At 56.6% G+C, this 61,249-nt stretch overlaps 18 protein-coding genes across 18 annotated transcripts in view; 13 read left to right on the top strand and 5 right to left on the bottom strand.

Moving 5' to 3' along the window:
- K437DRAFT_249476 (acetyl-CoA synthetase-like protein) overlaps positions 1-1,507 on the top strand; it is a 2,632-nt gene extending 1,125 nt beyond the window's left edge. Inside the window, exons 1-3 of the mRNA XM_013386326.1 lie at positions 1-57; positions 137-858; positions 949-1,507. The exon at positions 1-57 is cut by the window's left edge and continues 1,125 nt beyond it. Coding sequence (XP_013241780.1) covers positions 1-57; positions 137-858; positions 949-1,051 — 882 coding nt within the window. The 3' untranslated portion in view covers positions 1,052-1,507. The remainder of the gene's footprint in view (positions 58-136; positions 859-948) is intronic.
- Positions 1,219-7,684, bottom strand: K437DRAFT_269643 (uncharacterized protein; the record flags this gene model as incomplete). Its single annotated transcript, XM_013386325.1, has 5 exons — positions 1,219-3,761; positions 3,895-3,953; positions 4,031-4,238; positions 4,536-7,215; positions 7,286-7,684. The coding sequence occupies 5 exons, from the start codon at positions 7,682-7,684 to the stop codon at positions 1,219-1,221; spliced, it is 5,889 nt and encodes a 1,962-aa protein (XP_013241779.1).
- A 274-nt stretch (positions 7,685-7,958) lies between these two features.
- Positions 7,959-10,539, top strand: K437DRAFT_258206 (uncharacterized protein). Its single transcript, XM_013386324.1, has 7 exons — positions 7,959-8,198; positions 8,312-8,624; positions 8,704-8,926; positions 8,989-9,158; positions 9,225-9,816; positions 9,892-10,183; positions 10,264-10,539. The coding sequence occupies exons 1-7, from the start codon at positions 8,182-8,184 to the stop codon at positions 10,421-10,423; spliced, it is 1,767 nt and encodes a 588-aa protein (XP_013241778.1). The 5' UTR covers positions 7,959-8,181; the 3' UTR covers positions 10,424-10,539.
- Positions 10,540-11,225: 686 nt separating this feature from the next.
- Positions 11,226-12,713, top strand: K437DRAFT_295565 (putative ERG25-C-4 methyl sterol oxidase). The gene is made up of 3 exons (XM_013386323.1): positions 11,226-11,592; positions 11,668-12,235; positions 12,315-12,713. Exons 1-3 carry the CDS (start codon positions 11,395-11,397, stop codon positions 12,512-12,514), a joined length of 966 nt encoding a protein of 321 aa, XP_013241777.1. The 5' UTR covers positions 11,226-11,394; the 3' UTR covers positions 12,515-12,713.
- A 1,216-nt stretch (positions 12,714-13,929) lies between these two features.
- On the top strand, positions 13,930-18,829 carry K437DRAFT_258204 (uncharacterized protein). Its single transcript, XM_013386322.1, has 4 exons — positions 13,930-14,923; positions 15,002-15,409; positions 15,468-18,457; positions 18,539-18,829. Exons 1-4 carry the CDS (start codon positions 14,251-14,253, stop codon positions 18,620-18,622), a joined length of 4,155 nt encoding a protein of 1,384 aa, XP_013241776.1. The 5' UTR covers positions 13,930-14,250; the 3' UTR covers positions 18,623-18,829.
- Positions 18,830-23,979: 5,150 nt separating this feature from the next.
- Positions 23,980-24,580, top strand: K437DRAFT_171960 (uncharacterized protein). The gene has a single exon (XM_013386321.1). It carries the CDS (start codon positions 24,053-24,055, stop codon positions 24,530-24,532), a length of 480 nt encoding a protein of 159 aa, XP_013241775.1. The 5' UTR covers positions 23,980-24,052; the 3' UTR covers positions 24,533-24,580.
- Positions 24,581-25,397: 817 nt separating this feature from the next.
- On the top strand, positions 25,398-26,887 carry K437DRAFT_171962 (uncharacterized protein). The gene is made up of 3 exons (XM_013386320.1): positions 25,398-25,463; positions 25,546-26,451; positions 26,517-26,887. The coding sequence occupies exons 2-3, from the start codon at positions 25,760-25,762 to the stop codon at positions 26,848-26,850; spliced, it is 1,026 nt and encodes a 341-aa protein (XP_013241774.1). The 5' UTR covers positions 25,398-25,463; positions 25,546-25,759; the 3' UTR covers positions 26,851-26,887.
- Positions 26,888-27,700: 813 nt separating this feature from the next.
- K437DRAFT_258201 (uncharacterized protein) lies at positions 27,701-28,799 on the top strand. Its single transcript, XM_013386319.1, has 4 exons — positions 27,701-27,769; positions 27,840-27,955; positions 28,038-28,653; positions 28,727-28,799. The coding sequence occupies exons 1-4, from the start codon at positions 27,766-27,768 to the stop codon at positions 28,747-28,749; spliced, it is 759 nt and encodes a 252-aa protein (XP_013241773.1). The 5' UTR covers positions 27,701-27,765; the 3' UTR covers positions 28,750-28,799.
- K437DRAFT_171923 (nucleotide-binding domain-containing protein) lies at positions 28,794-30,760 on the bottom strand. The gene is made up of 3 exons (XM_013386318.1): positions 30,443-30,760; positions 28,919-30,356; positions 28,794-28,843 (listed from the first exon to the last, which is right to left on the bottom strand). Exons 1-3 carry the CDS (start codon positions 30,659-30,661, stop codon positions 28,812-28,814), a joined length of 1,689 nt encoding a protein of 562 aa, XP_013241772.1. The 5' UTR covers positions 30,662-30,760; the 3' UTR covers positions 28,794-28,811.
- Positions 30,761-32,412: 1,652 nt separating this feature from the next.
- On the top strand, positions 32,413-35,012 carry K437DRAFT_171882 (uncharacterized protein). Its single transcript, XM_013386317.1, has 3 exons — positions 32,413-34,394; positions 34,469-34,559; positions 34,631-35,012. Exons 1-3 carry the CDS (start codon positions 32,592-32,594, stop codon positions 34,732-34,734), a joined length of 1,998 nt encoding a protein of 665 aa, XP_013241771.1. The 5' UTR covers positions 32,413-32,591; the 3' UTR covers positions 34,735-35,012.
- Positions 35,013-35,742: 730 nt separating this feature from the next.
- Positions 35,743-37,388, bottom strand: K437DRAFT_269636 (putative high affinity ammonium transporter; the record flags this gene model as incomplete). The annotated part of the gene is made up of 3 exons (XM_013386316.1): positions 35,743-36,710; positions 36,807-37,230; positions 37,323-37,388. The coding sequence occupies 3 exons, from the start codon at positions 37,386-37,388 to the stop codon at positions 35,743-35,745; spliced, it is 1,458 nt and encodes a 485-aa protein (XP_013241770.1).
- A 2,000-nt stretch (positions 37,389-39,388) lies between these two features.
- On the top strand, positions 39,389-40,364 carry K437DRAFT_258196 (uncharacterized protein). Its single transcript, XM_013386315.1, has 3 exons — positions 39,389-39,923; positions 39,991-40,088; positions 40,188-40,364. Exons 1-3 carry the CDS (start codon positions 39,713-39,715, stop codon positions 40,305-40,307), a joined length of 429 nt encoding a protein of 142 aa, XP_013241769.1. The 5' UTR covers positions 39,389-39,712; the 3' UTR covers positions 40,308-40,364.
- A 1,641-nt stretch (positions 40,365-42,005) lies between these two features.
- K437DRAFT_171775 (uncharacterized protein) lies at positions 42,006-43,011 on the top strand. The gene is made up of 3 exons (XM_013386314.1): positions 42,006-42,176; positions 42,342-42,474; positions 42,559-43,011. Exons 1-3 carry the CDS (start codon positions 42,164-42,166, stop codon positions 42,938-42,940), a joined length of 528 nt encoding a protein of 175 aa, XP_013241768.1. The 5' UTR covers positions 42,006-42,163; the 3' UTR covers positions 42,941-43,011.
- Positions 43,012-43,780: 769 nt separating this feature from the next.
- Positions 43,781-45,223, top strand: K437DRAFT_171738 (uncharacterized protein). The gene has a single exon (XM_013386313.1). It carries the CDS (start codon positions 43,924-43,926, stop codon positions 44,917-44,919), a length of 996 nt encoding a protein of 331 aa, XP_013241767.1. The 5' UTR covers positions 43,781-43,923; the 3' UTR covers positions 44,920-45,223.
- A 1,429-nt stretch (positions 45,224-46,652) lies between these two features.
- K437DRAFT_171766 (uncharacterized protein) lies at positions 46,653-48,262 on the bottom strand. The gene is made up of 4 exons (XM_013386312.1): positions 47,894-48,262; positions 47,768-47,828; positions 46,959-47,692; positions 46,653-46,861 (listed from the first exon to the last, which is right to left on the bottom strand). The coding sequence occupies exons 1-4, from the start codon at positions 47,971-47,973 to the stop codon at positions 46,744-46,746; spliced, it is 993 nt and encodes a 330-aa protein (XP_013241766.1). The 5' UTR covers positions 47,974-48,262; the 3' UTR covers positions 46,653-46,743.
- Positions 48,263-49,090: 828 nt separating this feature from the next.
- On the top strand, positions 49,091-53,860 carry K437DRAFT_258191 (uncharacterized protein). Its single transcript, XM_013386311.1, has 4 exons — positions 49,091-49,941; positions 50,042-50,348; positions 50,447-50,772; positions 50,870-53,860. Exons 1-4 carry the CDS (start codon positions 49,318-49,320, stop codon positions 53,768-53,770), a joined length of 4,158 nt encoding a protein of 1,385 aa, XP_013241765.1. The 5' UTR covers positions 49,091-49,317; the 3' UTR covers positions 53,771-53,860.
- K437DRAFT_258190 (ribosomal protein S5 domain 2-like protein) lies at positions 53,831-56,235 on the bottom strand. Its single transcript, XM_013386310.1, has 4 exons — positions 55,811-56,235; positions 54,576-55,731; positions 54,273-54,474; positions 53,831-54,197 (listed from the first exon to the last, which is right to left on the bottom strand). The coding sequence occupies exons 1-4, from the start codon at positions 56,119-56,121 to the stop codon at positions 53,869-53,871; spliced, it is 1,998 nt and encodes a 665-aa protein (XP_013241764.1). The 5' UTR covers positions 56,122-56,235; the 3' UTR covers positions 53,831-53,868.
- Positions 56,236-56,941: 706 nt separating this feature from the next.
- On the top strand, positions 56,942-58,868 carry K437DRAFT_226684 (MFS general substrate transporter; the record flags this gene model as incomplete). Its single annotated transcript, XM_013386309.1, has 7 exons — positions 56,942-57,061; positions 57,139-57,208; positions 57,299-57,338; positions 57,413-57,573; positions 57,676-57,865; positions 57,930-58,189; positions 58,270-58,868. The coding sequence occupies 7 exons, from the start codon at positions 56,942-56,944 to the stop codon at positions 58,866-58,868; spliced, it is 1,440 nt and encodes a 479-aa protein (XP_013241763.1).
- Between the last annotated feature and the right edge of the window lie 2,381 nt (positions 58,869-61,249).

Below are 61,249 nucleotides of genomic sequence, written 5' to 3'. Positions count from 1 at the left end.
ATGCTCAACAGCATCGTCAAGCACAACATCTCCATTTGGTTCTTAGTACCACCGCAAGTGAGCAGCTGCATGCGTCTAGATCCCCATTCAACATGCTGACAACTCTTCCCCTCACCATTGGGGCTCTTGCTTGCAGGTCGTGCTACTCTGCAAGGACCCAAGCGTGCCAAAATACCATGCGGACATGCAACGGCTAGCCAACTACATCATGATCGGCGCCGCGCCGCTCAGCGACGATCTGTCCAAGCAGCTCATGCACATCATTCCCGGAGTCGACTGGAGCCAAGGCTATGGCATGTCCGAGACATCCACCCTGCTCACTCAGGGTCCGCCGGGCCATCCCGCGGTCCTCGGATCGGCGGGGCGGCTCGTATCCGACGTCGAAGCGAAAGTCGTCACACCCGAAGGCAAGGAGTGTGGTGTTGACGAGCAGGGTGAGCTGTGGGTGCGCGCGCCGAGCATCACCCTGGGTTACCTCAACAATCGTAAAGCAACCGAGGAGATGTTCCTCCCGGACGGCTTCATGAAGACGGGCGATGAGGTCGTTTTTAACAAGCACGGCGACATGTTCATCGTCGACCGCTTGAAGGAGCTCATCAAGGTGCGCGGATTCCAGGTTGCGCCTGCCGAGCTCGAAGGATTCCTGCTCGACCACGCGGACGTTAATGATTCTGGCGTCATCGGCGTGCCCGACGAGAGCGCTGGTGAGCTGCCCCTGGCATTCATCACACTCAGCATCAATGCCAAAGGCCGGGTACAGAAGGAGGGCAAGGCAGCTGAGGAGAAGATCAGGCAGAGCATTATGAAGTTTGTCAAGGATCATAAGATCAAGTACAAGCATCTATGCGATGTGCAATTGTGAGTTCTATGCCACTTGTTCCTGTAGGGGTATTGTGACGCGACGAAAAGGGAACTGACGCGACCGAGCTCGTGTTTTGAATTACACAGCATTGACCAGATTCCCAAGACTGCGTCAGGAAAGATCCTAAGAAGGCAGCTGCGCGATAAGGCAAGGGCTTTGCCTGCTAGAAGCACTTCAAGCAAGCTGTAAAGTTACGTCGATTTGCAGGGCTTGGGTGTCTTCGCGCAGGGCTCGGAGCAATTCTGTTTCTCGCAAATGAGTGGCATCCGTCCCGCACCAATGCATGTATTTATGGAGGTGCGTACATGGCATGCTTGCCCAAATGTGCCGGCAAATGCCTCCCCGCGGGCTACTCTTCATAAAGCGTGCACCTCTGCGAACTTCGCTCCGAATTGCACGAAGCTTTCTCGTGACTGAAACCATAATGTTGACGCAAGCCGCGTCGCTTCCAGGACGTCTGCTGCGACTATTCGATTCATTGACTTGCTTTTTGCCAGCGCCTGTAGCACATCAAGCACGATGCTGGCTGGTACGCCAAGCGCAGCACCCAAAATATCATGCTTGCAAAGACGCCGAAGCAGCGTGACCAAGGCGCATGTAAACTCTTGCCCCTGCTCAACCTTGCCTCCGCGCTGAAAGCCATCCAGGAAGATTTGAAGAAGCGCGACGGCATGAGCAGCGAACGTTTGGCCGTGCGACGCATCGCATCGCAGTAGCAACGCCGCCAGGTGCATCCACAGCTCTCTAGGTCGCTCCTCCGCGGATTGCTGCAGACGAATCCAAGTGAGCATGCCATGTCGCCTGAGCATATCTTGCGCAGGCCGAGACTGAGAGCAGATGATGCCCATGCACTCCTCGATGAGCTCGCGCGCATGCCGCGAGCCGGCTTCGCCGAGCAGCGTTGGATACATGCTCATGAGCAGTTCAGGGACATGCCGGCGGCGACAAAGTTGCCATTCAACGTGCCCTCCTGAGCGCAGGATATCGCACAGGAAGCGCAGAATCCAGACCCGTTCCTGCCTATGTTCGTCCGAGGCAGAGGAGAGGTAATTGTAGAGTAGCGGCAAATCCATCGTATCGTAGGCGGGACGCTGCAAAAAGAAGCGCATGATCGAGGGGAAGGCAAAGTTGGCCGGTGCGGCGATGGTGCGGAAAGCATGTGCAAAGAAGAGCGTCGTCGAAAAGGGAAGTGCAGGCACCGCTTCACGTGCAGCAGGGTCGTAGTGAAGCTGATCGCGCAGGAGATCAAATACGAGGACGATTTCCTCTTGCTCGGAAAAGGCTGCTGTCTTGAGCATGGCATGCGTGCGACCAAGGATCGTCAACGCGAACCCTCTGATGTGGGAGCTGCGAGAAGACAAGCTGCATATCACAACGCCGAGCACATTGTTCCGGAGCAGTGAGAGCAGGTCGAGTCCAGTAAGCTTGCGCGTGCAGAGGACCGCCGAAAACAGGGATAGCACCATAAGCGGGTCGTATGTCGATTTGGCAGCAATAGGATCTAGTGCAGCGTGACCGACGGAAACACTACCGAAGCGACGGCTACGAGGGAATGTTGCGCAGGTCGAAAACATCCAGGTGCGGTCCAGGGAGAGTAGCTTGACGAACAACGGCACCTTTGCATTCCCTTGGGTCCACTCAGACCATACCTCGGCCCCACTTGCGTTTGCGAGAGTCTGCAGAGCATCGAAGACGAGACGATCAGATATGCTGAGTGTACCATCATAGATGGAAAACAGATGCTCGGCAAGTCCGTTGGCAGCAGCTCCGCAACTGACGAGCGAGCACAGCACAGAGGAAACTGCGGGGTGCGAGCGAGCTGCAGCAGCAAAGTCTTTTTGCGACATGAGCAGCGTGGCAAGACGCGTGGCAGTTGACCCAGGTATCGCCGATGTTGCGCAAAGGAGATCAACGATATCCATCTGAGGCGTTGATGACAGACGGTGACGAATGCCAGCCTCGATCACTGGCTCGGCAAGGTGTGGCTTGACTTGAAGCTTGGCGATCGATGCGGCTCTCAGTAATGCTGGGAATTCTCTGATCGCCGACAGAGTTGCCTCGCTGTCGCTTGCGTCCTCCGCAAAGCGCCGTACGAGCCATAGCAGGCTGTGATCAATCACCGAGGTGACCAGATTGGTGACCGCAACTGTTTCCGGAGAGAGCACAAGCAGATGGAGGACCATGCGGATCACACCGGCCTTGAAGACATCACGGCTGTTCTGTGGTGCTTGGCAGGTGATCTGGGCGGCCAACTCAGATGGGGTGATAGCCTGCTTGACGAGCCAGATCTTCAAGCTCCGCTCTGCGAGGATCTGTTTCTGATGCTCTGTATCCCATAGGCGAGGTACAAAGACGCTTTTGATGCAAACCCGGCCGATCTTTTCGAGCAGATTGAGATCTCCGGGTCGGCTGACAAGAGCATGCACTGTCTCGGCGTAGTTTTGAAGCACAGTGTGGTCTTTTACGTTTGCAAATGCTGTATTGATGGCAATGGCGGAAGCCGTGTCCTTTGAAACAATGTGAGAAAGGAGAGCATCTCCGGCGTCCGACTTCCATATGCCGCCCAGCTCGGAAGCCTTTGGCAACGGGAGATGGATGAAATCGACGTTTGGCTTTCGTGCTGCATTTGCCAAGATGGGCAGCGCCTTGTGAGGTTCGATCGAGAGAAGTAAATCTGCATTGCTTACGATCTTGCTGCATGCGGCAGGACACGACAGAGAAACGATGCATGACAGCGCGTCGTGGAGCTCATCGAGGACACCTGGTGTGGGTATGACTTTGAGGTTAGCCAACGCTAATTCCGTGACTGTGACCAGTTGGCATTCATCGGCGCATGGCAACAGCGTCGCGCAGGCTTTGAAGCGCAAGTAGGCATTGCTTTCCTTGGCGAGTATCAGGTCTGTGCAATTGAGAAGTGCGTCCAGTAAGGCCGTTGCGCAAGCCCAGCTTCCTTTTCGTGAAGGATGCAAGTTTTGTACCATGGTCGCGGCAAGTCCGCACCAGAGGTGTGGCAGGCCGGCGAAGTGGCTTACGCATTTCTTGACGAGATGGAATTGCTCTCCGCAGAGCAAAGTACTCAGGAGGCTCGACGCTATCGTAGCATCGACAGAGCCATCCATACTATTTAGGCTCGCTGCAATGAAATGTGCAGTGGTCCCGTCAACTGACCCAGCCGGCACATAGCCATGCAGCAACGCAAGCGATGGCAAGGAGGCAAAGTACTGTGGCGGTGATTCCTGACCGGGAGTGAGCTCGAAAGCGATGTAAGGCGTATTCAAAGCCGCGGCCCTTCTGGCCAGGGCTTCAAGCTGCCAAGCTTGGAGCGGGCGACTACCCCTTTGCAAGGCTGCTTGCAGCTCAGATGCAGAAGCGGCATCTGTAAATGTGGCAAGAGAAACATCAGTCACAAGCTCACAGTTGCGGATAATGTGAGAAAGGTCAGGAGGTTGAAGGCGTGAAACGCCTTACTTCATTGTGGGAGCAAAGCTCATCTCAAGAATAGCGGTTCTGAAGGATCGATCATCACTCGATGGTGCTTTGAAATCGCTGTACTTACCATCGATATCAGTACGTGTCGCAACAGCCGACGTTATGTGCTTGTTTTCAACTAAATCAGCCTTGAATGACCCGAATAATGTGATGGTGTTTGGCAAAGTCGATTGGAATAACCAACAAATGCCAACCTCAGCTTCGCCCTTGACAGCGGCGTCAGCACATTGCCCTGAGATGCGGAGCAGGATGTCGCGGTCCACCATGGCACCAATGAGAGCGACGACCAACCGCTCAATATATGCAGCAAGTTGCGGCAGAACCTCTGCCGAGAGAAGTCGTTTTTGCATTCGGATGTTGAATTGCTCCAAGACGGCCACGAACAATGGACTGACGGGAAGATCGTGATCTCGATTGATGTCCTCCTTGAGTCTGAGAGAGCGCGATATCTCGACATAGCGGTGAATAAGCTTGCCGCATCGTGTAGCGCACTCGTCAATAAAAGCCAGAATAGCCCGCAGGCCTGGCTCATCGATTGAGCTGCGCACATTGTCCGGTTGGAGAGCCCACAACCAAAACTGCCATTCGTCCGGCTTTAGCTCAAAGAGCGGGCCTCTTGCGACAGCAGCATCGAGCAGCTCCTCGCAAGCCGAGCGAATGTTGTTATCATCCGTCCTGAACCAAAGCGTCACGATGCGTTCAAAGTTGGAGCGTGGCGCTCCACCACCTTCGGCTGAGGTGTGCTGCCCACTGCCACGCGAAAAAATGTCAAAATTGGAACCGCTGGAACGCTGTGCTGCGTCTTTCTTGCAGACAATTGTGACGCTTCGAAGAGTGTGAAGCTGGCAAACGGGTTGCAAAACATTTGCAGCATCAGACGTGCCCTCGTCAGGACGAGAGGTGACAAAGGCGAGCAGCTTGCTAACGTCCATAGTGTTTTGGCTTTCGAGGCCGCCGGCAGCGGAGTTGATGGGGTGGGAACGGTGAAGGGCTTCATAGTGTAGCCAAATGCATCTCAAAGTCGCCTCAAGGAGAAGAGTGTTTCCTTGTGAAATAGAGGGTGCATCTCCATCTGCCTCATTCCCGGTCATTGCATCCGCAGTGACGGTCAACTGAGTCAGGTAGGCCATAAGCGCACTCGGATCTGGTAGTAGCTTGACGGATTCTGCACGTGTCGCCTCCCAGATAGCGGTCCATCGCCCTTGTATAGATTGGAATGCAAGGCCACCGTGCTCCTCTTGTTCCACACTGTCCAGCAACAGCGATCGCGGGGCGACAGCCTGCGCCTCTTCGAACTCATCAAATGCGGCTTCGCACACCGCTCCGAACCGGCGCAGTCGATCAAGTGCGGAAGCGAGTAACAGTAGAGCCGCGTGCTGCATCAGGCGATCCTTGCTACTCAGTGCTCGCATGAAGATGGAGCGCGATATTGGCGGTGACGGCAACAGATTGGACAAGACACTAGGAAGAGGTGGAGGGACCGCTTTGACCGCTAAAGATGCTGAGCCGCTTCGGCCTTCACCACCGAAAGGCAATGGCAACGAGAGTATCCGAGTGACGAGCGCAGAAGAAGCCAGCCAGCTAGTCGAGGCTCCCTTCTGATCTGCTTGGTTGATGGCATTGCTCGGGGCTGAATTGTTCGGGAGCCACGCACCAATAAGCTCAGGACATGCTTGGCAGATGCGTAGGACAAGCTCAGAGTGGAGTGATGTGCGTGTGGGTGGAATGGAGCGCAAGAAAGAGTAGAGGATGGGGTTATGCAGCCCTTTCGCCTTGGAGACTCCGGCAGATGTATTCTCTTCGTCATTTCGGGCCTGCTGTCCTTCGCTGAAAGTGTCGCCCGTGCGATCGTTTGCTGCTGCTGCGCCTCCTCTGGGATACCATCCTTGATCACCGAAGGTGATACCGAAGCCAGGATGTGTGCAAACGGCTAGCAAGAAGTGGTGAACCATCTGTGCAACCGTAATGCCGACGTCATGATCTTCTTCATCCTCATTTTCATGGTCATGAGTGAGCGGCAGACCGGTCCTAGCATCGACTTTGTCCCCAACCCGCGCGTACATGCTCAACAGCGGCTCCAAGACGGACATATTGCTCATCAGACTGAGCTTGGCCTTGCGTGGAAGCTTATCGTCGGAAAGGACATGCGCATGGAGGCACTGTAGAACTTGCGACACGATCCACGAGGGGTCTTGAGGAAGCCCTCGGAAAATGGCCGAGAATGGGCTGGGTGATAGGGATAGGAGATTGCCTTTGCAAACAATATTCCCACTACTGCTGCTTCGGAGCGAGGGTGATGCTCGTAGTAAAGAAAGCAGGAGCAGAACATATAAAGAGCGGATGTCTGGACGACTCGGGGTGATGGTGCGCTCATCGTACCCGGCGAGAGAGCCAGCGAGCTTGCTGCCACTGATATCAGTTTTCACGTGCTTTAGTGCCCTTTTCTGGTTCGTCCGTCTTCTTGCGGTCGAAAGTCTCGTGAGCCCCTTGCTGCCCCAGGGCATAGCCTGGAAGATGGCATTTGCGTATTTGCCGCTGCTGAAGTCGGCCATGCTTCCGAGCAATGTGAGTGCCGCGAGGGTGAGCATCTCGTTCTTGGCCGCATTTCCTTTAGCTCTGTGGCTGTTTCCACCGTGATTTTGGCCGTGATACCGCTGCGCATCGCGACTGTCGACAAGGTAGCTGATGAGCTGATCAAGATGGGATGAGCTGCTCTTGTATTTGTCTTCACTCGTGGGGCTTTGGGGGAGAAGTTGAGTGATCACGGCGTCTCCTAAGGCATGTGTGGGATAATGAGCAGAAAGGAGGCGGAGGATGTTTGATAGAGCGAAAATGGGGAGGGCAACGAGAGATGGCACATCCTTCTGCAAATGGGCGCCAGAGTAAAATAAGTCAGTGCATGAGCGGAGGGAGTTAGGGAACAGGCCTTCTCACTTCAATTGCTAGATCCCACACTTTAAGAATCTGCTTGATGCTGTCAACTCCCTTCCGCTCAAGATAGGATGTGACAAGCTTGATCCTGGGATCCGACGGTGAAGGGATCGCGCCTCCTCCGCCAGGCTGTTCCTCGGACTTGAGACGTGTCTGCGAGCGCAGACTGGAGAGTGCGGAGCGCAGTCCATCGAGGGACGTAGTGTTGAGCATAGTGTCCAGCGCTGCTGCATTGAGTGGCGGCGCTCGCACGCAGGTCTGCCCATGCTCGGCATCTGCACCGCCATCTTCATCTTGCGAAAGTAAAGCACGCTCCTTTCCTTTTGAAGTGGTCGAGGAAGATGAGCTATTCTGCGCCGGGACAGAGCCCTCACTGCGCTTTCGTTTTCCAGCCACAGCCATGTTCCGTCTCCTTTAGCTTCCACATGCCTTGTGCTAAGAGAGCTTGCAACCTACTGCGAGGAATGCAATGTTTCAATTAAGGAAGAGAGGGATCTACGAAAGGTGGACCGACCGGAGGGAGAGCAAAAAGTGAGCAGCGTATCAAGAATTCTCAGTTCCGTGTTCCGAGGATAGACTGTAAGCGCTGGGCGCATCCTGGTGCACCGCGCATCCCGTTGGCCGTGATCTGTGCCTTACGCGGCACTCTATCCTCACTCTTGTCTAGACGGAGCGCCCAAGCTCGACAGGGGACTGTGATGAACACGACGATCATACGAAGGTAGACTGATTGGGGGTGCCGGTTGTCCACCCACCTTTGAAGCACTGGTTCGTGGAGGGGCCGCTCACCGTCTCTGCGACTGCTTATACCAGCTGAAGCTCTTGTCGCCGGTTCGGCTGCGCTTCCCCGAGTCAAACTTGCTTAACATCCCGTTGCAGAGCCTGAGCGTATTCTCGAGATGGCGTCCACAGAAAGGTGAGTTAGCTTGTTCGAGCTGCCAGGCAACATAAATGCATCATCAGCCGTCCATACCTAAAGGAGTGGCTCATTCGCATGTCTGAACTCCGTTCGATCCCCTCCGGAAATAGGCCCGACGCGCATACCCAGCGCTACGATCGCCAGCTCCGTCTCTGGGCGTCTTCCGGACAAGCATCGCTAGAGTCTGCTTCTGTTCTTTTGATCGGCTGCACGCCAACTGGAACATCTACACTAAAGAATCTTGTTCTTCCCGGTATCGGTTCTTTCACCATATTGGACCCGCGCAAAACGCTCGACATTGACAGAGGCGCAAACTTCTTCCTGGATCCAGAAGCCAAGAACGGTGCCAGCTGGAGAGCCGATGATGCTGTACGGCTGCTGACTGAGCTCAACCCGAATGTGAAGGGTTTTGCACGGCATGAGGTACGTGTCCATGGTCCATGAGCGAGATCTCGTTGAGAAGAGCTGGGCTCATAGCCTGATTATACGGCCATTCTGGCAGGATGTAAGGGAACTACTGCCCCATGATCCGTCATTCTTCACCGCGTTCAGCCTGATCATCGCCTCCAATCAGCCCGATGATGTTCTTTACGCGCTTTCTGAGCTCTGTTGGAACCCAGCTGGGGCGTCATCGTCCTCTTCCACTGCGGCGTCACTCCCTTTGCTGAGTGTTAGGACTTCAGGGCTGGTAGGCGAGGCCGCATTCCAGATCAAGGAAGCTGGAAGTGAGTCTGTGAATAGGCCAACGGAAGCCCAGCGTTTATTCTGATCATATTCTCGCGGCCAGTCATCGAAACACACCCCGAATCGCTCGTATCATTACGTCTCACTGCGCCCTGGCCGGAGCTGGAAAAATACGCTCTGTCGGTTCACGTGCAACCAGAAGACAGCATGGAGCGCTCTCACATCCCATTTATCGTTCTCCTCATGCGAACACTGCATGAGTGGAAGGAACAGGTGCGTCACTTTACCCGACCGTTTTCGCAATACCTGCTAACAGTTCTCTCCGCTCCGCGTCGACAGCACGGCGGAGCTCTTCCGGACCCGGCAGTAGATCGCAAATCGTTTACCGACAAGGTGTGGGCGTGTAAGCACCCAGGCGAGGTGGATTCAGAGAACGTGGAAGAGGCCGTTGCGGCTCTCAATTCGCACGTTTGGCGACCCATTAGGCAGCTGAAGGAGAAGAATGCCGCTGGAGAAGCTGGAGTTCCTACAGAAATTCAACAACTCTTTAAAGACGCAGCCTGCGAGAAGATCAATCGAAATTCGACGAATTTCTGGCTTCTCGCCCGTGCCTTGCGCTCCTTTGTCCATGCCAAACCAACGGCTTCACCGCCTGGAGGGGGTGGCTACTTGCCACAGCCAGGCTCAATACCGGACATGAAGGCGCTCTCCGCGACGTACATTCAGATCCAAAAGCTTTACTACGAAAAAGCTGAGGCCGACTTGGCAGCGTTTCGGCAGCACTTGGATGTTGCCCTCAAAAAAGCGGGCATCACCGCGCCTATTTCGGACCATGAAGTCCGTACGTTTGTCAAGCATGCCGCATTCCTTGTAGTGATCTGTGGCAAGAAACTCAAAGAACAACACGACAGCCCGAATGCCATTGATTCTTGTGCGTCGACTTCTATGGTCTACCTGCCTTTTTCATTTCTAACTTGTTCACCACCGTACTTTGTCCTTTTCGCAGTCTCTGCATACAATCCAGACATCCAGCCGCCGACGCTGCCTCATCACATCGCCTTCCTGGCCGCCTCTATCTTCTACAACCAACATAGTCGCTTCCCAGGCGCGAGTGCCGCCTTCAGTCGCGCCGTGACTTCTTCTGCGGATGCGAATGCGGACGGGGATGATGAGGAAGAGGACATCGAAGCGGACAGCGACGAGCTCAAGGCCATTGCGCGGACCCTCGCGCCTAAATACGGCGCAGACATCGCGAACGAGGACATTATGGAGCTTATCGACAATGCTGCTGAGGAAATGTAAGTTCTCGTTCACAGTCTCTTCTTCTATTGCAGTCTGTGGCTAAATTAAGTGCCACACGTGCTTCTGCAATCGACAGGGCTCGGGCAGGTCACAGCTCGCTACCTTCGACTTCTGCGCTCATGGGCGGCATCGTTGCGCAAGAGGTGATCAAGCTGGTGACACGGCAGTACGTCCCAGCGAACAACACGGTGGTCTACAATGGCATTCAGCAAGCCGTCGGAGTCTTTAAATTGTGAACACTACGGAATGCGATTGAGAAAGCCGCCTTGATGGCTGAGCGCGAGCATACCGATGGCATGAGATTGGTCATGTAGCATATAAGCAGCTTTGCAATATACACTATCAAGCCACAAAGCGACAGAAACAGCTAAAGCTCCCCAGTTGGATTTTACGTTTTGGACTCGTGCGCCTTGGTGGGTGGAGCGTGCGGAGGCAGACGTGAGTTCTCTCTGGGTCGTGTGCAGAGTTTGAGAGGAGCACATGTTGACCAGAAGGGGCGAACATATCTGATTTGGAGACTGGTCAATAGGAGACGACACCCATCGAAGATCTCAAAGTCGAGAGGACGCCTCATCGTGGGGAGAACATCCCTTCGACTTTCGAGCCTCAAGCATACCAAGCGCATGCATGGTACAGGATTACTATTCAAAATACTCAACATGAACTGAGAAGCTACGAAGTCCGAAGAGCCTGGGAATATAGCTCTCGGCCGAGAGCGAACGCCATAACTCGTCCGTGACCACTGTTGTTATAGCCCACCCATAAGCCCAAATTGGAGCGGAACGCATCAGGAACAAAATATGAGACGCCGACGGTCGAACGGAAGGCTGATACAGTGCTGCTCAGGCTCTCTTCCGCGACTCGAGGGCTTGACATGAAACTTGCTCAGACTGAACGCCAGAGAGCAGTTTCGCGAGAGCCACACAGTGAAGACATAGGCGCAGCCGCCTGCTGGTCTAGCACTCCAACGTTTCTTCCATGTTGGGTGCGGCCCAGGTCAGCTCATTCTTGTTTCACTCTCTCTTCTTTCGGCCACTGCTTAAACCATCTTTGCTTCCTCATGGCCTGAGGTCTTATCTGCTGTCCATATATAGACCGCAGAGCTGCACCCAGTGACGGCCGTGTTTTGTGTGCGTGCACGACACAAAACAGCTACGTTCACTGGCCATTGCCACCACCAACTGATTACCAACGTACGAAGGGCAAGATGGACTACATCGCTACCACGCTCAACCAGACGGTCGAGGCGCTCATCAACCCGACGACCCCCGTCTACGGCGCTGACCTGTACACTGGCGTCGACGCGACAACACTGAACATTTTTGAGCAATGGTGGCTCAAGTGGTACGTGTACTGGGGAAACCCAGTCATCGCCACTGGCATCATGAGCTTTGTGCTGCATGAGGTGAGTCAGCAGGTCCTGTGACAAGATGCTCGCCACACTGCGTGCTGAGTTGGAAATGTGCACTGCTTCCTTCAGATCGTCTATTTTGGGCGTGCGATCCCGTTCATCATCATCGACGCTATGCCCTCTATGCGCAAGTACAAGCTGCAAGATGACAAGATCCCTACAGCAAAGCAGCAATGGGATTGCACCAAATACGTACTGCTCTCCCACTTCACCGTCGAGCTGCCGCAGATCTGGTCGTTCCACCCGATTTGCGAGTACTTGGGCATGTCGACGCACTCTGTGCCATTCCCATCGATCCTTAAGATCGCATGGCAAATCAGTCTTTTCTTTATCTTCGAGGACACGTTCCACTACTGGGCACACCGCGCCTTGCACTGGGGCCCACTCTATAAGTACATTCATAAGAAGCACCACGAGTTCGCTGCTCCTTTCGGACTTGCGGCCGAGTACGCGCATCCGCTCGAAGTGTTCATCCTGGGCACTGGCACGATCGGAGGACCTTTCTTGCTCTGTGCCCTCAATCGCGACCTGCACATCTTGACTGTCTACATCTGGATCGTCTTGCGTCTTTTCCAAGCTATCGATGCGCACTCGGGCTACGACTTTCCCATTTCCATGCACAACTGGATTCCATTCTGTAAGTCTCCCAACATGTCGAGGTTTTTCCACACCTACTGACCAAATCTCTATTCTGCCCTGCTTTCTCGCCCCAACAGGGAGCGGAGCTGACCACCACGACTACCACCACCAAGCATTTGTCGGCTGCTACTCGACCAGCTTCAGGTGGTGGGACCACTTGATGGGAACGGACCTGAGCTACAAGCGCTACCGCGCGAGGCAGAAGGAGCAGAAGAAGCTCATGGCCAACGGCATGACGGACAAGGAAGCCAAGGAGGCACTTCTCAAGACCAAGTAGATTGTGCAGTGTGCACTCTGGCCGACGCACATGCTCGGCATTTCTGCTGCTTTTATAGACCTTTTGAAAGGACGGTATTTTATCCCTGTTTGGAGCGTGTGCATGCTGCCATCGCCTCACATAGTATATCGACACACTTTTAATGTATGTGATGAAATGTTCGCATGTATGTGAATAACGAATTTGCAGACTTCCAAACGGCGGACTCGAAAGGATCTGGATGCTGGGCGTAAGGTCTTGCTTGATACGTAGAGCATCTCAAGCGAGAAAGTCACCCTCTCGCACCTTTGCAGTTCATCGTCCTGTCGATGTACGATGATGCTGTATCGAGAGCATGTTTCGCTACACAATTGTACGATTCAATGTATCGAGTTCCTCTATGTGCATACGATAGTACACAACATTTGATCTCGCACCTTGTGCCCTCAGTCTCAGCCACGAAGGGAGCAGTTTAGGAAACCATATAACATAGTTGGCATGTACATAGTGGCGGCCATCTCCGGCTATTGTCACGCAAGTTCATCCTTTCATGAGGGCATCATTTTATCCTCCTGCCTGCCAACGGCCACGCACACTCGTGGTGCGATAACATTGAAGTGCTCGACACCGACCCAACTTTTGAGCAAATGGTCACAAGGGTGATGGCGGGTTACCTGCACAGATTACCGGTGGCCAGCATTGCCCAAAGGCGCGAGGCCGAATGGCATCTCTCTGCAATTTGAACTTCTTTCTTGACAATCATGTGAGGATAAACTGAGGGCTGAGGAGGCAATGGAACGCAGAGAGCGATTAAGCGAGGGACTTGAGAAGCCCAAGTCTAATATGCTCAGCAAGGACCAAAGCACCTCCTGCACTCCGATGAAGCCATCCATGAGAGTCTTGATGAAAGCCTGCGCGCATTTGGCGCCCAAAGCCACTGTGGAAAGTAGGAATTCTTCTTTGAACCCTTTCGCACTCAATCAAGCCTTTCATTTCTTCGGGTCATCGGCAGTTGGTGCGGCTCAGCAACCCGCGTATTGGTTGAGTATTGAGTGTCTGCCAGTGCGACCCGCGGCTCTCGCAACCCAACTTGCCTCTGTTTACACTTGCTGCGGCACTCGCGCGGCACAACGATCTCCTTCAGCGCCTTCTGTGTCTTCTGCTTGGGTCTTCCTCTACGATGTAGGGCCTGGGGCGGTTGATCATTCTTCCCACTTACGTATGCACGTATGATGGAGCTCATGCACAGTGCACTTCCATCTTCAGCCTACGTGCAAGCTGGATGCCCATCTTATGGAGAATCCATCGTCTCTGTCCGTTTGTTTGTAAAGCGCCGACGATGCCATTTGTGAAAGCAAAATGCTATGTGAGGTGGCCTCGATCGTAGATGCATCTGACAGCGTAGTCGAGGGTTTGTGAGACAGCTCTAGAACCGTCCTCAATCCATAAATTCACCGCCAAAAGTCTCATCATCAGTCTGAGTGAAGTGGAGCCGCAGGGGGCATCACCGCCTCGCGCTACCACAGTCCACAGTACCACGGCCGTACCTCGGAGACCGCCTCCCCTCCAAGCCACAGTCAAAGCGTTCTCTGGGGGACTCTTTGCACATCGTTCGTCAGTATGCATTCGCTTCTGGTGAGGAGCGATACCCACAAGCATATTAACCCATACAAGGCTGGCATATCACCTGAGAACATAGACCTTCTCCGTGTCTGGACCAACGAGAGCGACGCGAAGGAGGTGCTCGCTCCGCCGACATGTCGCTCGCCTCCCCGCCACCACCAGCGCCTTTTCCCAAGGGTGCAAACTTGAGCCTATCAACTTCGCGACAGCTCATGAACGCCTCCAGCTCTTCCGCCGCAGCGCGAACTCTGCCACCGGCCATGATGACGCGAATGGCGACGTCAGCAAGGTTAGGCGCGGGTCTCGAGCCTCTCGAGATCCTGGGGCCAGGCAGCACAATGAACAGCCGCGCACGCGTGCGTGAACACAACTCACCCTACCTCGCCAACGGCAACGCTGCCGCGAAGGACAGCCTGGGCATGCTCAAGCTGGATACCTTGTCACAAAACGGCCACAGCTATCCAGATCCGCGGTCCAGTCAACAGTCCGTCCGGACAGTCGACACGGTAACGACAGCGCGCACGCTCACCAGGCGGCTTCTGACGCCACTCGGCGGCGGCCCTGGAAGCGGTAATTCTGCGGGAAGCGGAGGAGGGCCCTTGCGGACACAGCCATCGTTCACCCTTCCGCGAAGCTCTGCGAGGAGTATTGCAGAGAGCGAATTTTCAACGACCTCGACCGCCGTGTCGACTGGGACCCAGGCCAACCCCAGTTACGGATATACCTATGTGGGCCTGGAAGTAGAGCTAGACTCGACCAGGGTCGCACAGCTCGTTTTTGCGTGCGGAGAACAGATTCGACAGAGAGGTATGTTGCAGTGGTACTTGTGTATGCAAAACATCAGTGTCGGCTGACTTGTTACTTGCCTTTGGGCGCCTTCCCTAGGTCTGGATACGCCGCTCATCTTCTCTTCCATGGCCCTCGATCTGTCTCCGCAAGAAACAGCATCTCTCATTCGCTGTTATCTCAGCCTTCTGCACTCCACATCCGCGTCAAACACATTCCCATATCCAACGTACAGCCGCACTCAGGCCTCGTCACCGATCCCAACGCCTCCCGCTCCGGACGCTCCCCTCCCCGCCGCATTCGCGCAGGACATTCGCTTTGCAAACCCAAATGACTTGGCTGCTATCATCAAATGGGCCATGTCGCGGCTTGGAAAGGTGCTGGCAGTGCCGATTCCTGTAAGCGAGCCGAACCGCAAGGGAGATGTGCAAGAGGAGACCGCCTATGTTCAGCAACGAGGCTTCTTGGATTTAGATATTTACATGCAGTGGAGGGATGAGGAGCGACGTGAGTCCAGCGTCATCGGCGAGTGTGCATATTTACTTACCCTAGCTTCCAAATGCAGGCAATCGATACCCGGCGATAGCTTTCTCTCGATTCCTGCGACGGCTCGAGCCGGACGATGCCGATTTGCTACTTGCACTATTCTCCCTGCTCTCCTCAACGACTTCTTACTCGCTCAAGAACGGCATGACGCCTTCGCGCTTGGCTCGACTCTTCGGACCCCTCCTCTTCGGCTTGCCGGAAGACGAGACTTTCCAAAGAACATACGACGCATACGTACGAGACGCGAACGCGACGGAACACCTCTTGCTCGCTTACATTCGTGAGCAGGCCACGAAGGAGGCACTTCCCACGCGCCTTGTGGATCACATCACTGGATACCCAGCCATGCTCTCGAGCCAGGTTGCCAAGCTCGGTTCAACCGCCCGGTCCGTGCCTGTTACCATCATCGAGGCCAACGTGCGCTCGTACAGTCCTGAGTTGCTCCAAGTGGCTTGCCAAATGGAGCTCCAGGTGCGCTGTGAGGAATGGGAGGCATGCAGAGGGGACGACCCGCAGCACGGTTTGTACCCTCAGTTTTCAGACAGGTTCAGGAAACTCATCAACTACCGTGGCGGCCTGCAAGGGCTCAAATCCAGCGGAGTACCACCAGTCGGTCCGCTCTCCGAGTTTGGTCTACGCTCTCCAGATCCCAACGACGCGCTGAACTCGCACAGCTCACTGGTGTCGAAAGCATGGGGTGACTTTGCCAACATCGGTTTCCTCGAGACGGACTCTTCCAAACTGGCGTTCGACTTGAAGGAGACAGAGCGAAAGAATCGCTCCGAGCGGAGAGGCACCAAGATCTGGTCTGACTTTGCGAGTTCGGGCTTTGGCGTCGACGGTGACGATGCGGGTCTCGACTCGGTGTTGTCATTCGATGACCAGCTGAAGGAGGAGCTGGAGAGATGGCCGAATGGACATGCAGAGATTCTCGAGCGGATGCGAAAGTCGGCACGCAAAGTACCGGATTTCTCTTACGACACGCGCGCCAAAGTCATCTCCAGTCCTTCCTTGACTTGCACTATTGATGGTAACACGCAAGCTCAGGGCCAGGCAGCAGGTGCAGACAATGCGTATTCGAAGATCGACGAGACGTTCGCCGAGGTTTGGGCGGACTACATGCTCGGCTGCGGTTGGTCGAATCGCGACGAGCTGTCACACCGCACTGCGAACTTTGTCGTCGTGCAGTACAAGTCCCGCCCTACGCCTTGGAGCGTCAGCTCGCAGAGCAACAATGCCGGAGCGCAGCTGCCCACGAGCATCGTCTCACCCATCCGCTCCGAATTCGGGGATTTCGTGCAGAAGGATCCGCGCACGGATGCGGCCTGGTTCGTCATCTCTGAGATCGTGCCTCCGGCGTACCGCGCCGACCTGGAAGCTCTAGGCAGGAAGAAGGGGCGCAGCAAGCCGATGCTTCGCAAACTTAACGTTTTCAAGAAACTGGGAAAGGGTAAGCAGGAGAAGAATCTGCCGTTCTATGATCCAGACGACGTCTTCCAGCCAGGCTCTGGCGGGCAGACCAAGCAACTCAAGTTCAACGACCCCGTGCAAAGGACGCTAGAGTCGGACCGTTCCACTTGGGCAACATTCTCGCAGTCACCGCTTTCCCCATTGCAGGAAAGTTATCAAGTCAACGTGAACGCTACGGAGAAGCCGCTTCCAGCGTCAGCACCTGCTGCAACAACGTCGCACCCCGCAGTTCACCACATTAAGCTAGATGTGGAACTCCCCACGAAGGAACGGGGAGGCTTGATATCTGTACTCCGCAGCAGGAGCCAACGGATGCGCGGCCGCAAGTCCGTGCCGCAGAATCTTCCACCCGCCGTTCCGCCAAAGTCGCCGCTTGGAGCAAGCTTCAGCAGGACGAATGGGAACAGCCAGCAGAATGGTCACGATCAGTCATCCTCCACTGTCGACTTTGAGACCCGAAGCCTTTACGAGGTTGAATCGCCACGAAAAGAAGAGGGTAGTTGTAAACGCCACGCGCAAAAGCAGAGCAGGGATGACGTCTGGGTCGATGTCATGCTCAAGTCCCAAGGGCGTATTGCTACACAAGGCGCGATCATCCCGCCTCCGCGTGATTCGAGCAAGCCCATGGGCTCCACTGCGGACTTTTCGTGTCAGGAATTGGCTGATTCTGTGGACCTTTCTCTAAAGAAGAGTCGATCGCGATCGCCAAGTGGTGCCGAACTACCTGTCGACAATGTCGGTGGAAAACCTACTTCAGACTTGTTTCTTGGATTCAATTCTGCCCTATCTTCTGTTGCCAGATGTGAGCGGCCCATGTCGGACCTCTCTGAATCTCCGCAAGTGGCTTATCTGCGCGAAGACGAGGTCGAAACTGCCAACAAACCGACGGAGCCTCCGGCAGTTGCGCCATTCAACAAGCTGACATCCGACTCGCCCGACCCGGTCGTGCCGGAAAGCGCAATGGATATACCTGTCTCTTCTTTTCCTGAGAAGGTGCGTCTGACTCCGCTTCAGCCTCATGCCACTGGAGGGTCGATCTCCAATGACCCGCTCAGCCCGGCTGCTGGTTTGCGGGCCCGCTTGAACCCAGTCGATTTGCCTCCGAAGGCGGCAGCCATTTCTGTGAAAACCGAGCAGCCTACAAGAGCTGCCATCGATAACCCTTTCGACATCAACAACCGCATTCACGGGCGTGTCGCCAAGATCGCAGGGCAATTCGGCGGCCCGCCCGCCAAAGGCTCTGGTTCCACCTCTGGCTCCGTTTCTAGGGCCGCTGACGAAAAGGCACAGAAGGGCGCGGAAGGAAAGCAGACAAATGCGCCTGCGCTTACCGACGAGAACCAGTCCGCCGACCAGTCCGCTGAGTCCAAGCGCAAAATGCACCCACTCGAAGCTGCTGCAGCTGCTGCGCTTGAGCCGCACAGATGGCAACCGCACAGCGACCAAGCGACAGACGCAGGTGACAATTCCACAGACGCTGCCGAACAGCGGGAGGAGGACGACATTGCCCTCCCAATGTCTTTCCGAGAACCTTACCAGGTATGTTCTTCCTGCCAAAGGAGCACTACCTTCGCTCCTGTGTTTCACGCAATCACTGATAATGGGCCGGCCTCGTTGCAGCCCGGTCAACCACTCCACTCTTTACTGGAAGCTGACGAGGCAGAGAGCGTCCGTTCCGGCTCGACGAATAGTCGCAGATTATAATTAAGCATGCCGAGACCTTGTCTTCCAATTTGTCGTTCACTTATTCTTCTCTTTTGTGATCACCCGGAGTCACTCTTTGCCAGCAGCGGATCACCTCGCTGTATTGCGTGCGTCTGCCATGTGTACGCAATGGAGCTGCCATGTAACATCGCTGCTCCCGATACCTTGAATTTGTATAATGCACTGAAACAAAGTAAATGGTCGCAATTTTACGGCATTGCTAGTTCTGCCACCAAACGCAGATTCTCGTGGATCGACATGTTGATTGATGCGTTGGTGATGCCTTGATAAGTAAACCGGTCAAATGGATTGAACACAATGTCAACTCGTGTATGTAGTGTGCCAAGGTACGCCCTTTCGTCGCATTCCGTTTCATACTCTGCCGCGAGGACGGTAGAGAGTTTCAAATAGAGAGTGCCTTGTGGCTTGCTAGACGCCGCAATCACGGTGGCATGTGCTGCATTGATGCAACTTAAGTCGTCTTGGCCCGCAAGTTCATGTCGCCTCGACTCTTTCACATGGTTCGCAAGAGAAGGGAAGTGTGAGAAACTTGTGTGTACTTGCATGTAGGTACATTTATGCATGTACGAGTAAATACGTATGTGCATCATTCGCCCAGCGATCACAGAAGCCAAGAATGCATCCTAGTCTCGTTGCAGCTGACCAGTGTGCTGCCTCTCAAAAAGGCCCGATCAGGAGGGAAAAGTGTTGAGCAGTCGAGACTTGTCGGACCACCTGTCCAGGCCTTTCCCGTCAAAGGTGTGCAGGACTCGAGGAGCATCGACGAGGGACGACGTTTTGACCTGAAACTAACAAATAAACAGACGGACAGACAAGATGTAAGGGCAGTTCCTGACTTCCTGTGATTTGTGTCATCCGGCCGAGTCCCGGCCTGTTCAGTGCTCCAACACTTCGGTCCACACTCCAAGGATCCAAGGCTTAGGCACTCGAGCAGACCGCTCTACTGGCTTGCCCTAGCTATACCTTGAATCGATCTGGCTTCGACCTGGGATACCAGCGACCCGGGGGACGGGCGCATGGACAACAAAGGTATGTGCTTACTCACCTTTGCTAGCGTTGGGCGCCATTCGCACACCCGGCTCGGCCTTGGTATAGTACAGATGGCAGTTAGCAGATATTGGCAAGTGGCAGAGTCTGACTCGGTCTGACATGCCCACCTCACGGCTGCCAGCCTCCCCAGTCGCCATCCTCACTCCACACTCTCCACTGTGGGTAGTGAACGAACAGATCAGGCTCGAGCAGTCATGCTGTTCATTACTCTTGTTCTCCCGTCTTCCCAAACTTGTGATAACCGATGTGCTACTCGCACCAGGTCACAAGTCACGAGCTCATGGTGGACGATACATAGCCAAGCTCGCCTGTGATGTGCGGGATAAAAGACCTGTGCGGGTGAGTCCATAGCTGTTTACATAGATCATAAGGTCGAAACCCCAGACATCGACTGACGTGAATAACGGAGGATCAGTCTCTGCAACGCTGTCCAGTCCAATCCTGCAAATCTTTGCTGTCACCATGGGCAAACGCGTGCAACAGTTTCAAGAGCGAAGCTTGAACCCTTCAGCTTTGAGAGGTGAAATGTGAAATATGAGCGGTGAACTGCGAAGTCTGTAGCAAGCCAACTTCGGTTCAACTAATGCATACAGATTCAGTTGTAATCAAGCAGTTCATATGCACGCTCAATTCCACACTCTATTGGCCCCAGTGGCACCACGCCAGCGCGTACTGAGGGCGATGAGCGGGCCATTCGCATGCATGAGCAGTACAGGGAACCGGCATGGTTGAAATTGAACGAACAGACGTCACTAGGTGCCATCTTGGCGTTCATGCGTCTGGACTCGAGATGCGTTCGAAACACCATCATCTGACCATAGTGCAAGACGCATGAAATGATGATAACGCCCAGGAAGTTTGAAAATAGCGAAGCTGTGGGCGTAGGTTGATACTCAGGTATGCTGCTGGTGGGCCACGAATCTAAGGTCCTGATACGGTTCATAAGGCGAGCTTTAATGAGGTATCAACCAAAGCTCAAGATTGATGAGCGTAAGAGGTCTCCACCATAGTTCCGAGAGCGCAGAAACCGATGCAGGTTACCACTCAATACTTTTTCGAAACCAAACGACTCTTCTCCATTCACTCCATGTTTCTGGTGAGCTTGCATTATATTCTTGCCTTGGTGACTGGACGGAAAAGACCTCTCGGCTCAGGTTGTTCTTGATTCGCGTGGCGTATGACCATTAGGAACGACCGGTTGATACGAGTGAAGGCAAACCGTGAGCGGTGAGCTGTCTTTGAGACCCAATTTTGAACACTGAACATTCAGTGGCCTCAGACGCTCCGAGCGTGAGGCACGATCCCGGTGAAAGCGTTGGTGAATTTTCGCATGTCCATTTGGTGATGCATGTAGTAGGCATCCCGCAACAGGCTGTATTTTGACATTTGTTCGACTCTCGATGTCGTGGTACAACTCGCTCTGGGCGCGGCAAGCGACACGGTTCAATTATCTGGTGAAGAGGAGACAAAAGAGAGATCCACAAAACGACTCCACAAAGCGAGCCGACGTGCACGGCCTACCTTGCTTTCTGTGAGCGCTGCATCCACAAGCGTTCATCGATGGCTTGCTCCACGACGAGGCGATGGCATGTGCCCGACGCGTGCGGCGCCCGTTGCATCAACTGACGTTGATGTTTTTTCCTGCCATCAGTTCTACTAAAAGCCCGTGTGCTTGGATTTGTCCATACATAGCGATTCAGTCGTCAGAGTATCATTCGTTGTGGTGGAGGATGGGGTCTTCAAAGTGATACTCTACAGGGAATCATGGTTCAGGCACACCGATGATTTTGTAGATTATGAATAAACAGCAGCCTCTGAGCCTCGTCCTGAAACATCCTCCTCCCAAAGCCGCTCAACCTGATAACCCGCGGCTTGGCGCCGCCACTTCAATACTTGACTCCACGCAAGTCATCCGAAACCCATGATGAGGAGATTCAGGTCAAATTAGGTGTAGATCGATTTGCGATGAGAGAGGTTCAGATATGGAGCTCGGCTTCGTGTAATGGCTTGTCCGGCTTCCAACTCCCTCTGTCAAGCTTTCCGATAAAGATCTGGCACCGCCCGACCGTCAGCCTTCACCAGGAGCAACAGTGGAAGCATTCGGCTGAAGCGCCAAGTGTAGCAAACACCGAGCGAGTTCAGGTTCCATCAATCAGCACCCTTGTTTGACATGCGCAGCACACTTCTCCCATCCCATAATAGTAATCACACGCATCTCATCACATTCACTTAATGCATCTAGTTCCCAACCAATTCACTGCAAATTTTCCCAGAAAGCGACTCGGCACCTGATCCCTCTGCTTCCGGTACTTTGTTCCCTGGAAATCCCGACCGACCTATGGTGACACCTGGGTCCTCGAAGTCTCTAGTTCGACAGTCGTCAGGCAGAACTCAAACAGAGAAATGTCGACGTTGTGCACGATGAGCGGGTCTAGGAAGGGCATTGAAGCGTGAAGGCGTGAACGATCCGCGGTCAGAACAACTCTACAACTCTGCCCTTCAGCACTTCTGCCCTCATTCGTCATTTGGTGTACCGAGCGACACGTTTCTTCCCGGCTTCCGTCATGCTACACATTATGACACACTTCTGGTTGGCGTCTTTCTGTATATGAAGTATGTGTTCATGCAGGCCGTTTGTGACGAAATGCAACTGTGGGCAGAAGTAGCACTGTATGAAGTCGTAGAAACCCGCCGTGGCCCATCCGTGACTATTAAGCTGCCAAGCATCAACAAAGTTGTGCACAAAGCTCCCAGGTGTAATTTAGAAGGATTCATTTACGAAGCGGTAGCACAGTCTAAATGCCTTTCGTCCTGCAATAAATAAAATCTGATTGTAAATGCGAGGAAGATCATTGGATGCCACCCCATAAGATCGTTCGCCTTGATTCTGGAACCTTGAAACGATAGTACTAGTAAGCACAGGATGAGTAATAGGAAGTGGTGGGATCAGTCAAGAAAGGGTCGCAGTGCGATCCCTTTCGCACATCCCTCATCCGCGCATACTTGGCAATGGAGCGCTCGATGTACACATATGCGGATATTACTCCACACGTAGAAACTGAATGCGAGTTCGATGATGCCGCATGGATGAGTCATCACACTCAGCAAGCGCTAACCCCTTGTAGGTGGGATATCTTTTGCGCACTATGCACAGGCGAGCACGACGTTTGGAGTATGGAGCATGGAGGTTAGTGAGGGTACATTCGCAATCCATTAACCTCGGAGCTTCCAGCAGGCAGGAGCGCTCGCGCACGAGTGCCTGGATGAAATATTTTGTAATCGCAATTTGCAATTCGCAATTATCAAGTTGCATTCGCTCGCATGTGACCTGAGTGTGTCCCACATGTGTCCGAGTTGGAGCAAGAGATTCGAAGATAAAAAATTTGCCATTTTCATCGCACCCAAAAAATTATATGTTCTGTGCCTTCCAGGTCGCCCTCCATTGTCACCGCATCTGCCCTGTCAACCCATCCGCCACTTTGCCCCACCTGTCCAGTGACTGAGTATCTGAGAGTTCAGCAAGTGTCAGCACCGTCATCGCGTCAGGCAAGTTCGTTCTCACCAAGCAAATCCTGCTTACCCTGTTCTTGAAGCGGCTTGAGTGCTTTGTGCACACTGCAGACCCGGGGTCCGACTTCACATATCGGTATGTATGCACATGTGGCAAGCGCAGGTTCGAACGTCGAAGGACGACGAAGTTGGCGGAGGAACAGCAGCCATGGCGTCCGTCTGACGAATATGGCAGCTTCGGGGGCCTGCTTGCTGGCTCTGGCAGGAAAATTCATGTCGAACCAGGGAAGGGGATACGCGGCGATGGGCGCAATTGGGCATCTTGGGGTGCCACCAGCAAAAAAGGGGAATTAAACCCCCTTTTGCCAATTGCCCGCCTCGCCTGCCGTGCTCCAGGCTGTCAGCTACTTTCAGCTGTGCCACAGAGGGTTTCGGAACCGACTGAAGCTCACGTGAGGTGGTGTTGCAGGCACGAGGGCACAATTGCTTGCAGTCCCAAACAAAGCAAAAAGGTGGGTCGAACGAGGCAGGCACAGCTGTGGCCTGTTGCACTGCTGTGGGACCCTGGTGGGAGAGCACTCTTCGCCGTCGGCCCCTCACTAAAACTCGTACGAGACACTCCTGCTGGCTGCTGTGGGTCACCTGCTTTGTGCTCATGGAATATCTTGATGGAAGCGCAGTGCGTATGTACGTACACATGCAAGCACACTCATGTCTTCATCAAACTGTGTGTTTAATTCAGTTCGGTGACAGAGACAGAAAAAGTGAGGGAGAGGCCGATGAGCTTGGCCGAGTCGGCAGCAGCTCTCTTCTGCAGCCGCTCCGTCGGACGCTGGCGGAGAGGCGTTCATGAGAGAGACTGGGGCAGGCCTGGGCCTGGGAGAACAGACCGGGCCACATCTCTTGTCGGTGTCAATGCAATGCAATTCAATTCATGGCATCTCTGCCTCTGGTGAGAGTTCTGTGGGGTCATCACGGTCAATCTCCTTCCTGCATCTTGGATCTTTACTTCGCCTCCATACCTTTTACATCGCTCTGATCGGCCGTTTTTTATATCTCCTGGCCAATGCCGTCGTCGCTGGAGAAAATGCTCGCCAGAACTTCACTTTCATAAAACAGCCCCATGCTCTCAAAGTGACCTTGGCAGCCCGATGGGACACAAAGCTGTGGGTTTCATCGCACCACATCCGAATACTCACAGTCGTGGCTTCGACATCTCTGGCTGGACAAGGCACACAGCCAGACCAGACGCGGTCGCGATCGCTAGGCGAGCAGGTTCTCTCGCTCGGCAGTCTCCCCAGTCTCGCACTGCCTTCACAAATCGCCTAGCGAAAGCAACCGCTTTGTCCCGGTGACGCATGTTTGTAAGCGCTTCATATTGGCGCAGATTGGGACCATTGAGTCTGAAAGCAGCAAACAGAGGGTAAGCAATGGCGTTCGCAATGTTCTTTCTAATGTCATTACTGAAGCGCATGGCGTGTTGGCCAGCCTCACTGCACGCTGATACTACCTGGTGCGTGAGGTAATGGAAAGTCGCCTTCCACAAGGGGGTGAACCAGAAGCTTGGATAGCCATCGCACACAGTCGGCCTTCAACATTCTCGTTAGCTGCGGTACCTTTATCACCGGGTCCCTATCCAGTTGAACCGTCTTCCACCTTACCCCTCCATCAGAGGAGCGAGTCAAGTTCCAGTCTTGTTGGTCATCCCTATCCCGCTCGTGCAGGCTCTGATTCGGCACAGGCCGGAAGAGTACGTCAGCATTCGGAACACTCAACGCAGCAGGCTCGATACCACGGTCGACACGCTCAAGCCGCCGTACAAAATTCGTCTGCGTCTCAACTGCAACATCTGCCGCCTTTATTATCATCAGATACCCGGTACCATCTCCCGCAACAGGGCCAGCACGCGCCATCGGCCCCAAGCAACATGATGGCCGCCAACCCGTCAGCCGTGGACGTCATGCGGCTGAACAGTGCGCAGTCATCCATATTTGCCAATCCTATGTCGGTCACGAACACGATGCCGATGCATCACAGCGGCTCCGTGTCTTCCTGGACGCCGCACGAGCATGTGATGGCGATGCAGTCTAACCTGCGGCCTCAGTCTCTGCATCAACCCATGATGCCTCCTCCCACGACGGCCATGCCTCTAGGCACAGGATCCGCCGCAGATGGGTTGACGAGGATCAACCTGTTTGCATCTGCGGGGTTACCGGCTAGCAGCTCGGCGAGCAACTCCTCCGGGCTTCCTGCAGGAGGGGTGAGTGTTCGGAAATGCCTCTCTCGTTGATCTCGTAGCTGAAAGGATCAACGGCCGTTCCCAACTTTTCGCAGATCCTCAGTCCTGCTCTGTACCACAGCCAGTCGTCAGCGCCACAAGTTCAGTCTGCCGCTTCTGGCGGCCTGTCGTCGCATTACGGCCATCTAGCAAACATACATTGCTCTGCATCGGTCCTGTCGCGCAACTGGCCATGGACTGACGGATCGAGCAGCGCCAGCGCCGGACCCGCCGGCGAACCTGGCTTGCGGAGCACTGCAACATCCGACTCGCCGCTTATGTCGCAACCACCGCTTATTTCGCAACCGCCGCTAGCGCACCCTTCTGTCCTGTCGCACCAACCTCCGTCCGCGCTTTCCGAATCCCACCGCGCCTCATTTTCCTCCGGATCCGGAGCAGGCGTCGACGCAGGCCATATGTCTGATCCGGTCACACATTCACGTCTTCGCAGCATGAGTGCTGCGGCGTTTCCCTCACATGCAGGAATCTACGCGTTTCAGCATAGTGCTGCGTCGCACAGTGCTTCAGAGTCCGTCCGGGAAAGCTCGGTTGGCTCATCGGCATCTGTGACACCTGCGCAGCCGCAGCGTCAGCGCGCGTCCTCCAACAAACTGATCCGGTCGGGAACCATTCTGGACTTCTCGCCTACGATGGGCGCACTGCTGCCATTATCGCGCAGTATCGGCAGCAGCGGCGTCGGAACGACCCGTCGCGCTAAATTCAAGCGCAGCAGGACGGGATGCCTGGTCTGCAGGAAGCGCAAGGTCAAGTGCTCACAGGACGGCACGCCCTGCAAGCAGTGCCGCATCGGAGATCGTGCTTGCTTCTACGAGGCGGTGCCTACTCCTCGCAAGCGATCGTCGAGGCTTTGCGCGGGCGCCGACCACGCGGCGAGCGTTGATCAGGCAGTGTCTGTAGGCGACGAGGAGCTCGACGAGCTCGACGATGAGTCGTGTAGCCAAGTGGAAGAGTGAGTCATTTGTTCGCTTCTGGTGTTCCATGCCAAAGATCACAATCGAGAGCATCTTCATGCAGTGTCTGCACCACAGAGCCAGGGTCCGGACTACCCGAGCAACTGAAGGGAGGGTCAGGGATCATCTTAGGAGAGCGCAATGCTATTTGGAACTCCCGAGGAGCAGCGCTCACGCAAGGAGCCGCTTTGCCGCCGCCGTCGTCGTCCTGGAAGGGCAATCATCCGGTTGCAAGTGGCGTGCCGGGAGAGCTGTTCAACGAGACCTCCGATTTTGATAGCCACCACCTTCTCTCGTCGATGAACGCTGCAGAAGAGCTTTACCAGGAACCCCTAATCAACCAGGCTCCGAGTCGACTGGGCGACTCTATACGCGAGCTTCCAGACTATGGACGGTGACATCGCTTTCTATCGGCCCCTCTCCAGTCAGCCTAGCGAGGGAGGAGGCTATGCGGATCGTCATCAAATTTCATTCAATGGAAGGGTAAGTTGGCCAAATTTCGCGAGCCGTAATCGCCGCTCCGGCACATGGCGACAACTGTCAACCAATTTCTTTCGCCTACTGACCTTCTCATGCCTCCCTATCGCAAGCTTGCAAGCCATTTCGCAAGTATCTCATCACATCAACAGCAAGAAGCAGTACAGCCATCCTTTGCCCGATTTTCCATCGGTAATCACCAGTTGTGGTCATTTTTGTGATCAGCCTCACCACGACCACCTCCACTACCGTCATCCTACTGCTCTTTTGCATGAGTAGCCTGATCCTACAAAAGGAAGATCTACATTGCATTTCCCCTGCATCATCAAGATATTGTATTATCGATTATCATGGCCAAGTGCTAGAATTGAGTTAGAACGTGTAACCCCATGTAGGAAACCGAACACAGCAGCACTACATCTCGCGGCGCATCGTCAATTCCATTCGAGCTCGCCATCTCGAGTTTGCGAAACAGCGAGCGCCGGCAGTCCCGTAGCAACGCATGTACATGCACGAAACAGTCCTTTGTAGCGGTCAGCAGAGGGCATCCTCCACAGGAAGGCACGGCCAACCGGCTCAGAGTGTTAATCAGAGTCATCCGCCAACGCTCCAAGCTTCCACCTTATAGTACGCTAACGATTCTAGATTGTATTGGGCCGTGGGCGGAACGACGAAACACGAGGCGCGCAGCATCCGAAGAGATTTTGCACAATTACGGCGCATGTAACCAGAACCAAGGTGGCTCACAACTTGACTGCATCCAAATTGGGTGTTAGAATCATTGGAATCAATTGCGCGCCTCAATGCAATACTAGGAAGTTGCCAACGGCGTCAAGATGGGTGAGTGGCTGATCGTCTGCTGATCGTTAAAAGAGGAAGACTTGCTGATGAGTGCTCTCCGATCGCACAGACTATCAAAATCGCGCGGGTAATAAAGGTGCTGGTGTAGCAGGAGCGTCCGAGGCCAATGTCGATCGAAGGGAGCGACTACGCAAGCTTGCGCTGGAGACAATTGATATCAACAAGGTGGGACTCTGCTCTTATAGGTACAAATATGTGAGATTGTCGTGATAGCTAATGACTGCTACCCATATCCTTTCGCTCTCAGGACCCATATATTCTTCGGAATCACCTTGGAGGTATCGAATGTCGTCTATGCTTAACGCTGCATACAAATGAAGGCTCTTACCTATCGCATACACAAGGTAAAAAGCACCAGACCAACTTGGCGCGAAGAGCTGCGAAGGAGGCGAAAGACCAAGCACGATACAACCCGAATCTGCTCCTGACTGCCCCATTGGCAAACGAAAAGCCCAAGAAGCAATTTGTTAAGATCGGGCGACCTGGGTACAAAGTCACCAAAGTTCGCGAGCCAGTTCCAATGGCACCTCCTAACGTTGCCGAGTCGGAAAGCGAGAGGAAAACGCGGGAGAGCATGGGTGGGCGGATAGGCCTGTTATTTCAAGTGCAGCTGCCTGAGATCAAGGGTGGTGTTAGGCCGATGCATCGCTTCATGAGCAGCTTTGAGCAGCACATCGAGATGCAGAATCGCGCATGGCAATACCTCGTCGTCGCTGCCGAGCCGTATGAGACGATCGCGTTCAAGCTGCAGGCACGAGAGGTGGACCAGAGCGAGACGTTGGTACTCTCAGCTATGCCGAACACGCGGCCAAGGGAAGAACCAGGCACGTGGAGTCACTGGGATCCGGACACTAAGGCATATAGTGAGTCCCAGCTTGACAATAGTGGCCTGCCCCAAGTACAGGAAGTGCTGATAAGACGGTGCTCATTCTTTAGCCATTCAAGTGATGTTCAAGTGAGGTGTCTAGCAAGGGCGGTGTTGTAGGATACAGTTGGAGTATGCATGCAATTTTGTTTGCAATTAGCTTGCCACTTCAAGCAGTTCTTGAACGGCTGTGTGGAGTGCAGATCGCCGGAGGCGGCCAGAGTCAGACGTATTTCCAGACCCCGAGTGGACATTCAACTCACTGAGAATCTTCTCCCTAAGCTTGCCTAGCTTGGCGCCTCGCTCCTTTTCTATGCTGTCTATCCGTTGCCAGTCCTTGTACGTCACCACTTTGTGCGTCGGCTGACGCAGTTCCGCCGGAAGGCCGTCCGCGCCACCATGAGCCTGTGCGACTCCCTGCTGCCAATCCTGCACGAGTAAATCGGCGACAGAGTAGGCGTCATACATGGTCGATGCGATGACTCCCACCGGCCCGCGGGCGAGCCAGCCAGAGACGTAGTGCCCGGGCACGACTTTCCCTTGCGGCAACGTCGTGACACGTCCACCCTCATTGGGCACGACAGCGCGAGAGTCGTCGAAAGGTAGATCATGGTCGCCAGCAGCTTCGGCGATCGACTCGGACCGGTAACCAATGCTTGAAATCACAAGATCTGTGGGCCTCTTTTCCTGCTCGCCTGTTGCCGGCACATTCACCGGAGCGGGATTGCCCCATGCTCGGCTGTCGTGCACGATACTTGCTTCTGCGCCTGCTGCCACCGGCCGCGGGTTGGGGAGCTGCGTGAGGTTCCAGGTGACTTGCCTCACGGGTCTCGGTGGTCCTGCGGGTCCATCTTGTACTTTTGGCCCAGACAGGGCTGCTGGCGCCCGGAAGAAATTGAGGCCCCACGACTTGCCCTCGCGCGCCGGATCGTACTTGGTCTGACTGCCTTTGGCCAAGAGCGAAAGTAAGCGCATTTTGACCCTTGCTCCAGACTTTGCCTCTGCACTCCCCCTTTCCGTACCCTCGTGTTCGGCGCGCTCGACGAGCTGCTCCGCTTCATCGAGTTGCGTCTTGTCAGCCGGGCGGAAGGAAATTCCTGGCAGCGCCATCATCTCCCGGAGCTCCTTGTTGGTGAATGCAACATGTGCTGGACCTCTCCGAGCGAAAATGTCCACCTCGTTTATGCGACTCTGGGACAGAGCTGCGAGGACCGGTTCGGGAACGTCTGACTGGGCAAGGTAGGCACGCGCTGCCGGCGTGTCGCTGCCTTGCAAGCCGCTACATGAAGCGCGCAGGACGATACGCGCAACATCAAGCGCGACATTGCCTGCACCAATGATGGTCATGTGCTCCAACGACCGTCCGTGCGAGGCGAAAGACTCAAATGACGCAGCGCCTGCTCGCCGAAGGCTAGGATCATGTGCGACGGGGTGGCCATTGTACCAATTCACGAAGTCGAGGGCGGAGTGCACGTTTGCCAACTCTCCCGGGGCGGACCCTGGAATGCCCAGCGGACGAGCAAGCGAGCTGCCGTATGCAAAGAGGACGTGGGTGTAATGTGGCAAGAGTGAGGAGAGAGGGACATGGTTTGCAAGCGGATAAGCAGCTGCCGAGGTTGTCGGACTGTGTCCAACATTGACGTTGCCATAGAAATGAAAGCGAGGATCTTTTGCGACCTCTGCGAACTTATGTTCTACGTTCTGCCAAGCCGACAGGATGAGAGCTGCTGTGAGCCTTTGCACAGCCTCGACGAGCTTGGGCTAAATGATGCACAACATGAACGAACCTTGACTTCCGGATGGTCTGGCGCTACACCATACCGAACCAGCCCATGTGGTGTCGGCAGACGCTCGAACATGTGCACCTCGACGTCACACTCATTTTCCTTGCCGGCAGGGAAGTGGGAGAGAACGCGCGCTGAAGCGTAGAACGCTGATGGTCCGGCACCGATGACGGCGAGCTTCAGCGCTTGCTGAGCCGCTAGAGCCCTAAAAGACGGGAGCATGGCATCCGAATCGAGTCGTCAATAAGGGATCGTGTGGTGGGGAGCGGGATGGCCGAATCGAAGCTGTCAATGTCACTTCGAAGGCTCACGCGACACGCAGACGAGCGGTAGCCTCTCGCAGAACCTTCGGTTCCCGCTTACACTTCGCGAAGGAATTGGGATTGGGCGTAAACGTGCTCTGCGCTGCCCTAGAATGTAATGCATGTGTGGCTCATCGCCGTACGTTCATACGCCTACATGAAGGAAATATCCCTAGTATCGACACTTGAAACCTTGTTTTACCTTTGTTCCTTGCGCTATGAGAGGCATGGTTACAACATAGGTTTCCAGGGCTGGATACAACGGAAAGTGGGGACCGCGTCGCTCCGCACGCATGTATGTTGACCACAGCCGGACGACCGTCCATCGCGACCTACCGCCGCGAACGATCAACGGGGAGCGGCCTTCGACACATCAAAACCAGCGGCTGGTATGGGCGTCTCATTGACTTTGACGAAGTAACATCACCCTGCTCCCTGCGCTGCGTCGCGGATACAGATGCATGACTGCGTGGCCAAGCACTTGCGCTCAGATGAATTCCAGATAAATTTGGTCGTCTGCAACCACCAGCTACGTCCAGCTGCGCTCGGCCGAACTTGAAGACTAACATGCAATGTGCACTTGGTCCATAGCTTTGCAAAGCATATGAAGTCAAGTTTCTGATATCAGCGTGATGTGGGGAGGCGCTACACCTGAATCTGAACAGGTCTAAACCAGCAGCAAGAGCATTGCGGAACGCCAGAAGGCTGTTTCTGTTCTGCCCGTTTAGATTTGTTTGTCTAACACTGCGTGGCTTCGCGAGCCGAAACATTCGATAATCATTGATGAAAGCGCCGACGAACGGTTAGCACAAAGAACGGTTTGAACTTTGAAATGGTGCAGCCGACAGATCTACATATTTGCACTGCGCTCAAGAGAGATGACGAGCAGACGTTCATCCACCTTGCGAGCAGGGGCGGCGCAGACATCTACCAAGCATGATGCACATCGATCTGTCGCGGTCCTTGCTGAAGTGCCGCATCTAGCATGTTCTCAGCAGGGTCTTCTACCCGGCCGATGCAACGCAGGTTGGACTGGGAATGCAGGGTGGTATATCTCCATCGGCCACAGCAACGGGCCTGGGGGTTTCTTCCGAGGTGCCCTTGAATAAATCTCGTCCAACTCCCTGTATTGGTGGCCTGCGGTGCAGCTGCGCGACTGTCGCAGTGCCCTGTGGCGCATCCTCTCCTCCGTACGTATGCAAAGCTCGACCATTCCATTCAATTAGAGCTTTGCATACGTGGTACACGCATTGACAATGAACATAATGGCCAGGCTGCTGTCAACGTGTCCATACAGGGTGTGTCGTTCCTGGGAGAGGTAGCAAACACATATATACCCTTGCACATACCCCCCCTTCACCCTCCCTCGGGACTACGAAGTTCCAAGCAAGCAGGCGTACAAACGTGCGAGGCTTGCCAGGCTCATCCAACAGCTCGGGCCATCCCTGAATTAGTGCTCGCGGCTCGAATGTCACTGCCATATCTCGTTTGATACCACGACTCTTCCCTCGAGTTTCTTTAGACTGGCATACGGACCTGTCATTATACAGTACTCGAGAAGGGAGACCACTCCGATCATCGGCAAACTGGAGTCGCCAATACCACTCCGTCCGTCGAGCCCGGACGCGGCCGCCATAGAACTTTCCAGGTCTTCCAGCAGGGCCTCCTCCCTCGCTTTGCACACGCTCGCTCCGCCTAGCGCCCATTCCTTCCCCATCGTTTCCCGCTCAGCTCCGAGCCCATCGCCGCCGCCGGGCGCCCCCGCTGCTGTCAGACCTGCTCGCAATGGCAGCTTCGTTGCTGCCTCGCAAGGCTACCAGGATGCAGATGCTGGCCCATCGAGGAGGCCGATGTTGACGCCATCTTCTGCATCAGCTCTAGAAGCCACAGCAGCGGGGGAGCAAGCCGACAGCTCCTCCAGCAGAGACTCGGATTCGTACATATCCATCAAGAGTACGCAGAGCTCCAACAGAAAGCGAAGATCCAGACAGACATCGAAGAGTCGTTCCATCGTTGCTGCGGACGACAGAGACAAAAACAGCCATGCCGGCCACGGAATGACCCTCGCGACCTTTGCTTCCACCGAAGACACCGCACGTGCGCTTCATCGCTCTGCCGTAGCGCTCGAGCAAGCTCAGACAGGACAACAGGCGAGGCGCTCGCGAGACCGGTCGCGTTCGTGGACATGGCATATCGGCTCAGGCTTCACCCCGGCCAGCACGAATGCTCCGCCATCGCCGAGGGACAGCTCGCCAGAGCGAGGATTCGAGCGGCCAACCATTGCAGCCCCGTCTACATCCTCGTCTGGGCGCCGCAGGGACGAGGGTAACAGCTCGCGGCCTCGCAAACCGCGAGTACGTGGCCGTGCAAACTCCTCAGCGTCGTCCCATGCGCATCAAGAATCTCAACTACCGTCAGCCGCGCATCTCTCAAGTGGAAGCGGAAGAGGCAGTCGCTCTTCGACCCGGCCCTCCACGCCATCGTCCTCTGCGGCAGCAGACTACCTGGACCTGGACCTGGACGGCCCGACTCCTGCTGGACTAAACGGCGCGGGGATCCGCGTGGTGCCCCCTCCTCGGGTTCGATCCAGTCCTCATCTTGGCGAGCTTCAGCGTCTAGCGCACAGCTTTTCCCCTATCCACACACCGTTTCACAGCTCGACGCAGCCGTCATCTTCCTTCGATTATAGTAACGCAGCCGCTGCCGTAGCCGCTGCAAACGCCGGGTACTTTGGCGCCGCTGCCGTAACCACTCCCTCTTTCCTCACTGTGCACAACCCACACCTACCCTCTGCATCAGCTTCCCACAGCGATGGAGCGGCCATCCGCTGGCTCGAAGCGGCTCGTGCCCACGCTGCAACCCTTGGCTTGCAGCACACCACGCAAAGCCCCTCTCAACTACCCCTCAACGACGTGCCGCCTCCATACTCGCCGCCGCAATCTTCCCTGCAACCTGGCTTCCTTCCGCACCATAACCGCGATACTATGACAGCTCCGCCGTCGGATGACGAGCAGCGCGCTCCGACCGATGCGCTCTGTGTGAGCCTCAATGGCTCGGATCTGCGACGTCGGAGGCGGCACGCAGGTGATGAAGGCGACGAACGAGGTGCGCTGGATCCTAATATCAGGCCAGAAGAACGCCAGGGCGTCACGGAGTACCGCAGCAGGCGTCGCCGGAGAGCTGCGAGCCACGATGGAGCGAGCATGTCTCGCATGGTTAGCCTGACCCCAGTCGCCACTGGGCGCGAACTGCCAGCGCCGGGGCAGACTGGTGATCTCGGCCACCGAAGAGCGACAGCGACGAGCCTCGGCGACGACTTGTCGCCCGACAGCATGCGCAGCGATGCAGATAGCCATTTCGATGGCGTCACCAGTGGCGGAGAAGGCGCAGACATGATGTCTGAATTTGGAGGGGATGGCGGCGCTGCCAGCGCGTTCGCAGGGGATAGCAAGGCCGGGGGCGCAGAAGATGACGTTCTTGTCCTGCTCATCCTCCTCCATCCCCTGCGCCTACTCGCCGCCGTGCCTGGTCTGCTAGGCACATTTTGGCTTTTACGCAACTCGGTTGTTCTGGCGCTGCAACAACAAGACTTGAGGAGACTAGGCGACCGTAGAGATCCGGGACCGCTCGACTTCTTTGTCTCTTGTCTTTGGGTAAGTCCGCATCACACTGCAGGGTTAGCAACGCAAAGGCTGATTCTAAAGCATCGCATCTCGGGTCGTTGCAGAGTCTGGGTACCGCTTTCTACGCGCTCTCGTTCACCACCTTGCTCTTGCGAAGATGGCTGCTCTACTATTCTCTGCTTCCATCCCTCATCCGTCTTCTCGCCTTGCAGTCGATCTGCTGGCCACTCGTACGGCTGACACTCTTTGTCTTTGGCCCCAAGCAGCCGCTCGGAGCATGGGTTGTCATCGCGTCCACATCGGCGTTCTCGGACGTCGTCGCCCGGTGGGTGACCAGCAACATTGCCGATATGCCGCTCCCGGACGATGACGCGTCCGCCTCGGATGGACTTCTTCGCCGTGGCGGCCGTGGGATCGGCAAGGGCAGCTCCAGGCTCTTCAAGCTGATCATGGGCGAGCCGGGCAACACGGAGCTTGACGAGTCGGAGGAGACCGACTCGGAGGATCAGCAGGAGGAGGACAGCTTGCTGGAAGAGTTCCGCGCAGCCGACGCAGCGCTCGCGAGCTTGACGAGCGAAGGCAGAGGCGCTGCCAGGCGCAATGGCCACCTACCACACGACGCCTTTGTGCATGCACCTGCACCTGCGGCACTTCGCTCGGACCGTGCGATTGCTTTGACGCGCGCACGCGCGCGCGCCGCAGCTCGCGCCGTGCATGTGCGTCACCTCGCCAAGCTAAATAAGCTGCGCCTCCGAGCGGCGCGGAGGCGCGCACGCGCTCGCAGGCAGAAGATGCAGGTGACCAGCCGCAGAGTGTTCCATTGGGACGTGGCAGTCCGCAGGAACCTGCTGCCGCTGGCTATCATGAGCTACCTGACCATGTGGGTCCTGCTGGCCGATGCCGTATAGTCTCCTCTCATTGGTATCTAGGAGCTCTGCATCCCATCGTCGCAAGAGACGCACACACCACCAGCTGCCTTGACGTTTCTACCATGCAGCCCGCAGATTCGCGTGCGATGTTTACTTAAAAAAGACTCGCGGGAGCCGAGATGGTGAACCGCATTAAGGATCAGGCACACTCGCTCAGTGCATGTATAGTTAATGCGGTACATTCCAATTTGAAACGACTGCACTTATTTACTTTCTTCTTCTGTGCTTCATCTATCAACAAACGTGGGCGCCAATGCTTGTGTACAATGCTCAGCGGGGAAATGCCAAAAATGGGTAAAAAGGAGAAAAAACTCGGCCCAAATAGAAAATGCGAGGAAACGTTCAAAGAGAGAAAACTGCGAGGCCGGGTATGCACGTGGCCAATTTGCAATGGCGAGAGAACCCACGGGTGTGGGAGAGACAAGCCGACGAGGGTTCGGTTTCGCTTTTCATTGCGCTTGCATCGAAACTTGCTGTGCAGCCTCGAGGTCTTCCGGGATCTTTTCGCCATGTGACGAATCGCTTGGCGTGTGCTGCATCTTAGCGCCAATATCCATGTTGGCGCGCTCTTCGGACGAGAGGTCCGACGCGATGGGGACGTACTGCACCTCCTCGCCGATCTGCGCGAGGTCGATACCGAGGATTTCCTCGTCCTCGGTGCAGCGGAAGTGCAAGCCGGGGATGCGGTCGATGATGAAAAGGAGGATCATGGTCACGATAAACGACCAGGCGAGGCCGGTGACGCAGTCAAGCAGCTGGATTGCCAGCTGGATGTAGTGGTGGTTGATCCAGCCGCCGGGAATGAGCGCCGAGCCGTCAAAGGAAGCGACGCGGTTGTCGGCAAAGAGGCCAGTCATGAGATTGCCGACGATGCCGCCTACGGCGTGCGCGGCGAAAATGTCGAGCGAGTCGTCGACCTTGATGAGCGACTTGAGGCCCGTGGCAAAGTTGCATGCCGTCGCGCCAACAAAGCCGAATGCGATCGACGCGGGCGTGCCGACGTAGCCAGACGCGGGTGTGATGGCGACAAGGCCCGAGATGACGCCGGAGCAGAAGCCGACGGCGGACCACTTGCGCTCCAGGCGCCAGTCCCAGAACATCCACGTCAGGCCACCCATGCATGCAGCCGTGTTGGTCACCATGATCGCCTGGACTGCGCGAAGGTTGGCGCCGAGCGCGCTGCCGCCGTTGAATCCGTACCACCCAAAGAGGAGGAAGACCGTACCAAGGACGACGTACGAGACATTGTACGGTCGGTAGGCGAGCGTGTCCGTGCCGTAGCCGTGGCGCTTGCCGAGGAAGATCGAGATGGCGAGCGCGGCGGTACCCGAGGAAATGTGCACGGGCGTGCCCCCGGCAAAGTCGAGGCCTCCCAGTTTGTTGACCCAGCCGTTTCCAACGTTCCATGTCCAGTTGGCTGAGAATTTTGGGAGAGGACGAATCAGCCCTGCATTGGCTCAAAAGAAAAAAGGGGGAGGGGGAGTCCAAGAATGTGGCGCGGTATGCAACTCACCGATCGGGTTATACACGATGGTCGACCAACAGAACGCAAAGACGAGGATGGGGCCAAGGCGCGCACGGTCCGCGAAAGCACCGCATGCAATGACGGGCGTGATGGCGGCGAACATCATCTGATAAATGCAGTAGAGCAGCGAGGGGATCGTCGAGCCTCCGACTGACGGCTGGATGTCGACGTTCATCAGGCCAAAGTGGTCGAGGTTGCCGATGAATGGGCCGGCCTTTTCGCTGAATGCTAGCGAGAAGCCCCAGAAGAACCACTCGATGCTGACGACAGCAAAGACGCACATCGACATCCAGATCATCGCCAGCGCGTTCTTTCGTCGCAGCAAGCCGGCGTAGAAGAAGCCGAGGCCTGGGATCATGATCATGACCAGGGCGGTGGCCACGATGATCCAGGCGATGTCGCCCAGGTTGTACTGTGATCGTTTCGCAATGCAAGTGCCATGTCAACGATTATACGGAAAGCGTCATCCAGGCGGGTAGAGGCAGGGGAGGGTGGCTCGCTCACAATGTACTCGGTGCCATCGATCGTGGTGGCAATGTTGTGCTCGGGGGTCAATGTCGAGTTGACCATGTTGGGCCAAATGTCTCTGCGACGATGCAGACGCCTCGCGCAGGGTGGAAGCAAGAGCGCCACAAACGGGAAGCGCGAGCGCACAGTAGGCGGAGGGTTGCCTTCTGGCAGCAAACAAGGCCAGACGAGCGAGGGGACGACGGAGCACGGGCCGGGAAAGAAAATGAAAGGAAAGGGGAGGGAGTTGAAGCCAAGGGTTAGGGGGGAGCCGAGGGTTGGAGGTGGAGGGGCAGATGCTTTATATGTTCGCTGTGGAGCGCATTTTATTCCATAGGGCAGGTATCAAGTCACCCTGATTCAGCCGCAGCGAGAATGGGGATCGGATTTGTAAGATGTATTGCCGCTTGCCCCCTTTCGCCCGTGTCGCACGCCCACTCTGACACAAGCTCTCTCTTTTCCTCGCACCGTGTGCCCGTCATTTTCATACACTCATGGCGTCGTGTCCGGGTCGACTTTGCGCCGCTGATGCTCACTCGACAGGAGTCATAGATAACGAAACCTATGACCGACTGTGTGAAATGCCCCATGCCATCCTCCAACCCTCATCACACACACACACACACACACACTGCGCTGCCCAGATCCCACGCGCCACTGTCAGAGCAAGCGCAGAAGACCCAGGAACTGCCAGGCCACGTTTATACGTACATACCAGCGAGGGACCCAAGCACATAGGTCGTTTTGTTCGTGGGGTTGGGTTTTTTCGCACGGTTCTCTTACTCTGGCTTCATGCACCAAGACCAAAGGATTGATTTGGGCAGGCGCTGTCGCTGCTTGCAGGCGGTTCCATCTGTCCATCCTGCTTTCGGTGGTGTCGCACCGGTTGTCCGTGAAGCCATCCGCGGCCTGTGCTGACAGCAGAAGCAATAGCAGTAGCAGAGGAGAGAGAAGCTCCCAGTCGGCAAGGAGCGTGCGCTTGCCAGTCTCATCTCGCCAGAGGTCTCGCTCCCAGCCTCACGAAAGATAAGAGGGTTTACCTGTGGGTGCTAGTTTCCCCAGCCAACCTGCTCTCACACACAGGCGCTATGCAGTCACCCCTGTCTGTGCCTGATCAAAGAGTTTGCTTTCCTCGCCTGTTGCTGCAGTCGCATTCACAAGCCCTTGGCGAGGGTTCGCGAAAGATAAGGATCTCGGCCGAGAGATTGCACAAATCTCGAGTGCGAAACATGTATGGACGTGATTGTACGCAGCATTTTTCAGCCCTGTCGTCCCTGTCGAATTCCATGAGAGCATTCGAGGTGGACTCGTCCGCATGCGGACCCCCTCGCCGCCGCGATCTGTTGCGACTTGCCATCCACCTCCCTGCTTCCGTCCCAGTCTCGTAACACATCGTTCGAAGCAACGATCAGCATCTCCGCCGCACCTCCTTCGAAGCGGACTTGTTCCGACGAGCGCTGATTGCTCCGGGTTCTGTTGCGGGTGGCGTCGTATCTTTCACGTGGTGATTTTCAGATTACGTAGATGACCCTGGCTGCGTTTGAGTGCGTTGTAAGACACTCCGCTCACTCCTCCAGCAGCATCCACTCGGCTTCCAAAGCTAACCCCCGGATACCACCCTATACACTGAAGAGCTCATATATGCAATATACATATGTGTTCAGGAAGTTCGCGGGACGCGTATGTCCGGACCATTTATTTGCTCACGTCAAACGACCAAGTGGTCGACCATACCTTTCGAAAGCTGAGCGCTGAGGCGTTAACGACAGGCTGCAGTACCACTCAACAAGACTGCGGATGGAACGAACGCAGGTACAGCATGGCTTTTTCCCTTATTAGTAGGGACGCGCGCTTTCCGTCCATCGTTACACGTCTGTAGTCTGTGCATGTGTGAATGTGGGCGAGGAAGTGAGGGCAAAGAGATAATTAAATTATATAAAAATAAAAAGGCTCATATAGGGTTGCAACGTCCGCATGCGTCACTACCGCACCTTTTTCTTCCCCGCACTAAAGCCTTATTGGCTGTGGACTGGCAAGTGCCTGGCGATCAATCCAACGGATCACGGATGCAGCGTTGCTCCATCGCTTCATCAACGACGCATCCCATCGTCTTCTTGCACGTTCCATCGCTCCATCTCCGACCTTTCCATGGTAAGCACCTCTTCGCGGTCTGCCATACATTCACCTTGATCTGGCTGCTTTACAAAGGCTGCCCCTTGCTCCAAGGGCTTCTTGCCTGTCTATCTGACAACGCCCGTCCTCCGATGATCCACCTGGCGCTTCGTCCCTTCAGTTCTTCTCCGCGCACAGCTGTACCGAAAACCCACTTTTTGCGCTTTGCAGCAGCACGCCCCTCGCCATCCTTCTCTCCGCTTGCATTCCGCACCATGTCCTCCTCTGCAGCCACATCTGCCGCTGACAGTGGTGCACCAGCGTGGTCTGATCCGCTGAATGCGGAAGCAGAGCAGCAGGGAAAGCTGAGGCGTTACCTGTGCATCTTGCCTGACTACAATGCTGCAGAGGCACTTCAGCGACGACTAGAGGTGAGGCAGCAGCATCTGGACGAAGCCGCGCGAGGAAAGAAGGCCGGTCGAATCGGTGAGTCGAGCTTTCGAGGCAAACGTAGGCGTGACATGTAGCGTACTAACACTAAATGTCATGTCAGAGTTAGGAGGTGCACTTTTGTCCAAGGACTGGGACGAGCTCGACGACTCCGGCCCGCCCAGCGCGCTGTGTGGAAGCTGCCTGATCGTTCTCGCCGAGGTGAGCTGCCCAGCGATCTCCTTCTGCTCCAAGGTCTGCACCTGACCCCAGCATCTTGCACTTTTTCAATATTTCTTTTCACGTGCCACATTTTCGCAGAACATCACCGAAGCGCGGGAGCGCATCGCTCGGGACCCGTACTCGAAAGCAAATGTGTGGGACCCAGCTCAGATTCAGGTGTATCCTTTCCTACAGGCAGCGCAACCTCAGCGCGGTTGAAATATCGATGCGAGAAACATGGGAGGCGTTGGTGCCCTCATGGATGGTACCCTATCCGTGTCTTGTTCGGATGTGGCTGTTTACGCGCCCATCGCCTGCAGCGCCGCCATCGGGCTCCACCTGGTGGGCTCTTGTGTGATTGTTGCGCCTCCTTGCGCACGACGTTGCAGCTCTTCAAAGTAGCGCAAGCCAGTCGATCTGCTCTCATCGTATTGCCTGTCTTGGACACACTTCCCCTGCTGGGTGGCAACAGGGGGAGGTATGCGCAAGACCATTTGCACGTGTGTGATCGGGGCTTTGTGCTTGCGAACATCAGTTCCCGCTAGGTTTCTCACCTTGCGTCCTCGGCAGGACGCGCGCCCTGTCGCTGGGAGCCCAGCTGGCGAGTCGCAGCGCTGAGAGCGCATCGACCAGCGCTGCGTCGATGCACAAGCAGGGGCCTTGGATGAAGACCGCAGTGAACAGCGCGCCAAATTTTCGCAAGAGCGCCGCAAAAAAAACTCTTCCAACACCATCTTTTCAAAAAAACGTGATGCGTTGACAGAGCGTCAAGGGATGGTGGATCACCGGGAGAGCTTCAATAACTGCTGCATCCCACAAAACGGGACATGTCCTCGCGCATCGCATGCGAGACTATATATATGCATGGTTGTCATGCTCATAAACGCGAGTGTCGGCCAGCGCAGGCCGCCCGTTTATAGCTTCATTTTATCATACTACACCGGCTCCGCAGCTTCCTGTGGATAATCTTTTCGCAGCTTCGTTTCTGGCATATAGGGCGCGCTCGTTTGTGCTTGTCCATGTTTATGAAATACTGTTGTGCGCACAGCTCACTGTGCTCAAGTGCCCTGGTATTCGTTGCTGTACATGTGTAGCGCGTAACCTTCCGCGACTCGCGCGATGACCAGAGGCTGGAGGTGAGTGAGGGGGGCTGGCGGAAAGAGTCATAGTGCGAGAAGGCAAAAGGATGCAGGTGTGGTACTCGTATTCGGTGCAACTTGAACTCACCGTCCGACTTCCGAGTTCTCTGGCACAACCAATGGCCGACCGATGCGATCAGATGAGTGGTGGTCGCTGAATGAATGACGTAGGATCGCAGGCAGGGCAAGCAGGGCCTGTCATAACGCCGGTCAGCTCGTACGAGCGGGCGCGACCCTTGGTGTGCCTCCTGGCACCTGTGCAAGGTTCCAGGAGGAGCGGCAGCGGTTAAATGAGACCAACTCATGAAGGAGTCGAAATTCGAACATGTTTTTAACATGAGCAATGCTGCATCCAAGCTATCCATTCGTCCGATGACCCGGCATACCTTTGCAACCAGTTGCACCAGGTCACACTAGCCCTCTGATGATATTACAACTCAAAGCATTGGGTTCACAGGTTTCATCCTTGACGTCTCGGACGTCTTTGTCCACGATGATGCATCTCAGGGTCTACACGGCGGACACACCGGGTACAAAGTGCCTTGTTTCTGCGAAGTGCTCGAGCCCACGTACAAGGATATTCAAATCAAGTACAAGCCGATCTCGTTATTCAATATAAGCCTGTGCGGCCGGCTCTGCACGGTCCCTCCCTCGCGGCGGCTGAACGCCCGAGCATTGAAATGCGGACAAAATAAGAAGAAGGAGCTGTGGTTCGCTACAGAAGCGTGGTGCATGTGTTCAAGTCAATGCAACGCAAAGCGATGATGCCTGACGAACGGCGCGTGGAGACACACATTTTGGCCCTGTATGGGCCCCACACCCTTGTGAATGACGAGCACATACTGAAGAACCTCGCTTCGGTTGTCGTCCGCCTTCGCATCGCTCGACGGCCAGGAGGAGACGTGGTTCGGGTCGTATTTCCTCTCTAGGCTGTGGATGTCTCAGAAGAGTCAGCGGTGAGCTAGGCGTGATTTCAGCCCGTGCCCATACATGCACCACAGCAGAATGACTACCGTCTCAAAGACAGCCAAGTAATTATGGTCGGGGTCAACCAGCGTGGGAATCCTACCGTTTGGGCTGATCTGGAAGAACCGCCTCTACCGCTACGCTACAGAAAGAATCCAATACAGGATCGGCCGGTACTGGACAGAGACGAAGCGCATGTACAGCGTGCTGGATCCACACCTCCTGGGCCGTGACTGGCTCGCCGGCGAGGCTTGGAAAATACAGTATCGTCGATGCGAAGGGTGAGTAGCTAGCCTTCGCAGTCCTCTACCGAAGCGCCGACGAGTCGCACTGCTCATCGCCTGCTCTCACTCGCTCGCTCGCAGCGTTCCCATGACTTTACTATGCTGTGCTCCGTGGACAGGCATATGCAAAGCCGATGTGCCGCCATTTGTGCGGGCGTGCATTGAGCGCAACTTTGCGCGCAGCAGCACGCAGGCGGGTATGCAGCAGCCGAGCGCCAAGCTGACGGCACTTGCCAGCTCGATGTGGGACGACGATTTTGCGCAGAAACAGGTGGACGACATCCACACGTTCGCATCGCAGGCGCAGGGTGCGAAGGGAGAGAGCGAGAGAAGTAGAAGCAGGGGTGACGGCGGCTATCTATCAGATCGACGGGCTTTCCCACAGACGGACGATCTGCTGCTGGATCCATGTGCTTGCTTGCTCACTCTACTTGCTCCTGGCTGTACAAACCCATGTTTGTGAGCATCGGTTGCACGAGGTGCCAGCGAGCCAACGCATGGAAGCAACCCCCAAGCGCGCGCGTCCCGTTGGATCTGTGCTTGCGCAAAAGCAATCGCTGGCTCGTTCAAATGTACCAGCGGCGGTACATGCATGCTCACCCACTCATCGGGGACGTGGCCAGGGTGCGGGCGAGTTGGGCCTGGTATTTATGTACAAGGGAGAAGTGAAGTGCAGGGTGGATGAGACGAAGCCTTGAACGCCATGGAGCAACGAAGCAAGCAAACATGCGAAAAGAGCGAACCACCTACCTGCGGGCTGTGGCACGCGCTCGGATAGGGCGGCCAAGTATGCAAGTATGTATCTGTCCAGTGCCTACACGTAGCTGGTACGACCCTGGGTAGTTGAGTTTGGTTGTACGTGGGCATAGGTAATGCACCATCACCCCAATCAAAAAGGATGGCACGTGACACGGAAAAGATGGACTGATGCTGTGTTTCGAATTTCTTTATTTTCCCCAGATTCTGTCTGCTGTTTATCCTTCGGGGGCTCCGGTTCCTCCCTCCGCCCCCGACCCCCGCCCCCGCAAATTTCTGTACGTTGCTCTCTCCTGTCTGGGGGGCCGTCTCGTGTTTCTGGGCCCCACTCCGGCGACTCGACTGGTGCTGTGCCTGTGCCATGTGTCTCTCTCTGGCAGTCTCGGTCCGCAGAGACAAAAAAGAAAATAATAATCCACACAAAGAATGAAGTGAAAAATTTGGAACTGGAATGGCTCCGGAGCGAGTAAACTGACCACATACCCCAGCGCACCGCTCCCTATATATACGAAACCATCCCCCCCTCGCCCACCAGCCGTCCTCGTCGCCCGCTTCCTCTACCCATATCACCCTATGCATCCAAGCAGCGCTGGAACGCGATAGAGAAGCGGTACGAATACATTCGATCGCTCGGCCACTCAGCGCTCTCCTGCTGAAACACCCTGACCGCACAAGGCACCCCTCTTGACCATGACCTCCTCGCCTCCCAACTTGCTCTCACCCTTGGCCTTGCCATTTGACATGGATGCGACACTCTCCTCCTCTTCGCCAGAGCAGCAGGAGCAAGAACAGACGCTGCCCAACGAGCTCCTCCGGCACATCTTCCTCTACCTCGACCCTCACACCCTCTACACGTCCGTGCGGGGGCTCAACGCACACTGGCAGCGCGCCGTCGAGCACGATCTCCTCCATGACCTCTTCCGCACCCGCACCTGGCGCGTCGGACTCCGCGTCAGCCGCAAGCCTAGGCTGCCGTCCGAGGCGCACGAGGGCTCTCTCTCTCCTCCTCATCAGCAGCAGCAGCACGACCCACCAGCATCCGCAAGCATAGAGATCGGAGAGGAAGAAGCGGCAGAGTCAGCCGAGCAGCTCAAGTGCCGAATGGCGCGCCAGGAGGCAGAGATGCGCGAAGTGCTTGGAACACCCCACATTACAGAGGATGACGTGCTCTCGCTTGCCAACACGCATGCCGCACTCAATAGGCGCATGGCCGCCGCGAGTTCTCGCCGCTCGCGCGCCGATGCCTTCTCTGCATCTCGCATGCGCATGCGGAAACCTAACCGGCCCATCGTGCACGTCGTCCCGCTCGTCTTTGACGCATACCGACCCGGCAGCACGTCGCTCGCCTTCAGCACCGGTGACGAATGGCACGCGCTCTTTGATGGCTTGGACATCGAGCACGGCAGCCGCCTCGAGCTCGACTTTGGCCTCTGCTGGCGCTTTCCCGGCGACGGCCAGGATCCGGATTGCGAGCGCAAGCGCGATTGCCACATGGCGGGCGGCAGCGTGCTCATCGATGAGGAGGAGGGGGACGACGAGCAGGAGCTACTGGAAAAATATTGGGGCACGCCGGACGTCGAAAATGGCTGGCTGAGTCGCTTCTACTGCGTGCGTTGTCCGATCACACCATCCCCACAGGTCTTGGCTCGGGCCCTCCCGCCCGCGCTCGAAATTTCTTTGCACTGACACTGTTTCTCCCCTTGTGTCCCTTTTTGCAGTCGAGCTACGACCTCAAGCGCCCCTGCTCCGCCCCCGAAGAGGAGGAGGGGGATGCAGAAGAGCAAGGCCGGCCGCGCATCCTGCGCACCACTCCGCTTGCCAGGCGTGTCCGCAGGGTCGCGCTCCACCCGTCAATCCCGGGTATCAACGGCGACGGCGATGATGAGAGTGCGGATGCGGGTGCGAATGGTGATGCCAGCAGGCTCACGTGGTCCGACGAGGCGCATGAGTACGCCCAGCTACGCGTCGAGCTCGGCATCGAGTTCTTCACGCGCCGCTCGGCGCGCACTAACCTGCTTAGCAGGCGCCTCGAGAGTTTCCTCCGCACGCACGCCGAGCGCGCATCATCTACAGCCAGCAGCCAGCCCTCGTCCGCCGCCGTGACGGGTTGCAACACACCCGCGCTGGCACAATCGCCTCGGAACGAGAACGGGCGCTCGCCCGCGGGCACAGCCGTTCCAGCGAGCGTCGACGAGCTGCTACCCTTCTCAGTCGCGTCTGTGATCCCGTCCGCATCCGCCTTTGCCTCGCCGTCCGTATGGGGGGGATCCGGCGCGAGCTCGCACGGCGGCGGCATGTACACGCCCCACCAACACTACCCCCAGCAGCAGCAGCAGCAGTCCTCCTCCTTTGCGAGCGGCAGCCGCAGCGGACTCGCGTCGCCGCCGTCGCCGTCACCGCTTCCGCCCCCGCCGTCGTCGCGCGTGACGGGTCAGCAGCGCTGGGCGCCTTCTTCAGCGTCTCCAGGTTCTTCCCCTTCGTCTGTTGTATCGTATGCTGCTGCTGCTGCAACCACCAACGCCGCCGCTGCTGCTGTTGGCAAGGTGGCGGTTGGTGCCGAGCGCAGCTTCGCGGGAAGCACCGTCGTCACGAGGCCTGTGACGCCGCTGCCTCTTGCCGAGCGCGCGCCGCTCAGCGAGAAGCGCACAGTCGACGCGTCTGCTGTGTCGCCTAGCTTGTTCGCCGACGAGAACAGCACCAGCAGTAGCGGCGGTGCTGCCAAAGGCACAGCTACATCCGCTGCTGCTGCTGCATCAGTCACCAACCCGCTCTTCTCCTTCTTCTCGCCGTCGCCGTCGTCGACCGCCGCAGCGCCGCAACGGCAACGAGCTACCACGGCGCAGGCGCCGCCCGCGCGCAAAGCGACGCCACGCGCCAAGTTCTCCGCGCGCCTCTGCAGGGCTGAGCGCATGTCTGCACCCGTCGCGCGCGCATTTGGTGTCGACGTCGGCGGCAGTGGCAACAAGCCCTGGCTTGGCGGAGACAATGTGCACGGCTGCGGGCAGCGCGTATACAGGACGTGCGAGCCAGCGCTCGCGAAGCGCCTCGCGGCGCTGCATGCGCGGTACGCGGACGACGACGACGACGACGAGGATGAGCAGGAGCAGGAGCAGGGGGGAGAGGGCGAGAGCGAGGCAGACGGAGAGCACGCGCTGCAGCTGCCGCTTGACGAGCTGCGCGCGCACCAAATCGCCGCGCTGCAGCGCGTCAGCCCGCCTCTGCTTTGGTGCTGGAGCCGCTGAGGATCTTGGCGCCTGATCCTCAGCGGCGATAGACGCTCCACCACTTTGCCCCGCTCTCCTCTTCTTTGTTCGTCATCTCGCTTCAGTCCGGGTTTATTCTGAGGCGGCGACTGCCGCTTGTCGTGGTATAGACTACCATGCACACTATAGCGCGACCCATTAATATTAATTCATCGAAATAGAGTGCAGAGCTACATTACAGGCGGTATACCGTCGCTTTGCCACATGCGAAGGAGAGCGAGCAGTTTGTGTGGATTCCACGAGCGAATCAGGACCCCTTTTCCTTGTCCATCTCCCTGACGGCTGCAACGGCGCGAGCGACGAGCGCCTGGCGCGCAGCCGGGGAAATGGGCCATTGCATCGCGTCCTTCTGCCTCGCTGGTTTCCTGCAGCGCGCGTGGGGGCGGCACGAGAGTCAAACAAGTCAAGACGCGTGGCAAGAGCAGCGGACTTGATCCTAAGCGCCTTCTGGCGTCCACTCACTCGAGAATCAGCTGTAGATTCCGCCAAAAGCCCCAGTCGTACGGCCTCACGGCTTCCTCATCTCCTCCATCGGCCGTGGTGGACACGACGATGCCACCTGCTTCGCGTATGGTCCGCGGTACGTCCAAATGCGGCTGCTGCCTCGTGCCCGCGCCCGCAGCGCCATCGGACAAAAGATGTAGAGGGACCCAGAAGTACATGGTGGGGCTGAGATTGGAAGCGGTGGACGACGATGTTTGTGGCACTGCTGCTGCTGCTAGTGCGCGTGCCTTCTCCCCCTTTCTTCTTTGTTGCGAAACCACTGCGCTGTGCGCCCTCTGGCGCATGACGTCCACACTGAGGTCGCCGCGCGTCGTCATGTGGAGCGTCGTTGTGAGCAGGCCGAGCGCCACTGCGGTCAGCAGCGCGGCGATGGACAACGTGACGGGGGCGTGTAATGATGCTGCTCTCTCTCCTCTTCCTCTGCTCGGGTACGCCTCCTCACGCAGCAGCCGCGCCGCGACGACAAGCGCGCCACCGTAGCGCAGCGTCGGGCCCCCGTACCACGTCCAGCGACGCTGCCACCAGCGGGTGTGCATGTGCGGGTGCGCCCACGCGACGTGGAGCAGTACGTTGAAATCGGCGTAGGCCCCGTGCACGAGGGGCGCGAGTGCTAGAATGAGCAGCAGGGCCGCGAGGAGGAGGAAGAGGAGGAAGGAGGGCATGGTGTGCTGCGCTATTACGTCGGCATCGAACTGGGAGGCATTGTGCGTGTCAGCGAACTGAGGATGGTGGGGAGGAAAGATGTGAGTGGTCAGGCGTGAACTCACCCATGGACAGTGGTGATCGAACCCAATCCTGCATGTCCGACAGTCACCGCAATGCCGTGTCCTTAAATGTACACGGTGCCTAGCGTCAGCATGAGCTCCAAGATCCGCTCGCTTGCATGCACCTACCTGGCAGGTTTCCAGCGGCCTTTGCAACCGTCGCGCCAGCAGCGCATCAGAGAACCGTCCAGTGCACACTGGTGCAGCATGTCGCGTCTGATCTTTTCGAAGTCCGCTTCGTCAGGGAGGCCGGGAAGCGTCGCGGTTACTCGCAATGGCGTAAAGACGGTCGAGAAGCGGTGGAGGAGAGCCACGGCTGATTGCAGCGCACTGACAGTTGCGGTCCTCAAGGTACTCCTCCTGCAGCTGATGGCGTTGGTTCCGGGCCTAGCAGTGTTGAATGAGGAGCAGAAGGGTGGGACTGGGAGCCAAAGGGTGTGAGCACGAAAGACGCGCAGGTAGGCCACGACGGTGAGGGCGAAGAGGAGATGGAGGATGGCACCGTAGCTGACGGCGAATAGGGGTCGTTTCTGCCGAAGGAAGACATGCTCATCTGGAGGCGAGTATTAGCAGTGCAAAAAGTCAGGACTTTAAATCGCCGCCTGCCCTCCTCCATGTACATGTTCACAGATATGGACCTTGACGACGAGCGAATACGTCGAGCTACGTGGTACGTCGGGTGGTCGGGCGGGTGGAGAAGGGGGAGAGGGGGGTTAAAGTTAGTGGTGCATTGTTCTGGGCCAGACACGGGACACCCTCAACGCAGAGGAACTCGGATTTCCCTCCTCTCACCATACATAGGCGAGTAGGAGCAACGGGACGACCTTGCCAATTACTGCGTTGGGTCGACATCGTGGGCTTCGCAGGAGCTGCTGCGACATGTTGCGAGCTCGTGCCTTGGCGGCGGCAGCCCACTGCTGGCACAGCTCGGCAGCGGGGCCTCCTGCCCTGCTTGCTGTCTCGCCTGGCTGGGGGAGCGTTCGCTGGTGGTACTGGTAAGGAGGTACCGACGAGCCTGGCCCAGGCGCTGGGTGCCTATGCGTGTTCTTAACGAGAGACGAGCTTGCGATGGAGCGATTTCGCGTTCGCGTCGCGTCACGTGGCTCGAGCGGTAGTGTGGGTAACGGCAACCCTACTTTACCAACAGCATGCCCCCAACTGCGGCAGACAGACAGAGCCCGCCCGCGAGCGGGCGGGCGGAACACGAGCATCAAAAGTCGGCCACCAAGTAGTCCATAAGGAAATCTTGCGTGGCACCACGTCAGTCGAAGTCTCGGAAGGATCGCCAGGCTGACCCTCCGTCCTCGACAACGTCGTCGTCGTTCTCTCACATCGTCGCATCATCCCTGGCCTTTTCTTCGTCGTCTCTCATGCGTCGTCGCACCCACAACAAAGCTCGCTGCTAGACGCTTACCGCCTCACTTGCCACCCACTTTCGCTCGCTCGTGCTCTCTCGCGAATCATCACCACTCCAGCCAATCGGGGCGGAACACTCACCGGGACTCAGCAGGAAAAAGTAGAAGCAAAGGGAAAAAGGTCGACTGACCGGCACGATGACTTCAAGACCAATGCAGTTTGGTCCCGAGTGGATGCGCAAGGCATCTTCAGGCTCTACCAAGCCAGGCGCACCCACCGCAGCAACAACCGGAGGGGTCGCCACAGGTGCTCAGACTCAAGGAGGAACAGTACCGAACGGATCCAGTCGCACAAGCTCCTCTGCCAGCGCCGGCGCTGGCACGGGCGCCTCGGGCTTGGAGCCGAAAGCAGGGCTATCCTCAACAGGCAGTGGCATTCTCAGCCCGAGCTTTGCCTCTCCCGGCGCTTTCTCCTTTGCTGCAGCAGCGAGCGGCGCAGGGAGCCATCACAGCGCAAGTGGCAGTGCAGCACTTGGCAATGTTCTTGCTTCGGCCGCTCCGAACGGCGCCATCGGCATCGGTGCTGGTGCTGCTGCTGCTGCTTCGGGTGGCACCTCTGTTGCCAATGGCCCTTCGGCTTCCGAAGAGGTAGGGACAGTAGCAGGAGGGGGCGGCGCAAGAGCATGGTCTGGCTTGAGTCTGTACGGTCTCGGAAGATCTGGCAAGTCTGCCACTTTCGCGGAGCCGAACGTTGCTACTACACACTCCACGGGTAGTGCTGCAGGACAAAATACCGATGGTGCTGCGAGTTCCAAGCGGAAGGTACGCTTTCCTTCGCGCAAGCTTCATTCTTTCTCGCTTGCCATGCAGCAGACTGACGAGATGTTCGGCTCCATTGCTCCCCTCCTTCACGGCATGTCAGATTCATGGGCCACTGAAGTCTCCCGCCCTCGACGTCGGCGATACTGGGCCCTTCCGCAATGCTTCTAACGAGCCCGCTCGTGGTCTGAATGCAAGAGGCTCTGCGAATGCATCTGGCGACGGCAGGGCAGCAGGCAGCGGCCTCCTCCAACGCACCTTTGCCGGAAGCGGCGCTGGCAGCGGCAATGGTCCACCGCCGCCTTGCCTTGCTGGTGCTGGGGATAAGCCAAGGGGCTTCCAGGGTGGCGTGCTGGGTGGACCAATAGGCAGGACCCGGAAGGACAGCGAGGGTGGTAATGCTAGTGGAGGTGAGCGGGGAGCTCATTCCCACCCCACCCAACGGGAGAATGTCCATGCGAAATGACTTTCACTGATTCCCTTTCCTTCCATGTTTTTGCTCCGTCAGCTCCGCGCTCTCCCAATCCCACGATAAGCGGCGGAGGCGGGGATGACTCCGAAGCGGCTACTTTCGGCAGCGGAGGCTTCGGCCACTGGACTCGTCCCTCGACGCAGCGCGCGTCTTCGCAGTCCAACTCTACCGCCGTAGCCGGCGCAAATAATGCCATTGCCACTTCTATTCCAAACTCGCGCAGCCAAGAGTCAGAAGGCATCTCCGGCTCCTCGTGGGCGGCAAGATACAAGCGTGAACGAGCGCCAGGCGAGGGGCCGATGGGCCCGCCTGCGGATCACAGCGGTGGCTTTGGCAAGGGACGTCCCGTGTTTGAGCGAAAGGTGAGACGCGCCTCATGACCTGAGCATGCTGGCACCGTGCTCCGGGCATGCAACTGACGTTTGTGTGCATCCTCCCATCGCTCTGCATTCCCCCCAGCGTCCCGTCTCCGGAACCTTGCGTTCTGCGCAGCCATCCTCCGTCACTGATCAGCACGAAAGGTTACTGGGCTCGAGTGCCGCTGCGACTGCGAATGCGCTGCATCAGCAGCAGCACCACCACCAGCGTCTGGAGGACCTCGAGGACGAAGCAAAGATCCTCGATGCGTTGCGCTTGGAGGAGGAGGAGCGACAGGCGGCGCGTGAGGTGGATGGCTGGTCACCCGACCGGGCGTTCTGGTACTACAAGGACTACGAGGGCCGCGTGCAAGGCCCATTCGATGCGAACAACATGCAGGAGTGGTATGCACAGAGCTACTTTAAAGCCGACTTGCTCGTGCGCCGTGACGAGGAGGACAAGTTCAGGCCACTCGGTGAGGTCATCAAGGAGGTTGATAACTCCGTCGAACCGTTCTTGCTGCCGCCGCCCAAGAGGGAGGGGAAGCAGCAAGATGGGCAACAGCAGGAGCAGCTGCAAGAGCATGAGGGTGATCACCTGCAGCCGCAAATGCAGCAGGAGCAGGAGAATCAACAACAGCGCGACGGGCAGGTACCCGCACCGTCGGCCGAAGAAAGCACATTATCGCCGTGGCCCTTGAACGACACGCATGCTGCGCCTCCCGTCGGCGTATTCCAGAGCCCGCTCACGATGCTTGGGCAGCACGGCGTTCCGGGGTTCCCGGGCCAGCCTTCGCCATTTGGTGCTCTGGTGCCGCCCCCGCCGGCATCGTTGGCGCCGGCCAACCCGTTCGGCATCCCTGGCGAAATGAGTCTTGAGGAAAAGCTGCGCCACCAGGAGCAGTACGTCCTTATGATGCGCCGCCAGCATATCATGGAGCAGCAGCTGCGCGCTGGCATGCCGCTCGATCAGCGCGTCGCCGCTGCTGCAGCTTTTGGCATGGTGATGCCACACTCGCTTTCGCAGCAGCAGCAACAACAGCAGCAGCAGCAGCCTTGGACGGGAAGCAGCATGGATGCGTGGGGATATGCGCACACGCAAGGTCTAGGGCTGCCGCAGGCGCCCTTCGGGCTACCGCCTGGTGGGGTGCAGCCGTCACAACTTTTGCAACAGCAGCTTTATCAGCATCGACTTCAACAGCAACAGCAGCATCCTTTCCTTGAGCAACAACAGCATCATTTACATCTTCAAGACCAGCTTCAACAACTTCAACAACATAGTGAACAGTCGCGCTCCCAGCAGCAGCGACAGGCGCAGCAGCACAATGCCGGTGGCGTGTGGAACGCCTGGGGTGCGGCGCCGGGTACGCCAAAGACTACGCAACAAGCAGAGCTCAAAAGTGTACCCGACGCCATCGGTACACCGCGGCGCTCACAAAGTCCAGCTCCAGAAGCCGCTACCTCCGCCGCAGCCGACGAGCCTGCGCAGACGGAGCCAGTTCTGGAAACTGCACCAGCAGCCGCAATAGCTGAAGGCTCTGCACCTGCAGAGCCGGAGCTGGAGCCGCAGCCGCAACCGGAAGCTTCTGGGCAACTCGAGTCTGCGCATCAGCTTGAGGGCTCACTCGAGCCTGGCGAAGAGTGGGTTGCCGATCAAGGACAGCAGCAGATGCAAATCGTCACCACGCGCAAGCAACGTAACAGGAAGGCGCGAGAGAACGCCGAGGCGGACAGCAATGCCGCAGCAGCCAAGGCGCGCGGAACTTCCAGCGCCATGGCCGGTAATCTGAATATCATGAGTGCTGATGATTTCAAGAAAGCCACAACTCCTGCCGCTTCTCAGCAGACACAATCTTCGACGTCCGAGCCCAGCATGCCTTCGACGCCTGCTAAGCCGGCTCCTTGGGCTCAAGCAGCGGAGGAGAAGCCAGCTACTCTGACAAGTCCTAGCCTGCGCGAAATACAGGCGGCTGAACTCAAGGCTGCGGAGTCGAAGAAGGCCCTGGAAAGGCAGGCCGCAGCGAACCGTGCGAAAGCTGCTGCTGCTGCTTTTGCGTCGGCTTCATCGTCTGCCCAACCGATCACCATGTCCTGGGGCCTCGCTAGCGTACCTTCCTCAGCAAGTAAGACAGAAGAAGCTAGCGCGTCTCCGACATCAGGGTCCGTCGGCCATGCGTGGAGCACAACTACATCGTCGACGACCAAGAAGACGCTCGCGGAGATCCAAGAGGAGGAACGCAAGCGAGCACAGCGCGCCAAGGAGATCGCAGCTGCGGCGCGCGCTCAACAGGCTGCAGCGGCCGGTGGTAAGGCGTACGCCGACTTGGCTGCCAGCGCTGCAAGCCGGGCCGTCAGCCAGCCAAACCTCGCACCTGCTCCAGGGTGGAGCGTCGTTGGCGCTTCGGGAAAGCCTGTTGGTGGCGCCAGTAGCGGTACAGTGCCATCCAACCGGTCGTCTGATGCCATGGCTAGCCCGCAGCGATCGGCCAGCGCGGGTACGGCTTCCGTCAAGCCTGCACCTGCCGTCGCCGCTGCGCCACCTACGAATGGTACTGCCGTGCGATCCTCCGCCGCACCTTTGTCCTCATCATCAGGATCGTTGTCTTCTTCGGGCCCTAGTCCGGAATTTGTCCGCTACACCAAGGAGCAGCTCAAGGGCTTGAGCGTCAATGTGGACGACTTTGTCGACATGCTGCTCTCCTTCCCGCTCGACCCTTCACCGGATGTCGTCGAGATCATTGCCGAGAGCATTTATGCCAACAGCAGCACGCTCGACGGGCGTCGCTTCGCGGCTGAATTCGTTGCTAAGCGCAAGATGGACGCGCAAGGATGCGGCTTGGGCGCAACAGGAAGCTCAGCTGCATCTTCTGGCGCGTCTGGTCTTGGTCGCCCGGCGGAGCGAAGCGCCAGCGACGTGCTCAAGTCTCAGCCTTCGAGGCGGGACACCTTCGCCGGCTTCCAGGTTGTCCAGGGCAAAGGCGGTAAAAAGAAGGGCGGAAAGTGAGCGCATGGGCAGTATGAAGGCGAAAGCCATGTCTTTAAACAATGAAATGCAATTGCAACTAAATGTATTGCTAGCACTGAAGAATGCGGAGTAGTTTCTCAAAGCACCTCTCGTAGGCCCCAAACATGATCCACACTGACGAGCTGCAGGCCACTACAGCCCAAGGAAGGCGCTCCGAACTGCAGAGCCAAGTCGGGCAAGTCCGGATGCAGCGTGGTCTTTACGTCGCGGCCCTCGTTTTCTGCGGCTGCTGATGCGCTGGAGATGGCATCGGACAGGGAAGAGCCGGCCGTACTGAGTAGCGGACCGACGCTGAGGCCTTGCCAGCTCGCCCAGAACTTTTCGACTGTTGCGCGCGGATCGGCGCTCGGCGATGCATCGGCGCGAGGAGTGATGTAGAGCAGGTACAGTGCATCGTAGCCGCCCGCTGCATAACGTTCATCTCATTGTCAGCGATACTTTCCTCGCTGGTCAACGCCGGGTTACTTCAGTTCACGCTCACCTCCCGGAACGCCGCCGCCGAGCACGCCGGGTGCGCTCTCGCAACTCGCGCGGATCAGCTCGCCCATCTCGTCCGGCTCGACGGGTGCGATGGCGCGCTGGCCGAGCTCGCGCATTCCGGCACGGATGGAGCGCAGCGTGTTGCGCAAGCCCACGAGGAGCGTCAGGCTCGGTGAGGGATGCGTTCGTGCTAGCTCGTCCCACTGCATGCAAGGACCGCCGTCACCGTCGGTCGGAGGTGACGGAAGTCGAGGGGGGGGAGTCAGCGTAAGAATGTATCGCGCAAGTTGCTATAAGTACGCACCTTGGCGCTCTTGACGCCAGCAGCAATGTCTAAGCTTTTCTCATACTCCTCTCGGTTTTTCAGGCACCCAAGCGTCAGCGCGAGCAGGCCATCCGCAAGAGACTGGTTGCTATTGTCCAGAACGCTGTACAGCTGCTTGGCCCACTCCGGCTTCGCCTTCTTCCACGCGAGCACTTTTGACACGAGTGAGGGCGTGTTGCTACCCGTGTCAACGTCCGCTAGGACCATCGCGAGACGAGGGGGAAGGTGCAAAGGCGCTGGCTGCGGGATGTGCTCTTCCGACGAGCTTGGCGCCGTTGATGATGATGATGAAAAAGGCGCAGTCACAGTGAGGCCCAGCGCTGCGAGTCCCTCTGTTGCTGTTGGTCCACCCGTCTTCATGAGATCGCCCCCTTGAGCATGTTTCGAAGAGCCAGAGGCGGCACAGAGTGGCACCCAATCGCGGTTATCAGGCTTCAACGCGTCATACAGCCTGCGCTTACTTGTTGTCGAAGAGCTGCCGTAGGGTTCCACGCTGTCTTCCACTTGCTGTTGACCCTCAATGAGCACAGCAGCGCCTTCGTCCAGCACGGCCTGCAGGACTTCCGGCTTGAAGCGTCTATATAGCTGGCTGCCCCACACCGCCGCGCTGACGTCAAAGCCGCTGCCCACTTTACCCTGCGCGGCGCAGTGTGCCAGCTGTGCAGTGTTGTGAACAAGCGCCAGGTCGCGCGTCGAGAGACTCGCACCTGCGGCGGAAGCAGAGCAATTGGAGGTGGCAGAGGAGGCAGCGTGCAATGCGGAGACGATCCCGAGGTGGGCAAGCAACGCGCCGACGAGGGAGGTGGTCATCGCCGCTGACGACCCGAGCCCTGTCTTGTGTACTTCTCGTATTGGCACGCCAAGGGGTGTAAACGGCCGCAGCGAGCGAAGGTACGCGCTTGTTGGTGCTTTGGGAAAGTTCGGCCTTTCTGATGGTTCGCTTCCGACGGGAAGGTTCGCCTGCGAGCGCTGAGAGTAAAAGTCATTGTCGCCGACGACGGTGATGGTGATAGGCTGCGCAATACGCTCTTTGTAGGTTTCGAGACCGAGCAGCTCGAGAGCCAGACGGTGGCAGTACAGTAGCGCCAGGCCGACGAACGGATTCTTGCCAGCATCTGGGGAGTTGTAGCTTGATCTGAAACAGCAAGGCCCAGCCATGATTGTTCTCAAAACCAGCTTCCCATCGTCGTGACATCTAGCACGCAGATACTCACGCGGTCTGGATCACATCTACACTACTCCCTTCAGCGACAGTGCCACCACGGATGCGAAGCTTGTACCCCCATTCAGCGCGAACGAACTGAGGTGATCGCACGAGGATGTCTGCTGCTGCGTCTTCCTCAGCGCCGGCAGCCACCGAAGATTTGCATTTGCCCTTGGCATCTCGCACCTCGACGACCGAGTAGAAGCGCGAGGATGTGGAGACGACGACGCCAGGGTAGGCTGGATCGAGCACGAGGTAGCCGCCGGCAAGGAGGACTTTGCCGGGCGCTGAGACGACGACTGGGTGCAACGGCGGGGCCATGCTCGTGTTTAAGGGGGGTAGGCGCTCGATGGTGAGACCGCGATTGTGATCTCCAATCGATGCGCAGGATCGCTGCGAGCGAGGAGGCGATGGGCTCGACCAACGGGTAACAACTGGTAAAGGCTATGTGGTCAGCGCGAGGTAGACGTGCAAACGGCGAGCCACACAAACAATATACCGTTCTTCTCGTCAGAACCTGGCTGACGGATGACATTATATCGGCCGAAAGAAGAGGGGTTGGGGCTCTGGCTGCTGTCCTCTTGGAGCTAAGCAGTCTGCATAGTTGTCACTTTGCTTTACTGCCCTGCTTGCCGGCGTGTTAGCGCCAATCGCCAGGAACGATGGCGGCGGATGGCGTCGGACCGAAGGTCACAATCTCCATTGCGATGCTGGCTTGTTCCCAGAAGATCACCGTGTACCTGTTCGCCTCCCCACGTTCTCACGTTCTCACCGGCCCCAGAGCTCATCACACGAAGACCGCCTCTTTCTTCGTCTCCAACCGCACGCATCTTGCCTTGCACATACGAAAACCAACGCTTTCATCGACTCCGGTTACACTTACTCTCGATACTCTTCCAAACCCCCACGACCCCACAGTCTTGCCATCTTCACCCTCCACCCCCCCTTGCGCAAATCCTCCGCCTGCAACCCAACTTTGGTGTGGTGAGCGATGATGGCCCCCGCCAACGAGTTGCGCGTCGCCAATGCCAAGCAGGCAGCCAAGTCATGCAGCAGCACGGTGAAAGTGGACGATCGCTACGATGACCCTCAGCAGGGCAGCACCACTCTCGATGTCGCCGAGGAGGGACGGGAAGCGGTCATGCTTGAGCATTGCAGACCGAATGACGAGAAGCGGCGTGAGTTCGAACGGAAGCTCGTTCGAAAGATCGACCTCAGGATGATGCCGATACTCATCTTGCTATATATCATGAACTACCTCGTGAGCCACCATCCCTGTTCGATCGAGAACCTTTCTGCACAATGTGGCTCACATCCGTATTGATTTATTTTCTTCAGGACCGCAACAACATCAGTGCAGCTCGTGACTATGGCTTGCAAAAGGACCTCAAGCTTACCGACACACAGTGTTAGTCTCCCTTTCGATCCGCCACTGGGACTTTTTGATTGAGATTTGCCCATGGACCCACGCCCATCCCCTCTTCGCTCACGTGAACAGATTCCGTCGCTCTCTCGATCCTCTTCGTAGGCTATATTTCGTGAGTACAATCGCATCAGGTAAAATACAGATTCTTGGAACGTGTCCCTGAGAGCTTGGTACGACGAATTACAGGCTGCAAATCCCCAGCAACCTCCTTCTCGTGCGCCTGGGGCGACCGCGCCTCTACATCCCGAGCATCGTAGCGCTATGGGGCATCGTGTCCGGTATGACAGCGTTGACGCACAACTACTCAGGCCTCCTTGCCGTACGCATCGTTCTTGGCATGGCAGAAGGTGCGTTCCGTATGCTTTCCTGATACTTAGGACCAGCGGTCGTGCGTTCCTCTGCTCGAATCCTCATTCTGATGATCTTTATTTGCCGTTCACTTGCAATAGCCCCATTCTTCCCTGGAGCGTTATTCCTGCTCTCAAAATGGATGACCAAGAAAGAACTAGCCACACGTACGGCTTTGTTGTTCAGCGGCAGTATTTTGAGCAACGCGTTCAGCGGCTTGATCGCGGCTGGTCTGCTCAAGTTGGACGGCCTCAGGGGCATTGCAGGATGGAAATGGATGTTCATTGTCGAGTAAGTCCTTAGCTTGTCTGCTGGACCCTTCTGAGACTAAAGCTATATTCTCCCTCGTTGGAAGAGCAACTCTCACCGTCTGCATCTCTGTGATCGCCTTCTTCGTTCTTCCCGACTTTCCAGAGAACTCTTCCTTCCTTAGCGAGGAAGAGCGGAGCCTGGCAGTTGCGCGCTTGACGGAAGATGCTGGCGAGGCAGATGTGGGTGGGGGCGACGCGAATGGGCACGGAAACACGTCGCATGGCCTGCTGCTTGCGGTCAAGGATCTGAAAGTGTATCTGCTTGCTGTCTTGCTTACTGCTGTCACTGCTGGGCTCTCATTCAGTGAGTGGATTTGTGCAGCAATCTTGCAAGATTCATATGGCCTCTGCCGATCTGACCTTTGCATTACGTTCCTTTGACAGACGCATTCTTCCCTACGCTCACGGGAACTCTCGGCTACGGACAGACGCAGACGCTCCTCCTGACGGTCCCACCCTGGTTCTTTGCCTTTGTCTGCGTATACTTCAACGGACGTCACGCCGATGCCACCCAAGAGCGCTTTCTGCACATCTCGCTTCCCCTGGTTGTCGGCATCGCTGGCTTCATCATCAGCGCATCGACCATGAACACCGCCGCGCGCTTCGTAGGCCTTTTCCTGATGGCGCCGTCCTATGCCGGCTATGTCGTCATCCTCACATGGATCAGCAACACGATCCATCGCCCCACGACGAAGCGAGCCGTCGCGCTGGCTGGCATCAACGCATTTTCGCAGCTCGGCAACATCGCTGGCAGCTACATCTGGCAGAAGAAGAAGTTTGGCCCTCGCTACTGGCAGAGCAACCTCATCTGCACGTGCATGTTCCTCGTCGGCATCGCGCTCGCGCTCGCCATGCGCGTGCGCCTCGCGCGCGACAACAGAGCGCTTGATCGCAAGTATGGCACGGTCGAGGAGACCCAGGCAAGCGAAGGCGGGAAATCGACCGCTCATTTGACCAAGAGGAAGTTCCGCTACCTGCTTTGAGCACCTCTCTGTATCATACTTCACGTTCCAATCTGTTTGCAACAGAAATCGCAGTCTCTATGTGACGTCGAATGTCGAGTTCGCATCGAGCAAACCAGGGAATCTAAAAGTTCCCTCAAGATAAGTATCGAAGCAAGTGAAAAATGAGCATAAAAAGGGTCCAAGCGTTTTGGATAATAAGCCAAAATGGTACACGATACAATTTTCAAGGCTGTCGCAGTGGGCTGGAGCACATTCGATATGAACACAGGGCCCAGGCATTGTGAACTCCAGCAATGTGCGCCTAAGGCTCGGTCTGGAGCTGGTACAGAGTCGCCTCGCACAGCGAGTCTCCACAAACCTTCAAGGCTCGTGCACGTCAATTCGCAATTACCCGTGGGTTGCGAGGATACGAGCTGGTGGGCTGCGTGGCCTTCCTTGCCTGCAATACGAGAAGAATAGGATATACGGTCGATCGTTGCCTTATGGTACTATTCTTTTGTCGCTCGAGTTTTCCCCACTCAGTGGCGACGGACTCGAACCCTAGGCAGAAGCCTGATTCACGCAATTATTATTGTCATTGTCATGATTATCGGCGTTGTAAAAGTCGGGCAGAGCGCGATCATGGTCGTCAGGCCGGTCGGTGTAGCAGCCGAAAAGTTTGTACTCATTACCGTCACCGGTAGTGATCTCCGCAGGCGCGCAGCTGGAGCGGCGGGGCATTAGCGCCGCGTTTGTAAAGTGTCATGGCGTTGTAAGAGCCGCGCAATTATGGTTCCCATTGCAAGAGCAGGCCATGCTGCAGCTCTGTGGGAGAAGCAAGAGCAAGTGAGCCAGATAGATGATAGGGAAGGGCATGACAGAAGCACCAGGGTAAAAGCTACCCCCTCCTTGCTTTTCGTCAAAGGAAGCGAAAACCTTCCCAGCGCAGCACTCGTTGCCGTGTACTGTCACCTGTTGGTTGGTCACATTCCGTGTTATCGGCTCACGCGTCTGGCCTCAGCTGAATCACAGGCAGCACTTACACACACTTGAAGCCAGGCTGCTTGGTTGCATCCATCACGCACTTGTAGTTCGGGTTCTTGTAGCTACCTTCGTAGTAGTCGGTGAGAGCACATACCTGGTCGTCCGAGCGGACGTGAAACTTCCGACTAGGTTATAAGTAGCGCCAATGGGCGCCAAAGTGAAATGTTGGGCTGCCGGGAGCCTGGCCCGGGAAGACGAGAGGGGTGACAGACGGCGGGGCGAAAGTCGAGAAAGACGGAGCAGCAACGACAGCGAATACAATTGCTTCGTTTATATAAATACAAAAGTGGACACTTAAGGCCAAGGAAGATTAAGGTGTCGAGAGGAGAGCTATTTGTCACTGCCTTGCGAAGGTTTTTGCTGCTGGAGAAGGGGCCAATGAGAAAAGAGGCAAGAGTGAGTCCCCTATATATACACTTCTCTCGGGCGTTGAAGATTACAGAGAAGGAAGCCGTATAGAATGTGATAATCCTATTGCGGGCATTATGGTCGCCAAACCTGTTATACCAGGGCGGACGTGGAATGAGAGAACCATTCCCGCTGGTTTGCGCATCGCAAGGTACGTCGGAAACGTGTTGACATAGCGGTGCGAGAAAATTTCCGTTGTGGGAGCTGCAGGGTTGGACGAAGGGTGTCGGACGGTGATCGGATTAGCAGTGATCCATGCATCACTAAGGTCTATGCTTGCAAGCTTGAGGGTTGACAAAAGGAGGGTGTGGAGGTAGGCCTTAAGGTGTAAGGTGTAATATGTGAGGATCTGCCGAGGATCTACGAGTCTGTGAATTCTAGTAGAGGTGCCAACGAAGTCTGCATCACCAAAAATAAAGGAATGCAATGTCGATACGGCTCTCTTCCATTATGCAATTTCAGGTTAGCCGAAGTTTGCCTAGATCCGGGCAGTTGGTGCGACGAACCAAACGGTGATCTTCCGCCGTTCAACGTTCTTCCGCGTACCCGGGGGAATTGAGGAAAAAGGGGGTTAATCTGGGAAGGAGAGGTATGGAACTCCACCCTAGAACCATTCATACCCGTTTGTGAACCGGCGTCACACATCACTTCACCGATGACGCGAGCAGGGATATGCGGAATTGGCGGCAGTGCGCGCAAGTGATGCTGATGATGCGGACGGACGCGGGTAAAGGGGCGTGAGGCTGTGTAGAGCCTTCAAGATTCATGCCACCACATCGGTGCAGTCGAACATGATGTACAAATTTTGCGCAGGGACATGACGAGGCGGACCGCTGTGCTCGTCCAAAGCTCCTAGTTGGACCTTCCGTTTAGGTAAAGCTCATGAGAAGAGTATGGAGTTAGTTCTGGTGATTACATCATAGAAACTTGTTGTGTAGCGGAGTCCAGAGGTTGCACCGAATGACACA

The sequence above is a fragment of the Tilletiaria anomala genome (genome assembly GCF_000711695.1).
Source record: "Tilletiaria anomala UBC 951 chromosome Unknown K437scaffold_78, whole genome shotgun sequence".
NCBI classification, from domain to species: Eukaryota; Fungi; Basidiomycota; class Exobasidiomycetes; order Georgefischeriales; family Tilletiariaceae; genus Tilletiaria; species Tilletiaria anomala.
This window is presented reverse-complemented; position numbering and strand designations above follow the sequence as displayed.

Excerpts from the sequence above, each read along its gene's own strand:
- K437DRAFT_258206 (XM_013386324.1), top strand. Across the intron at positions 8,625-8,703 it reads AGGGTTTTGCACGGCATGAG|GATGTAAGGGAACTACTGCC; the intron begins GTACGTGTCCAT and ends CCATTCTGGCAG. Across the intron at positions 10,184-10,263 it reads GACAATGCTGCTGAGGAAAT|GGCTCGGGCAGGTCACAGCT; the intron begins GTAAGTTCTCGT and ends TGCAATCGACAG.
- K437DRAFT_295565 (XM_013386323.1), top strand. The coding sequence starts at position 11,395 with ATGGACTACATCGCTACCACGCTCAACCAGACGGTCGAGGCGCTCATC. Across the intron at positions 11,593-11,667 it reads TGAGCTTTGTGCTGCATGAG|ATCGTCTATTTTGGGCGTGC; the intron begins GTGAGTCAGCAG and ends TGCTTCCTTCAG. Across the intron at positions 12,236-12,314 it reads GCACAACTGGATTCCATTCT|GGAGCGGAGCTGACCACCAC; the intron begins GTAAGTCTCCCA and ends TCGCCCCAACAG.
- K437DRAFT_258204 (XM_013386322.1), top strand. The coding sequence starts at position 14,251 with ATGTCGCTCGCCTCCCCGCCACCACCAGCGCCTTTTCCCAAGGGTGCA. Across the intron at positions 14,924-15,001 it reads AGAACAGATTCGACAGAGAG|GTCTGGATACGCCGCTCATC; the intron begins GTATGTTGCAGT and ends CGCCTTCCCTAG. Across the intron at positions 15,410-15,467 it reads GTGGAGGGATGAGGAGCGAC|GCAATCGATACCCGGCGATA; the intron begins GTGAGTCCAGCG and ends TTCCAAATGCAG.
- K437DRAFT_171960 (XM_013386321.1), top strand. The coding sequence starts at position 24,053 with ATGAGAGAGACTGGGGCAGGCCTGGGCCTGGGAGAACAGACCGGGCCA.
- K437DRAFT_171962 (XM_013386320.1), top strand. The coding sequence starts at position 25,760 with ATGTCGCAACCACCGCTTATTTCGCAACCGCCGCTAGCGCACCCTTCT. Across the intron at positions 26,452-26,516 it reads TCGTGTAGCCAAGTGGAAGA|TGTCTGCACCACAGAGCCAG; the intron begins GTGAGTCATTTG and ends ATCTTCATGCAG.
- K437DRAFT_258201 (XM_013386319.1), top strand. Across the intron at positions 27,956-28,037 it reads AGACAATTGATATCAACAAG|GACCCATATATTCTTCGGAA; the intron begins GTGGGACTCTGC and ends TTTCGCTCTCAG. Across the intron at positions 28,654-28,726 it reads TCCGGACACTAAGGCATATA|CCATTCAAGTGATGTTCAAG; the intron begins GTGAGTCCCAGC and ends CTCATTCTTTAG.
- K437DRAFT_171923 (XM_013386318.1), bottom strand. The coding sequence starts at position 30,661 with ATGCTCCCGTCTTTTAGGGCTCTAGCGGCTCAGCAAGCGCTGAAGCTC. Across the intron at positions 30,357-30,442 it reads CAGACCATCCGGAAGTCAAG|AACGTAGAACATAAGTTCGC; the intron begins GTTCGTTCATGT and ends TCGGCTTGGCAG. Across the intron at positions 28,844-28,918 it reads GCTTAGGGAGAAGATTCTCA|CCGTTCAAGAACTGCTTGAA; the intron begins GTGAGTTGAATG and ends CACTCCACACAG.
- K437DRAFT_171882 (XM_013386317.1), top strand. The coding sequence starts at position 32,592 with ATGTTGACGCCATCTTCTGCATCAGCTCTAGAAGCCACAGCAGCGGGG. Across the intron at positions 34,395-34,468 it reads TCTTTGTCTCTTGTCTTTGG|AGTCTGGGTACCGCTTTCTA; the intron begins GTAAGTCCGCAT and ends GGGTCGTTGCAG. Across the intron at positions 34,560-34,630 it reads TCTGCTTCCATCCCTCATCC|CCGCTCGGAGCATGGGTTGT; the intron begins GTCTTCTCGCCT and ends GGCCCCAAGCAG.
- K437DRAFT_258196 (XM_013386315.1), top strand. The coding sequence starts at position 39,713 with ATGTCCTCCTCTGCAGCCACATCTGCCGCTGACAGTGGTGCACCAGCG. Across the intron at positions 39,924-39,990 it reads AAAGAAGGCCGGTCGAATCG|AGTTAGGAGGTGCACTTTTG; the intron begins GTGAGTCGAGCT and ends ATGTCATGTCAG. Across the intron at positions 40,089-40,187 it reads GCCTGATCGTTCTCGCCGAG|AACATCACCGAAGCGCGGGA; the intron begins GTGAGCTGCCCA and ends ACATTTTCGCAG.
- K437DRAFT_171775 (XM_013386314.1), top strand. Across the intron at positions 42,475-42,558 it reads CAGTATCGTCGATGCGAAGG|CGTTCCCATGACTTTACTAT; the intron begins GTGAGTAGCTAG and ends GCTCGCTCGCAG.
- K437DRAFT_171738 (XM_013386313.1), top strand. The coding sequence starts at position 43,924 with ATGACCTCCTCGCCTCCCAACTTGCTCTCACCCTTGGCCTTGCCATTT.
- K437DRAFT_171766 (XM_013386312.1), bottom strand. The coding sequence starts at position 47,973 with ATGCTGCACCAGTGTGCACTGGACGGTTCTCTGATGCGCTGCTGGCGC. Across the intron at positions 47,693-47,767 it reads TCGATCACCACTGTCCATGG|TTCGATGCCGACGTAATAGC; the intron begins GTGAGTTCACGC and ends AATGCCTCCCAG. Across the intron at positions 46,862-46,958 it reads AATCTACAGCTGATTCTCGA|GAAACCAGCGAGGCAGAAGG; the intron begins GTGAGTGGACGC and ends CGCGCGCTGCAG.
- K437DRAFT_258191 (XM_013386311.1), top strand. The coding sequence starts at position 49,318 with ATGACTTCAAGACCAATGCAGTTTGGTCCCGAGTGGATGCGCAAGGCA. Across the intron at positions 50,349-50,446 it reads GGGTGGTAATGCTAGTGGAG|CTCCGCGCTCTCCCAATCCC; the intron begins GTGAGCGGGGAG and ends TTGCTCCGTCAG. Across the intron at positions 50,773-50,869 it reads GTCCCGTGTTTGAGCGAAAG|CGTCCCGTCTCCGGAACCTT; the intron begins GTGAGACGCGCC and ends CATTCCCCCCAG.
- K437DRAFT_258190 (XM_013386310.1), bottom strand. The coding sequence starts at position 56,121 with ATGGCCCCGCCGTTGCACCCAGTCGTCGTCTCAGCGCCCGGCAAAGTC. Across the intron at positions 54,475-54,575 it reads CTGGCGTCAAGAGCGCCAAG|TGGGACGAGCTAGCACGAAC; the intron begins GTGCGTACTTAT and ends CCTTGCATGCAG. Across the intron at positions 54,198-54,272 it reads CGGCGGCGGCGTTCCGGGAG|CGGGCGGCTACGATGCACTG; the intron begins GTGAGCGTGAAC and ends AACGTTATGCAG.